Here is a 72,089-nt window from a genome sequence, read left to right as displayed (position 1 = left end):
CACAACCACACAAGGAAATCTCTCTCTCACTCTTCTACACATACATGCATAAAAAAGGCACATGCACTAGAGTACACTTTCACACACTCTGTCTCTCTCACAAGGCAAGGCAAGAGCTCTCATAGCACAAGGGGGATTGTGTCCATTCATTATGAGAAAATGACTTATATACAACTAGCCCTTATTCACACTTGGGTGTCCAAAACTTACTAACTAAGGCCTTGGGTGGCCAGTATCTCATAATGTTACAACTTTTATAGTGCCTTTGCATGACACTTATTAATGTCCTCAAGGATTAACATCCCTGATGTAGGTTCTGTCCTCAAAACCTGTTACTTAGGTCTAAAGACCTAGTCGTCGAACTCATTACAATAGAAGTTTCCGGTGAGACTGAAGTTTTTTGAGGATTCTTTGGAATGCAGAGTGGGAAGTCTAGAACCCGGTGTCAACAACGTCTTCAAATGTTACATGCATGTAACCTGGCAGACACTTGAGGTGATGGTAGTACAACATCATGCTTCATTCACTTGGTCCTTGGTTCATGTCAAAGAGGAGTTGAGATGCATTAAAGCCATCATACCTTTCTTTTGGTTGGTCAATCAACACCATGATCAACTTCAAGAATCTAACACTACTAGCCATGATAGCTGGATCTAGAATACTGCACCACACACGTATCCAGGTCAGCATTTGTTATCTTTGTTGTGCTATATCTAAAAAAACTACGGGGACAAATAATGGGAAATTGTAGCACACGTGAGAATCCCATTGCTTTGCATCATGGAACTCCAGTGGTGTCATCCTTCGCTTAACTGGCATGTATAGTGGATCTACTCTTTGTGTGGGCGGTGAACACTGGTACTGTTGCCTATATTCGGGAATGGTCAAGTACTCCTTCCGCCACTCTGGTTGTATGCCAAAATTCTCAATTCTGGGATTAGCATCATCTTTGACGATGGTGGTATAACCCCCTCTTGTATGCGGATGTGTCTTTCTCCACCGGTGGTAACAGTAGCTGATCATAAATGTGTCTTTCTCCACCGGTGGTAACAGTAGCTGATCATAAATGTCACAATCTTGATTTCCAGTAGATCGGTTAAATGAGGGTTTGCCAGCTTTGTATGGTTTGCTACATTAGCCCATAGAGTTCCGTCTCCTGCCACACTGAAAATAACTCCTCCAATTTTTGCATGGGTGCTTAGAGAGGATATGGTACATACACTTGCCGTGCAGATGTGACTTCAAAGTAAGATTCTGGCTTTATACGTCTAGTGGGTTCAAATGGTACACCTTGAACATCAGCTTTGTCTTTAACAATGGATTGCCAGCTTTGATAAAACCTTCATACTCTTCATAGGATAAAGACTCAAGAACAAGGTTGTTAGTAAAAGGTTGAATGTCATCTCTAGGTTAAATTTGACGTACCTCTTGAATTGGCCTTGGTGGAGACGGGTGAGGTGCAGACAACTCCTCGGGGGGGCAATAGTGTAAGTGCAAAATTCTACAGGTATAGAAGGAAGATGAGGTATAGAAGGAAGATGAGAGAAAATGCAGTCCGCTTCAGATTTGTTAGTAGGATTAATAGCCGGATAAGGGTGTAACAATTTGCTAGCGATAGAAGAAAACATAGGATAAGTAGTAAGAGTGGAAGAACTCTGTGTTTCCTCTTGGCCCTCTCTGGAACTAGGGGGTGGGTGGTTGGGCTTGTTTATTTTCATAAATTCTTGAAGCTCTGTGATATTTTCTAAAGTTATTTCAAGATATTCAATATGTATTTTTTTTAAATTATATATCATTATTGTCTCATCATGGCTTCTAAGTGTTTATGTATATATCGATAAAGCTTTAGAATGCCATATAGGTGATAATGGGATGGTTCAGTTAGATTTAAGTGCTAGTGTATGTTATATACTTCTAACCACCCATGACTAATTATCCATTGATAACTTCGTGCTATAACCTCATAGTTGGCCAGTGTATTAGGGATATTATTTGGTATAAACAGGTCAACTTTGTCAACACTGTTGTCCAAGATGTCTGATTGCTACAACACCCGACACCGACTACGTAGTTTTAATATAATTGGTTGCAAGGGGTAGAAGAATATATCACTGGGGTCTGTTAGTACTAAGTCCCCCTGAAAAATACCCATGATAATAGTCAGATTAGCGTCCCTTTCCATATTTTGCTTAATTAGTGTTAAGTCCCCTAGGCTTAGGTCTTTAGACAAGTCAATTTCATATTGAAGGAGTGAGAGTGTTAGTGTAGACAAAAACAAAGTGAGAGTTTGAAGAGGGGCCCGAGGAGTCACTGGCAACAACGAACCTATGTCTGAGGCTCGTTAAGTCCCCTAGGCTTAGGTCTTTAGACAAGTTAATTTCATATTGAAGAAGTGAGAGTGTTAGTGTAGAGAGTTTGTCAATTTCCTCCTTTACAATTACTATTTTACAATTACTATATATTTTGGATTCATTTGGTGGTACGATTTTTGCTTGGTTGGTCTTGATCCTTCCATGATTGGGATCGTATGTTGTACCACTTCAGGTGGTACATCCTTCATCTCTGTGTATTTCCAAGCAAAGCAATCCTTAAATTCTTTGAGGAGAGCGATGAGTTCCTTTTCCTCAGTTGGAGTCAAGTCCTTAGCGATGTAGACAAGTTTGGTTTCCTCCCTTGGCTCTGCAATATCAATTTCTTTGACCTTAGCTGGACCATTGTATGATGTGGACAAACCAAATTCCTTACTTGTTTGGCCATCAATTGCACCACTTTTCATTCATCGTCAATCGTGTATGTCTTAAAATGGTCTGGCACTGAGAGTAGGTTTGGTTTATCTTCATCCTCTCTTTTTGTTCGAGCCATCACCTTCTTGGCTTCGAACTTGGCTTTAGCCAAAGCCTTGTTTTGCCTTCGGTCCCCTACTTTTATGAGCTTTGGCATTTACTACTCTTGAGGGATGACCTCCTCTTTATGTTTTCCTTCTAGGGATATCTTACTCAACTCTTTACCCCAATTCTTAGAAAACTCCTCGTGCACCTTAGTGGCTTCGAGGTATCTCAACCACCACTGGGCGTCCGTGGATTTACTTCGTAAGAGGGCATTTCATTGAGCAATATACCTTTTCTATTTTTGCCATCTTTTATGGTGCTGGGCACTGGTACGGCCTTGTGATCCAGTCCCGTCTAAGCTAGAGGCATCATCCTCCGAATCCTCTTCTTGTGGTTGCACATTGACCTGCACACACTAAGGTGGTGGGAACGTTCCTAGATTTAACATATTGGGTTCCTCTGGGCTGCTGCATAACATCTATTGTGGTGGCTAGCACATGCATCTAGTTTTCGCTGAAGTCTGAGGGGGGAGTGACGCATACATTTCAGCTTCTTCCTCTCCTTTGAAAATTCTACCATTGGTTGGCAGACTTGTAAGGATGTGGTCCGCTCAGTGGGGTGATCATTACCAAACAATTTCCCTTCCATTGGATGTGCTTTCCACATTCGTAGATCTATCTTTAGGATTTGCGAGTCCCTTCAAACATACACATGATCTAATGCCCAATCATGCATCAATTTGGATTCCTTCATGAAAGGTCTACCCAAGATGATGTCGTATGAGTCTAGTTGGTGCAAGAAGTCCATTACAACAAATGTATGATGGTAGCGGAACAAAAAGAGTTTAAGTCATACATTCTTCAATAGCCCCATGGATCTTGAAGATGCTATCTCTGCCATTTTGACAATTAGATCTGCTCTTTCCATATCTAGTTTTCCCAATTCTCCCAACATCGTTCGGTAATGATGCTGACCCCTGCTCCTCCATCCAGGAGGATAGCCAATGCTTGGTACCCATTATGATGAATTGGAATTGTAGCATTAGTGTCGTCACTCTCATAATATCGGCTCAATTGATTGACTGGTATCTTGACGAATCTAGGTGTTCTTACTCCTACATGTTTTAGGTTTCTTTCTGCTAGAGGTTATTGGGTCTTCTCTCTGCAGTGGTCATTGGGTTTAATCCTCCCTCTATCCATTCTTTTATGTCTGCCCACAATGTTGGTGAACTGTGTAACAATTGTCCCAATGGCATTTAGACGAGAGTGGACAGTACAGCTGTGAGACTGCCTATGTCTCTTGGCTCTCTAGCAACCAAGTGAGGGCTCCTTCCGTGTGTGTGTCTCATATTCACCCCTAGGGAATGAATGAATGGACACATCTTGCTTAGCCTCCTCAAACATCCTTGAGGTCACTTTGAGTTCCTCCTTCAGAATATTCTGGAATTGGAGTAGGCACATCCAATTTTCTTTCCCTTATTGGCTCGTTTCTTGGATACATTGTATCCCTAGCCCGGTTAGCCCTTAATTTTGGCTTCCTAAAGTCATTGGCATTCTTCCACTAGGGCCCTAGCTTTTTCAAGATTTCTTATCTCTTTTGGAGTCCCTTTAGGGTTGCCAGTCTCTCTCTTTGTGCCTCTTAGGTAAGCTCATCTAATTTTGGCACTTGATCTCTCTCTTTCTTTGATTGGGTGGATTCGATGTCAATGGTATCTTCTTCGGACCCATCCTATATTGTGATCATGGTGTCACCTTTATCCACTTTTTTCACTCTCCTCCTTCTTCCAGTTCTAGAGGTTGTGGCACCTGCTGGGTTCTTTCCTGCGTCCCCTTGTTTGGCCTGGGCTCGTGTTAGGACATTTAGTGGCGTGATGTTTCCAGGCTACAGACGTATGGTCTTGATAGTGGCCTGGTTAGAAGTGGAGGCAGAACCACTAGCACGATATGCATAGTCTTTAATCAAATGATCAACCCCACACTTAGTACAAGTAAGTACTGGTATGTCATTAAGCGGTGCTGCCATTGGCTGAGTTTGATGCGCATGAACCACATTCTTGTTAGGACACTCTGCTATTTGATGAGGTCCACCACAACCAAAACATTATAGTGGAGCCCTTCTCATATTTGAGTTTATGTCTTTACCTTTCCACTGTATGGTAGTTTCGAACACTGGTACAATGGCGTGTTATTTTGTAAGACATAAAATTCTGGCGCAATCTTTGTGGCCTCCTCATAGAACTCACATTAATTTCTACCTCATGCACCATCTCACCCTCATCCGATGGCTCCTCAAATCAACACTTGGTTGATTTTAGCCTGTGGTGGTTGTGGCAGTAGAACAGGTGGTGGGGGCAGAGGCGATGTGTCCTATATTCGGAACTTCCCTCTTGGTAAATAGGGTGGGTTTGGCTGGCCTGCAAAACAAGCGGTAGTGATTTGCACTGGTAGTGCTGGTAAGGCCAGTGGCATTCTAGGTGCTGGCAGTTATGCTACAAGTTGGAATCTCAGATACCTACACATCGAAGTGTCATGATTTCCTAATTTCACACAATGAGCATAATTGAGTAGCAGCCTTACTCTTAATTGAGAGCATTCGGTAGTGGTGTGATTTATTCTACACATAGAACACCATTCCAGATCTCTCCGAGGGTAGAGATGAGCATGCCCATGCCGCCCTGATGCTTCTCTTCCATCCTTAACTTTATTTTGTCCAGTATAACATTACTGAGTTCGCCGTCCACAGTCATGTTCCCAACTTGTTTGCTTTGGGTTGTTCTTGTGTCTTGGTGGCGACTCGAGACTCGCAATGTTGTTGCTGTAGAAGGTGCCTTGACATCTTCAGGTTGTGGAAATTCAAGCATATTGTCTTCATATTCAATTGCCAACTTATAGCATGCATCCAGAGTAGCCGGTCGGCGGGCTAATACTAGATAATCATGCATTTTATGATCTTGGACTCCGAAAGCAGGGCAATAACTGATCTCATCAGTTAGCCTCTCCTATAGCTTACATCTTGAATTCAAGTGCTTGAGCCGGGATACATAGTCTCGCATAGACTCGTTTTCTTTTTGTTTGATATTATGCAGTTATGCCACAAGACTCCATCTGTCACTTCGGGCCAAATCTTGGCACGAACACATTCTTGAGCAGCCAAGTGAAGTTGATCTTATCTTCTGGCTTTAGGGTTTGAAACCATTGATGAGCCTTTCCTTCTAAGGTCAGTTAAAAAGGCATGAATCATGGTCATGTCACTCATTTCACTGGCCCATAGGTTTTGCATGTGGATTAGATCTCGACATGTTGGATCGGGTCCCCATCCCCTGAGAACTTTTGTATAAGCTTGGAAATGATGTGTGGCTTCATTTGGGATGGTCTGGATTCTAGAGCAATGCCTAGTTCCCTAACCATTCCTCGGCCCATCTTCATAGCCATATTAAGCAAACTTGCCTCTATGGTTGTGTTAAGATCTACATTCGGATCTGTCATTGGTCTTCGAGGAGCTACTCCCCCCCTACCTAGACCTCGTCCTCTTCCTACATTGCCTCTTCTAGGCATTTTGGGTCTATGGGTACGTCCTGCCAACTCATCATGGCTTGGCTCATTATTAGCAGCCTCCGCCTCTGTCTTTTTTAAATTAAGAGCTCCATGTCCTACAAGAACATTGGATGATTGATCATTTGCTCTATATCTTCCTTTGTGTACAGGCGGTTCTCATCTTCAATAGTTTTCCTAGGTAGAATATCCCCTTCACCTCGAGTATCAAATCCTTCCTCCGCTCTTAGATCTTCATCAATGGGTTCTAGTTTTGGGATTTCTCCCTCAGTCATACCCATTTCCATGCCATCAGTAACATTCCTAAACATTTCTGATTCCTTACCATGTGATTGAAATGGATTCACATTTTTCATTTTCTTTTGTTCAGCCCTTGTTCTTCGATTATGGAGCTCTTGTTTCCCCTTAAGCTCAATACTCGCAGTTGTCGCTCTACTTCAGCCCTCTTCAATTCTAATTCTACTTCTTCTGAGGTTGGGAGGCAGACTTGACCGGTCCTGGCTGCACTTTCCTGGTGTCTCCTCACCCTGGGAGTTCCACTGATCCTCACAGTGTTAGACAGCCTAGAACTCGAAGGTTGGGTTGGTACTTCTGGTCTTGGAGCTTGTCCGGTGTTGGTTGATAGGCCCGTCCACAAATTACGCTTCATCATTGTTGTTGGTTTAGAGACCAAAAAATTCCCTGGCTATGTTAAAGGTACCACTAGATCTTGTAGGGCAAGATGGTTTTTCTTCCTCTCCAATCCCAGAGAATGATAGCCCTTCTTCCATGGACTCTTCACTACTTGTATCAATGGTGGTTAGATTTCTTGGAGCTGAAACACTTAATTGAGTGCTTGCAAAGTGGCTTGAACCAACACTCTTTTGATAGGAAGATCGTGGGTGGTTCAATGCACTATCGTCTCGGGAGAGTAAGGTCGTCTCCAATGAGTTTACCAGCCCTCAAGTGCACGAGAATATGATTTGATATGCTAAATAATAACCCCAAATGAATTTTCATAGGGTTCTGTTGATCTGAATTTTTTAGGCCGTAGGACTGCAGATAGTGGTAGTTGACACTGTGAGATAGCAGGGAATGGTTCACATTATGAATTCGTAAAACTGGTTCATGTCGTGAACTATTTTTTGTACTTTCACATGTTCAAAAGTCACTTCGAATTTCAGGTTGGCATTGTCCTGATCTGAGTTGGTTGGTCTCAATTCACGTAATAGAGCCACTTTCCTAACTTTAACCTGACAATCCTTGGTTCGTGAATTAGATCCTTTAACCACAGGAGTCAATTCACGTCGTGAAGTAGTAAGCAAGGGTTCACGCCGTGAAATCGGGAATGTCTCATGTCATGAAGTATTGAATAGTTCACGCCGTGAAAAGGCAGGTGGTTCACATCATGAAATCAAAATGGTTCACACCGTAAAATGATGGACAATTCACATCGTGAAGTGGTAAATGGTTCACACTGTGAAAAGGTAGATAGTTCAAAGAGAGAAAGAGGGTGAGAGCAATGCATGTTGGGTTTTTGCAATAAGACATCATTCCCCTCTGCAACAATATTTATATACATGTTGTACAAACCAATAAAGAATCGATATTTTCTATTTTATGTGAATAAATAAGGTAGTAAAACGTTTGTACACTTGAGGATCTGTACGCAAAACATGAGTTAGTAAGCTTTGTTGAGAAATGAGAAAGAAATATAGAGAGAGTGAGCAAAGAGAAGGATAAAAAGAGTGAGTGAGAGAGAAAGAGAGAGAGGGAGCGAGAGCAAAGAGAAGGGAAGAGAGAGAGGGAGGATAAAGAGGGTGAGCAAAGAGAAGAGTGAGAGAGAAGGGTAGAGAGGGGGGAAGAGAGAGAGGGAGGGGGAGATAGAGAGAGTGAGCACAAAAAAAGGGAAGAGAGAGAGAGAGGGGGAAGATAGAGAGAGGGAGCAAGAGCAAAGAGAAGGGTAGAGAGAGAGGGAGGCAAGAGTGAGCAAAGAGAAGGATTGAAGAGTAAGCAAAGAGAGAGAGAGAGAGGGAGGGAGAGTGAGCAAAGAGAAGGATTGAAGAGTAAGCAAAGAGAGAGAGAGAGGGAGGCAAGAGTGACCAAAGAGAAGGACTGAAGAGTTAGCAAAGAGAAGAAGAGAGAGAGAGAGAGAGAGAGAGAGAGAGAGAGATAAGGAGATCCAAGAGAAGGATAAAGCGAGAGTTAGCCAAGAGAAGGATAGAGCAAGAGTTAGCAAAAAGAGAGAGAGAGAGAGAGAGAGAGAGAGAGAGAGAGAGAGAGAGAGTTAGCAAAAAGAAGGAGAGAGAGAGAGAGAGAGAGAGAGAGAGAGAGAGAGAGAGAGTGTGTGTGTGTGTAAAGAGAAGAATAGAGAGAGTGAGAGAGAGAGAGAGAGAGAGAGAGAGAGAGAGGAGGATACAGAGAGCGAGAGAGGGAAGGAGGATAGGAGAAGGATAGAGAGGGAGGGTGGGAGAGTGAAAGGGAGGGAGAGAAATGGATGGTGGTAATAGAAGAGAGAGAGTGTGTGTTAGAAAAGAGAGACAAGGAGTGAGAGAGGGAGGGTGGGAGAGGGAAAGGGTAATAGAAGAGTGACGGTGGGAGAGGGAAAGGGAGGGAAGAGATAGAGGAAGAGGGAAGAGGCTAGAAGAAGGAGAGAGAAGGTGGTTGTGCAGTGGTGGGGTAAGAAGATAGAGAGAGGGAAGAGGGTGGAGATGAGAGAGAGAGAGGGTGGGAGAGTGAAAGGGAGGGAGAGAGAGGAGAGAGAGGGGGGATGGGAGAATGAAAGGGAGGGAGGGAGGGAGAGAGAGAGAGAGAGAGAGAGAGAGGGAAAGGGAGGGAAGAGAGAGAGGGGAAGGGAAGAGGGTGGGAGAAGGAGAGAGAGGGTTGTGTGGGTAGCGTGGTGGTGGGCGGAGATGGTGGTGGCAATAGTTAGAGAGCAATTGTTCAAGTAGAGAGAGAGGGCAGCCAAGAAAATCTCCCTCTAAAGCTCCTTCCACCAAGCTCCCTCAGTGACCATTCCCGGACCATATCCACCCACCATGGGCAGTTATCTAACTCCCACCTAGAGAGGTTGTGCATGGGAGGGGGATACATACATCCCTCCTCATTTCTTAGGCACTAGCCATGTTTTTTCTTTGACAAGAACTGAGGGTATGTAGCCCTTTTACCTCAACCACATAAAGAATCTACACAATAGTTAGAATAGCACACTAAGCCACCATTAAGACACACATCACTAATTAATATGTCCTTGGAAAGTAAATTACCTATAAACAAGCCTCTGAGCTGCCATCTGAATGAGGTCAAGCTTCTTTAGAGCTCTTAATTCAATGCTCTTTTCCTTTGTCTCAATTCTACCCTCAATAGGGAAAATGTGCTTTCTAGCCTCAAGCTTCTCCTCTTCATACTAGTCAAACAAACTATAATCTTGTGGAAAAACAATTCCTCCAGGCACATTGACATAATCACCAAGCACATTTTGAGCTCTTTAATACACTTTATCAAGCAAACCCTCTCTTTGCAACCAACTACATTAATTGCAATAATTAATTACAAAATTGACAATGCAAAAGTGAACAATGGACTTTCCAACTCTTTGTTAAGATTGAGGAACTTACTTTCTAAATACATGATCCCCATAAGTAAGGCCAAATGCAGCTTTTGTTACCTTATTTGCCTCTAAAAGAGACAACCAAAACACCTTTTGTTTCAATTGGAGCATCACACAAGGCCAACATATTAAGCTTCTCCAAAGTTGCAAAGCTATCAGCCCCCCATTTGAGGGCCCAAACTTTCATCCGCCATTCATCACCAAGTTTAGGATCAATAATATTAAGTATCTACAAACACATTCCACATAAATAACATATATCTAGTCTTGTCTCTAACAAACTAGAGGAATCACATACATACCTTCCCAATACGATAACCTAGATGCTAGTTCGCCAAGCTCCTTCTCCTCCAACCTTTGAAGCTCCTCCTCCGACATAGTTAACCTAGATTGCTCAAGTTTCTTATTGAGATCTTGAGTCATTTGAACCTAGCAAAAAATCTCAATTTGAAAGATTTACGAGACAATCCACTTGAACATCAAGGGAATAAAAGATGGAAATGTTGCAAACACGCATTTGAATCTTGTAAACTTACATTATAGACCAGTTTGCCCAAATATCGGCTAGTAAGAGGATACCACGGCTCTGAACCTTTTGTATATTTCTTTCTAATTTGGGCAATCAACTTCCTGTCTCTCTCAAGCAAATCCTCCATGTAGTCTTTATATCTTGCCGCACACAAATATTTGCGCAATTTATAATCTCATCCCTCAGGCTAGTGGCCATAAGTGCATGGGTATTCAAACAAGTGAACAAAAAGTGTGCATTATTCAAAGAGAAACACATAATCATTCTTTATTCAATGTACATGCACTTACAAGTTCATTCATTGTAGACTTGAAAGCAAGGCAATCTTGGGCACTCTTGTTGGGTCGTTCACTCACGGTGCACAAAACTCTATAATGCTTCTCTTTTGTTTTAGAGAATCTTTCCCTTATTGCAGATTACCAAGCAATTGTCCTATGGCTGCCCTCCCATACATAGAGCATTCTATTTGACAAGATTTGAAATTTCCTATTGAAGCAGCACTGATAACACACATCATGCCTTTTGAAGGGCACAACACTTGACATAAGTACCACATGTGCATTACTACAGTTTGGCTTAGTCAACTACAATTATCATGTGTGTGTGTGTGCATTATGCTCCCACGAGATGTACATCATCATTATATGTGTGTGTGTGTACATTATGCTTGACATAAGTACCACATGTGCATTACTACAGTTTGGCTTAGTCAACTACAATTATCATGTGTGTGTGTGTGTGTGTGTGTGTGTGTGTGTGTGTGTGTATTATGCTCCCACGAGATGTACATCATCATCATAATCATCATAAGGAAGCAAGGCAAGATCATTATCATGTGTGTGTGTGTGTGTGTGTGTGTGTGTGTGAATTATGCTCCCACAAGTTGTACATGAGCATCCTCATAATGCTCACCATTTCCAACATCACCCATATGTACATGACATAAAAAACTGCCTGCAAACAAGAGGCCACACTTGTGCGGTCTTCTGTAGGCAGTTTTTTTAATGTCATGTACATTATCACCATAATCATCAAAAGGCAGTTTTTTAATAACACTAGTTGGGAACCCTTGCTTCTTCGCACGTCTTTTGAGGCTTCCAAAATCAAATTCTACCCAAACCTCCTCAAACCTCCTCCTCCCCTTCCCGAACCTCCAAAATTCTTGCCATGTGGTAGCTTTGTGAAACTCTTCCTTAAGATAATATAGAGATGTATATCGTCACCATAATCGTTAGAAGGCGCGGCCTCATGCATGCAGTTTTTTCATCTCATGTACATCATCACCATAATCATCAGGAGGCAGTTTTTTAATAAGATGTTGCCTCGACTGCTACACATGCTTAAGACCTTATAAAAGGATGATTAATGTACGCAGGCCAGAGGACACCTACAGTAGCAGCCGTCTCGTGGACACCTACAGTCAGAACACGGTGAACCCGTCAAAGGGTTCCCGATGAAATGAAACCAGTGGGGGTTTCAGTTGGTAGCACAAGCTAGACAATTGCTAGCGGCGGATTGACGTGGCCGCAGTCATTCGACCTCCCCATGCTATCTGAATGGATGCACCATACTTCATGGCACACACATATCTATTCGACTAAACACATGTAAATTCTCTGCACTTAAGGAACACTTTGACTTGCATAGGGCTGCAATTACATTGAGGCCACTTACACTCTCAGGGGCTTAGGTGAAACTTGAGCCATTGCTTCTCTCTAAAGGTAAAGAAGGGTTCTTGCTTGATCATGAGAGGACAACCAGTTAGCTTGAAGTGTTGGGCATAGAGAAGCTCCATAGATTTAGGACCTTACTTGAAGTGTAGTGTATGGAGTTGATCTTGAGGAAGAGTGGTAAGATATTGAGTAGTGAGATATCGAGCTCAACTAGTGTTACAGACATTGATGACCCACTTGGGTGATAGCTTCCGTACTTATGTCACTGGCATGGTTAGGAAGATATGTTGTTAGTAGATGACAGATTGTATAATATTCACTTTGAAGTACTTGAGTTATGGCATAGTTATAACACCAGCTTATATAGTTAAGCTCACACTATGGACCGACCATTGTATATTATTGTAGGGGAGTATAGTATATACTCTTTTATCTCTTTAGTTTATGGTCGTAAAGATAGATAGAAATTTAGTCATCCATCTCTCTCTCTTGTGTGTGTGTGGTTACTTGCAAGGAACTCAAGATATCCCTCTCCCCCGCATTCTCTTTAATACCAACATGGTATTAGAGATCAACATGGTATGAGAGATCGTATGCTTCATGCTATGTTTTTTTTTATTTTTACGTTTTAGGGCTTTTGTCAACGTTTTAGGATTTGCTATTGATCAACCATCTCTACTGCCTATCTGTGTGTCTATCTAAGTGTTGGTTGACCACATTCTACCTGTGTTTTTTTAATTATCATGTTTGCGTATTGATGTTGCTGTCAGCATCATCAATTTAGCCTATTACCTGCCACAATCTCTCCGTCTATTTCCTTCTCAATACCTAACTGCCATCTACACAATTGCTGCCGCCAATAGTTCACCTCAACCCACCGTCAACCATTGATGTGCGTCTCTGTCAAGCAACCGATGTCTTTGTCTTCACACGCATCGATTCATTTGCCATGTTAGTGCGACTATTACCTATAGCCAGAAATCAAAATTAGGGCCTTTCACACGAGGTGGAAATTGATTAATCATAGTTTTTCATTCATCAAAATTTAGGGCATTTGTGAAATTTAGGGACTCTACATAGAAGCTTCACTAACTCACAAATTTGGGACTTCTCACATATATGGAGGAATGAATCCAATTGGAGATCCAACTCCCATAAAAATAAAAATTTCGGGCTTTTCCAAAATAAGCTTCCAATATCAAATTGGAGTCTTCGAAAATTTGGGGTTTTCCTCGAGAGCTGTGCAACTATGGGGCCCCCAGTCTAAAATAATGGCCGACCGTTGAAAAAGTGCAAATCTTTATCATCAACACATCGACCTGAAGTTTTTGAAGTTCCACAAAAGTTGTTTTATTTCCAAGTATGAGTCAAGGCATGTTAGGGACAGAGAAAGATTCCACAAGTTATCTCTACACAGAGGTCTACATAGCCATTAGAACGAACACCAGTTTTGGGTGGACGGTTATGACCAAGCCTTTAGATTGGGCAAGCTATATGAGAGAGGAGAGTCGGGCATGGAGAAGGTGAAGAGGAGGCGAGGAGGAGGTTGCTTGTGAGAAGTGGTGGAGGAGGATGCAGCGTACAGGAGGCTAGCAGTTGAGCAAATTAGGAAGCAGTGCCTCGACGTGCGAGGGCGCTGTTATAGCCGTCTTGGCTGGAATTCACCAACAGCTTCGCCACTCTCGACAAGCAGCTCCACCACTAATTGCCGCCATGGCTCTTTCAGAAGCTTCGCCGCTCTCGACAAGCAGCTCCGCCATGGCTCGTCGCACCGCATACATTATAGTTTGACAAACAAGTACATGATTTTGCTGCGAAAGAAAATTCCATGGACGAACGAGCATTGAAATGGGGTGGGTGCCAAAGTGGCTCCAGAGCACCCAAACAATGTACGTCGTTGGATTGATTATACTGGAAGGGCCTAGTGGTACCAAGAACCCACAATCGGTGATTTGTCTAAATCCATTAATTAGCCCTTACAAAGAAGCAGAAACAAAAATAGCACAGATTTCCTTATAGATCTCTCTCTATTCCATCTCTTGGACAAGGAGCAGCTGTTTCTCCTCCCTCTCACACAGCTTTGAGCTCTCCTTCCACCCCTCTAACAAGAAGTAGATCTCTCTCTCTCTCTCTCTCTCTCTCTCTCTCTCTCTCAAATCAAACCGCATGCATTTTTGCTTGGATGTTTTTCTTCCTATCTGAATTCATTTGATCTTCTATTAAAGCTTTCCTTGAGTAGCTATGAACCTAGGGAGCAATAGAAGCGAATAGGAGCCAGGAGGAACCCTAACCTATTTATGCAATTGAAAGTGAGTTTCAGACTTTCTATCAAAAAAACGACTTGAACAAAATATAAAAAATATAAAAAATCAAATCGTTCTTGTTGTTTGTTAGCTCTTTTGCAGGCTAAGAAGTGGTCTTTAAGGAGTCTTGTACGTCTTAGAGGAGTTCTAGAGCTGAAAATATTTATATATAGATGGTTCGAGTTGACTATGAAAGCTTGATACTAAAGTACAATGCTTACTGCTTGTGTCATATGATTCAGCAATTAAGTTACCATCTTTGAAATCAAAATGTATAGAAGCCTTGACGATATGTGGACAAAATAAGAGAAACCAATAATAACGAACCATGGTGTGACTACTATGAATGATATCACTTGCAGGCATACTGATTCCCCTCCTACTCTATGCAGATGACATTGTGCTCATATCAAATTCGGCCAAGGAGCTTCAGCGACACCAAGTTTTCTCTACACAGCAAGATCTCATTGTTAACCTTGGTAAAACCAAGGTCATGGTCTTCAACACCTGCCCCTACACATCCACATTGAGCTTCACATATAGGGGAGCCCTGGTGGAGATTGAGCCCAAATTTTCTGTACACAGCAAGATCTCACTGTTAACCTTTGTAAAACCAAGGTCATGGTCTTCAACACCTCCTGCCCCTACACATCCACATTGAGCTTCACGTACAGGAGAGCCCTGGTGGAGATTATCCCATCATGTGTACCTTGGTGCTACTTTTAGTGGCCCCCACTTTATGATGACCACAGCAGCGCACACTAGAATGACACCGGGATATGCAGCTTTGGCCCTCCTTGGGCGACAATGCTTCCAGGCCCATTTCCAGGAGCCCAAGACGAAGGGTTGGCTCTTCGACATCCTCGTCACACCAGCCTTGATGTATGGAGCACCTTTCTGGGGACCAGATCTATCAGAGCAGGATTGGCAGCCCCCAGGTCATGGTGTTCTTGCATGATTCGCAGCAAACCCTCAGTCCCACATGCGATCATTCAGGCAGAGTTCGCAATGGCCCCGATGGTGGTGGGGACACTTTTTCAGATAGTCACCTACCTCCACCGCATTAGCACCATCAGTCCCCACAGATACCCGAGGCTTGCCCTGGAGTCCTCGCCACAGCTCGCACGTGAGGGTGACACTGGAGCATGGTACACCCGAGTTTTCACCTAATTTTCAGCCATGATGAGTCCCCACAGATAACCCGAGGCTTGCCCTAGAGTCCTCACGGTAGCTCGCACGTGAGAGTGACATTGGAGCATAGTACACCCAAGTTTCCACCTGGTTTCCAGGACACGGGCTCCAGATGGACCACCTCCCACCTCGTTCAGTACTGCTTGGACTCCCCTTTTTTCCGGATCTCCCATGGGGACATCAACTAGATTATCCGGTTCAGCCTCCTTAGCCTCCACATACACAACACATGGATTGCACCTTCGGAGCTCCCACTGAAGATGCACTTCTACAGAGATCATTTCCTCATGCTCAGTGTGGATGGCTTCATACAGCAGCCAGACTACCTCGGTATTCACATGTCACATGCGATTGGCTAGCTACGGGTATCCTCCCATTGCCTACAGGTGGAGACTGGGCAGGCAAAGCGCATATTCAGAGATAGACACATGTCACATGCGATTGGCTAGCTACGGGTATCCTCCCATTGCCTACAGGTGGAGACTGGGCGGGCAAAGCGCATATTCAGAGATAGAGAGCTCATACCAAGACCTCAGGAGGAGAGGATCTGCAGATTATACACGGGTCAAATAGAGGAGCACTATACCTGTCACTGCGCAGTGTACTACGAGATCCACGGGAACTGTCTCTTCCGTGAGGGTTTTGGCCCATCATCCAGGATCATGGACTTCCTGGACCAGCGCTGCCTGGGCTCTTCCTACTGGAGCTTTGCACGTGTCGGCCACAGCCACCACCCCTCCTTCCTTGCCAGCCGACCATCACCAGTTTCTTCTGGGCCCAGGGAGAGGATACCAGCATAGTGGACCCCATGGGTAAACCATAAGATACGTCAGCTCCGCCTTGTCCCCGAGGAGTTACTTTGGAATGGGCTTGCACACTTCAAAGTACTTGGCGTCCCCAGCTCCAAGGGACGCCAACCACGATCCCACGATCCTCCCATCAGCTCCAAATCCATGATATGCTCCACCGCCACCGCACCACCTTCTCACGTACCATGACAGAAGGGGATCTCTCGGCCATAGTTAGTAACCCCATGCTCGACATACTTGAGGAGGTGTACTAGTGCTTATATATCCCATGTACTCCCACATGATGGTCATTGTATCAGCCTCTACTTTCAGAGAGCTATGTTAGTTGTACTTGTTTTTCTTTCCTTTTCCATGATGAGACATATCATGGATAGCATTGTATCACTTTGGTCTCATAGACCCATTGGGTCTTTAGAAGATGTTTAATATGACTTTCTTTCTCTCTCTCTCTCTCTCTCTCTCTCTCTCTCTCTCTCTCTCTCCCCTCTTTTTGAAGCATGGACTGCATGAATGATTACCCCACTCAAATAAAATTATTACAAATAAAATGCATTTGAGTAAATTGGCGAGGTCAAGGGCTTTAGTGGAGAGAATATTTCCAAAAAAAAAAAATCATTCTTACATGACCATAAAGATAATACGACATGTTATAACAAAAGCTCAGTCCACATACAAACAGCTCACAAAAAACATGGAATAATGTCATACCCCAATATCAGCTATACCTGGGTACCAAGCCACAACAAAACTAGAACTTTCATGATCTATCAGCATTATTTTTAAATTGTATGGGCCAACTCCATAGTTGCTCCTTACTTGAAGCTTTGTCTAGGGAGCTCAATACAAATCACAATATAATTTTCTTTCATCAAGTGATGAATACTTCTTTGAAACTACCATTCGTCAAGCTCCCGTTGCATATAATCGAGTCCATTCCTTGGCTGCAAATGGGAATGAATTGTCAGCATTTTGCGTCAGAAAAGAGCACATGCATCTTCAAAAGTCAACAAATAGTGCAGTTGTTCCTTCTTGTATTAAGATTCAAACCGTCTGAGCTTCATAAAACCATCATAGTACACAAAAAGGAAGGCTTTCAAGAACTGGATGGCAACCAAATTGCAAACAAATCACCTGTTTCTACAGCCTCCACTTCATTAGTCTTCCAATGTTTGGCTATATTCTCTGAAAGCGGGTCATCTGGATTCGGGGCACTCAGAAGAGCCTGAATGCTGCAGCAAAAACTCTTGTAATTCAGCATCTAATTTCTCTCAGACCCCAAAGTAAACTTATTGAGCATGTGTAGCTTTCCAAGTATGGCTCAAATTCATACATGGGTAGCTTTCCTTACACTCATAGGGCAGTGTATATGCTCCAAAAGAAGATAGTGTTGCAAGATTTCCTTGGAACAATCAAGGCATGTACCGACCTCAAAAGAACAGTTCGAATCTGAAGAGCAGGACTCCATTTGTCTTTCAAAATATCTAAACAAATACGGCCCAGCTGCACATAAGAAGGAAGATGATGTCAACAGTCCTAGCAATTAATTCATCTCTACAATCAAAATCCGACTTTTCTCTGTCAATTGAATGAAGAACCATCAGCTAGTGCTGAATATTTAGTATAGTTGTAAAATTACGCGGAGAAAACAGGGCATACCTTGTCGATATTGGGATGATATATCTTTGTCAAAAACCTCACCTACAGTTCAAATGCAGGTTCAAATCAGATTCAAAACACTCGTCAGTGATCCCTTCACAAAGCTAAAATATATATGGTGTCACCGGGCAGTGGCATGGATCCTTGCAAGTGCAATGTAGAGGTTTGTTCTCAATTGAGGACAAGAGGCCCAGAGGGGCTTACTCTCAAGTAAGAATGAGAGTAAACATCTTTGTAAGATAGGAAATTTGTCTGCATGTATTGTTAAGGAAGCACTCTTCATGTGGTCCAGTAAGGCCTACCTAACTAGATGCAGGTGAGTACACCTATCCATCTAGACACATGCACTCACACTGACACACATGCACACAAACACAGATGCAACACGCCACCTAGTCAGCCAGCAAAAGGATGCCCACAGCTCTAGAATCAGCAAAGAGTGAAGCTTACTTATATATACCAATGGAGAGTCAAGGTTATTTTCCAAAACCCAAGTTTGATCTTGACTCCATGAGAGTCCAGTGCCCACTCACGAAGCTTCAAATTATCAACACCATCATGCATAGCATAGACTACGTGCCATGACATCTCCACTCATGTCATCAACTCACGAAACCCAAGAGTAGATGCAGGTTTATCCAAAAAGATATGTTTCTATAGTAGACGAATCTGTTAAATATTAATCGTGATTAATGTGGGAATAAACCAGTGCAAGGTGCTTGTGTAAACTAGCACTGCTATATGTGTAATTGTAGGCTTTAAATAAAGCGGATCTGATGTGTGTGAACAACCGCTATCTGTATGAGTTCTTTTGTGTGGGAACAGCCTCTTATTATAAGGATATTATATAAGTAGTGATGTGTGGCAAAGTGACACCTATTAGGACACTTGGCATCATGTTTGGCATATGTGGTGGCAGCATATGCTTCACCTTTGTAAAGGGGGGTCTCTCCTATATAAGGACCTATTTCTATAATGCAAATATGCTTTCTACGACCATAGTTGTTATGAGGCACGCCTCTAACAGTTCGAGGCGTACGACTGCCTGATCGAGGCGTCCACCATATATATATATATATATATATATATATATATATATATATATATATATATATATATATATATATATGTATATATATAATTTTTTAATTATTATTATTTATTTATTTTTTTGCTGGTTTGAGTCTTTAGACGGGGGCTTTAAGGGCCCAAGGCAGCCCCTATCACACACACTCTCTCTCTCTCATTCTCTCCCTCCCTCCCTTAAGCCTTTCTCAAGACCCAAAGTTCAAAGTTCAAAGTTCAAACACACTAGGATGATGATGTTTTTTATACCCACTTTTGGAGCACTCTACCGGTTCATTTCAATTCATTTTATTTTACTTTGTACCCTTGAATCTTGATGATGTATCCAGATGATGAGGATGGACTATTTTGGTCTCATAGGTCATTTTGGCCTTTTGCAAACGTTTAATACACCTTTCTTTCTTTAACACACACCTCTCTCTGCCTCTCTCATACACACCCTCTCTCTCTCCCTCTCTCAAGGCTCATACATACACACTCTAGTCTCTCTCTCTCTCTCTCTCTCAACTTTCACTATATATATTATATCTATCTATCACTATATATATATATATATATATATATATATATATATATATATATATAAAACAGACGCCTCTAACACGCCTCTAACGTCTCTAAAAAATACGAGTCTTTCGAGGCGCGTACCATACCTGCCTCCTCGTACCAAACGCCTCTAACAACCTTGTCTATGACTCTTGTATATTTCCCTTACTCCTACCAAACGCCTCTGACGCCTCTAACAACCCTAAGACTTTGGATGGAGGATGTACTAAGTGTAGAGGGTGCGGATACTCACAAGCATACGCAGGCGGTTACGTAGTGTTCACCACCTTCACAACGCAGATGGTTACACGGCATAGACACGCTCATGCCCTCACAACACAGCCAACCGATCACGTTCAGCTTTTCCAAGGGCTTACTGTACATGGACCCACGTCTCAACGCCCTCTAGACCTCCAACTCAGGGGTGAGCGTAAGAGGCGCTATGCTTAGGCGGTGAGCTAGATGCCTAGTTCTTTATTTTCCCTTGTTGGATGCTAACCACGTGATTCCTTACGGAGGAGACTTTACACAACCTTGGTAGATACTAGATACTGTGTGGAAATATGCCATTTTATCCAGCCCAACAAGGGCACTTTTTGGATATTTTTGGTTTTTTTGTCTTGTGCTGCTAGCCACCACTTCACCCTGACCGACCAGCAGCCCTTCACTCATATAAAAGGACTCCAATATTTTCTTCAACGACACACATCAAGTCTTGCTGCCGCTGGTGCATGGTGCAGGCCGCCTGCATCAGGTTCATCATCAGCGTTTACTGCTGCTGGACTGGCCGCCTACATCAGGGCCAACTTCATCGCCTACACTAGCGCTGTCTTCAGCATTTACCTCAGGCTGACATCAGCATTTTTCAGCAGCCCTACTTCAGGCTGTCTTCAGCCTTTACCTCAGGCTGACATCAGCGTTTTTCAGCAGCCTTACTTCAGGCTCACATCAGCCTTGTATCGGCGCTTTCATCAGGCTCACTTCAGCACTGTTATCTGCGTTTCATGGGACAGCAGCCCTCTCTGCTCACTTCTTTAGGACCGCGGCCTACCATCTGCCTCGGATCGTGGCTTTCACCACCCTCTGCATTATCACGGGACAGCAGCCCTCTCTGCTCCTTCGGAGTCTTGCACAGAGCTCCTGTACTGGATTTTATCATATATATATATATATATATATATATATATATATATATACACACACACCCATTGCATGCTCTGTGATTTGCTATGATCTCTCCTATATTCGGTCCTTTGGTCTTTTTTGCCCTCACAGATACAGCTGAAAGGAACAGATTGGAGCCAGGGTGATCAAAAGAAAGGACCATTTTGGTATCATAACACACGGCAGCACCCACTCCTTCATGGGTTCCTCCCATGGTATTATTGGTTTTCCTCACCTTGATTCACTTGTCTCCTAGAAAGAGCTTGATGCCATGGGCCCTCTCATCCATAGTTGTCAAAACTTGGCATTGGTAAGGTCGCAATTCCATTCTCGCATTTTGATCCAAGATGACCCATTGCAAAGCTCGTTGAAACATTTGAATTCCGACTGGTTAATCAACCCTTTCCCAATGCCATTGACAACGTCGTTGAAAAGAGTTGATTTGCTAGTTGGGAAATGTTACGTACGTAACACTAATCCCCAAGATTAGGGCCTATCTGGCAAGGTTAGGGGAGCGCTTAGATTAGGGGAAGCAAGATGATACACGTGGTTAGGGTTCATAATTAATAAATCCATGTTTTTTGGCTATTTATGACTAAATGGTTATTTATAGCAACAGCAACCACTTTATACGTGAGGTATGGTTATTATCATTGTTGTGACAATTGGTATGTGCCTGGACCATGAGGAAGCTCTAGTGGTATAGGACACCATGGTGGATCACAGAGCCGATACATGTGTAAGCTCTGGTGGTATAGGACGCCAAGGCTGATTTGGCATGGATCTATGGGAGTGAGTCTTCGCCCATGGCTCGAGGAGGTCTACGAACGAGAACCGTGGTTGGGTGGTGGGCATGCCTACACCCTTCTATTTTTTCATACTAATCTTGTTTTTAGCATGTGATTTAGGTGATCTTATAGAAGGACTATTACTCAAAAGGCCTCAGTATTTAGAAGGCCACATCATATGTCAATAAAGTGTAACATACGGCAGCTCGGTGGAAGAATCAATAACTTCAATGCTCAAAATTCAGCAATTCAGCAATCATTCACAACAAATATAACGCACAAAATAGAAGAAGATGTGCAGAAAACAGCGAGAGAGAGAGAGAGAGAGACAGAGAGACAGAGAGAGAGGGGGGGGGGGAGAAGAGAACACAATATTAGGTCCCGAATACCCCCAATAGGGCCCCCACCACAAATGGTGTATTTGCTTTATTAGAATGATGTAAATCTGAAATAAAGATTGGTTCTTGACCTGCACTTCTTCACCGTAGTTGAGCACCTTCCCCTTGGCTGTCTTGGCCCTTGGAACGCATCAACACTTGTGAATAATGAGATGGTGTCACCAGCTTGGACATTTCCCAGTATAAAAGAAGTCTGGAGGACTCCAGGATGTCTAAATATTTAGAAAGTACAAGCTTTGGGAATGGGGGATTATCATGGAATACAAAGAACCACACTCCTAAAATTTAGGAGAGTTGCTATTTTTGGCCCGACTCTGATGGAAATTATGTTCACGTCATTACATCTGGAACTGAGCAGATACCAAGAGTTGGCAAAGTGCCTATGACAGAATGTCTACCAATTGGGATATTTTTAGAGATAAAGTTTATGGAAGGACCCATCTCTTAGATTGGGACATGTGGCAAGAAAGTGGATCCAAGTGAGACAAGTGGCCTCACACTTGTCACTTCAGCTTTTGTGTGGCTCTCCACTTGTCATTGTAGCCTTCTCTTGCCATTTTAGCTCATGGGAGGCCCATGGGAGGCCCAAATCTATAAATTGAAGCCCTCTGTCTTCATTAATGGAGGATCTCCTGCTGCACACTAGCCTCTACCACCGTTACAAGCTGCCCTAATGATGGCTACTCTCTCTCTCTCTCTCTCAAATCTATAAATTGAAGCCCTCTGTCATCATTAATGGAGGATCTCCTGCTGCACACTAGCCTCTACCACCGTTACAACCTTCAAGAGAGAGAGAGTAGCCATCATTAGGGCAGCTTGTAACGGTGGTAGAGGCTAGTGTTGGGCTGACAAAGGATACCCCATACAGGTACTCCGATTTGTCTCATAGGCCGAGTTCGGTCTTTTGGAAGACGTTAATAAAATCTCTCTCTCTCTCTCTCTCTCTCTCAGGTTGTCGGGACTGTTTTGGAGGCTTCCATCGCGAAGAAATACTGAAGACAAGCTTTATTGCATGAAGACCCGTGGTTTTTGGGGAAGAATCAGTACCCACACGGAAGTATATGGATTATATTGTTGGCCCGGCATTTCTACAGCCTGTGTTCCGACTTGGTAGCCTCGTGTTGGACTATGTTATGGCATTTGTATATGGATAATCCGGCATCTCCCGTGAGGAGAGTAAGGCTGCCAAAGCTTGTACATGACATTATTCTCCTTGGGTAATAAAATACTCCAAGGAGGGGGGGGGGGGGGGGGGGGGGGGGGGGGGGCATTCTGGCCTCTATGCGGTGTCACATGTGCAAGCTCCATTTTCAGCATTTGTGGATGTTTTGTCCAGCTTTATGTTTTATGCAAAGTGATGATGGATATGTGTTAAGGCTGTGACCATCTTTAAATGTTTTAATATACCTGCGAATTACAGACGGAGGGACTCAATTCTAGGCTGGGTATTTATACCCCTTATCTATGCTGGTCGGCCCATTCATGATTTCCTCCACGACCTGGTCCAGCAAATAAGTGCTATTTTCATCGTTTTCACACTGCTAACAGGCTGGCCACCTTGCGCATGTGCTGGGATGCTGGGCAGCCCTGCGCAGTCTATGGGCAGCCCCCATACATGGCCGCCTCGCTAGGCAAGGCCCTAGAGCCTGTCGGCTGCCTGGCCATGTCCCCTTCGGCTGGCCAACAGCCTGCCCAGCCCATTCCAGGGCTGGTGGGCAAAGCCTGGGGCCCTCCTGGCCCCTTGGGGTGGCTCAAAAGCTTGCCCCATGCCCATTGCAAGAGATGATTCTCTTTTCTCAGGTAGCCGGAAGGGCTGGCACCTTTCTGCACGCAACCTACATGCTTCTAGACAGATGCCTGGCATTTGGTTGCAAACCAAATACACAATATACCCAACATCATTCGAGAGGGAGACTCACAGTACGGACTAGCACTGCTTCATGTGCAGGACGATTCACACCTAACCTTGGACGTGTAGAGTGGAACCTTGGCTGTCTCATCCAGGACTGGCTCACTTGGGACCAGTTTCCACTCGAGGTCCTGCACCTTCTTGTTCAGATATGTCTACGTGGCATCCAAGTGCGGGATGCACGTGACATCCCCTTCTGCTTAACTTGACGGAAGCTGCATAGCCTCTAAATAGTCCATCAATAAAGCCGGATAGTCTTCAAAGAATTCTTTGTCAAGCCAAACCGCTTCGTGGGTCCCTCGGTCTTGAAACTTCGTGAGGAACTGTCTTTGTCTTCGGCTGGAGCCATACTTGAAGCGGTGCAAAAGGATCTGTTTTGGAAGACTGGAACCATCACTTCAACTTCATCCAAGGTTCAAGAATGAGATCATCAAAGAAATCCACCCAAGTTCCCAAAATCCAATTTAGGGTTTACACGTCCTCATTGTAACAATTAAACAATGTAAGATTACACATAGATAAAATACCGTTGTTGTGTAAGCGATGAACAAGCTCTGACATTGGCCTTCATCTCCATGAAAAAATGGTAGAAAAGCCCCAAAGTCGACCCCTCCATGTCGGTCATGCGTAGAAGGACAAACAATGGCTTGAGAGCCACTGTGATGCTTTGCACCTCCGTCCAGAACTCCTCATCAAGCACTTTCCTCTGTATATACCGTGTGGGCTCCGACTGAGCATGATGCATCAACCTCCACGTAGGATCCTCCACTGTCTACGAAAGAAGATCTCGAAGCTTGAACAGCCTCTGCAACACAATGTACATGTATGCAAATCGTGTCTTTGAGGGACGAACCATGTCCAAAGGGCTATGGCTCCGTTAAATTAGCTAGTGCTTGATGCTTCTTGTGAAAGAATGTAGTAGCATCGGAAACCAAAGGTCGTACCCTCCACAAGCAAGTCTAAGCAATGGGCTACGCAAGGTGTCCAAACAATGCGGGGGAACTCAACCTCCACCATCTCTCCCATTGCCTTGCAATTAGACGCATTGTTCGTGACAACCTGTACCACATTATCCACGCCCACCTCAATGATTGCCTGTCGAATGTGTGTGAAGATGAACTCGCCGAAAATAAGTTCACCTGCCTTCCCAACATCAATTGCACGTAAAAGTATGTGCCAAGGCAAGACGTCACAAGGATATTGATGATGTGTCGTCTACGGATATCACTCCAACCGTTAGAGATGATAGTGCAACCAAACTGCTTCCACCCATCTCTCACGTGTTCCAGGGTCCTGTCTATTATAGCCTTCTGATCATCCAAGACTGTAGTGCGCATCTTGATATAGTCAAGGCTTATCCATGTGTTAGTATGGCCAACTTGTGCGATAGCCCTAACCATCCTCTTCCATTGGTCAGTGCGCAATACATTAAAGGAGATATTGCACTCAATGAGAGTGCGTGCTATCTTCATCTCTGAAGCCTTCTATCTTCCCTTTAACCATGATTGTGCATTGATACACAATTGCAAGGTGGATTGCCTTTGCACAGGTGATACACTTCCTTGTGCACGAGTATTTTCCACTACATCCACATCCTCCTCATCAACAAGACGAGTCCTCTTTTTGCTTCCTGATTCCTTTGTTTGTGTTGCATGAGGCATAGAAGAGGGTTGCGTCCCTAATTGACTAGGTAAAGGCTCGAGTCCATGGAGCAATACATCCTCAAAAGCATCCTCATTTGCCGTAGGAGCCATCAATGATCGCTCACGCATAATAGCATCCTTCACTTCCATAGGCACATGTTCACATGCACCAATATTCCTAGTAGTGCATATCCCTGTCAAGTGACGAATAACGCAAGTGATTGTACTCGTGCTTGTCCTCGAACAATACTTGCATTGCCACTGACGGGTTCCTAAACCGGATTGTCCTGGGGTTCTCACTATACTGAGGACATTGGTATGAGCAACCCAATACACGTTTATTGCGCGAGGCATAGTGTAAGCTGGTTGCTGCAGAGAAATAAAATTGAGATCAAAGAGCCAAAATATAGACTCTAGGGGTAGTAAGTACACCATGAAGTGTACACACAAACCCCTCGTCATTGATCACTGTGTACAGTGTGAAGAGAGAGTTCTCCACGATATATATATATATATATATATATATATAGAGAGAGAGAGAGAGAGAGAGAGAGACCACTCGTTCCTACTTGCAGCTCTACCCTTGGCAATGGGCTTATCGAATCCGATGGTGTCCTGGATGAAGCCTTTTACTCTACGGCGAAAGAAGCTCTCACCAAAGTTTACACTTACAGTGAGATGAAAACTTGGAAGATAAGAGAGAGAGAGAGAGAGAGAGAGAGAGAGAGAGAGAGAGAGAGAGAGAGAGAGAGAGAGAAACCTGAAATCAGTTGATGAGCACACAAGAATCCCTCATCAAGTTACAAGTCTACCCCAAGTTGTGTTTCAAATCCCTGCGTAGTTGTGTGTTGATGTGACTGCAGTCTGCTTATAAAACACACAAAACTTTGTACAAATCGGCTGAAATCGGTGACGACGGCCAGCCTAGGGTTTTTTTGGGCCCAAAATGTTTTTAAAAACTGCCACGTACGGATCCATATGATACGGTACAATACCGTACCGTACACTAAAACATGCCTGATCATAAGGTACGTACACTAAAACATGCCTGATCATAAGGTACGTACATACGGATGCAACCTTAGTACCCACTCTTCAAATCTAGTTTCGAGAACACCTTGGCCCCATTCAGCCTCTCGAGAATATAATCTATTCGAGGCATTGAAAACTTACTCTTGATAGTCAACTTATTGAGTGCACGATAATCGACACACAATCGAGAAGAACCATCTTTCTTCCTGACAAACAAGATCGGTGCTGCAAATGGCGACACACTTGGGTGTATGAAGCCACATTGCAACACTTCTTGGAGTTGGTGGTCCAACTCCAATTCCATTGCCTTGGACAGGTTGTATGGAAACTTGCTCGGGAGATCCGAGCCTGGGAGGAGGTCTATCTTGTGGTCCTCCAGTCTAGGCGAGGGGAGCTAGGGAGGGACATTGTCCTGAAGAAAAATCTTCTAGAACTTTTCATTGGAGAGCCTGGTACTTCTTTGAAGCACTGGCCACTGTCTAGGCAATCTAGATGTATATCATCGCACATTGTGCACCCTTCCTAATTTCTCGTTTAGCCTACAAGTGACTTATGATAGGAAAGTTCGATATTCTTGGCTCACATTTAATGGTCGCTAGGGCTTTGGACACATTCCGGCTAATCCGAAAAGTGTGCTTGTCCCACTCAATATCTGGCTGGAACTTGTGAAACCATTCAATTCCCAGTATTATGTCTGCTCCTACAAGAGAGGCGACCATAAAATCTTGCACAATCTCAATGCCCTAAATCACTAGTTTCGCACCTTGAGCTACTTGATGCTCGTAGTCATTCCTATGCGAAATCCCTCAGATTTCTTGTCTACCAAAGTCGGAACGAGACATGCTCGCCTATGGCGACAACATACTCCATGCTGCCGCTATCAAACAAGACGACGACTCTCTAGTCACCTATGTAGCCAAAGATCTTGAGCAATTCATTGTGCTCATACTCTTGGTCTTGGGCGACCTTCTGCTTATCTTCGAGCTCCCACATAACGATTGCACCTACCGAAGCACTGGGATCTGAAGAACTAGGGACAACCGCTAGGGTCTGTGTGGGAGCTGGGTTCACCACGGAAGCCATGGAGGCTGGGGTGGTTGTCTATGGAGTTGTGATAGTCTCCTTTGGACAATCCTTAGAAGTGTGTCCTTTTGTGTGACAAAAGAAACACCCACCCTCCTCCTTGTACTGAGTTGTCTCCTTAGCACTCGATTTCCCACCAGTCTTACCTACCTGAGCTTTCTGGTCTGTAGTAAGCTTGGGCGCCTTAGTCGAGTTCTCGGAGCCAAAGGCTCCCGTGCTCTGTCCTAGGGAAGACCCCCTGTCTGGTTCTGGCCTTTTTCTCCTGAGGTGGTTGCCTTAGGAGTGGCAAGCTGGGAAGTCCTAGGCTTTCCGCCATTGTGCTTCATTTCAGCACTCTATGCAAGTGAGAGTGCATCTTCAAAGATGGCTGTCCTCCCACTGGATTTGCCTGTCAAGACCATAAAGGAAGTTCCCAATTACAAACATAAGTTCGAAATCTTATTGGCAAACTATAGGACTAGGTGCCCGTTTTTTGATGCACCCCCGTAAACTTGTCGTCGAGTCGCTCAAGACAACGGGGCAATAAAAACCCCACTTAAGGTCGATGACAAACTCGTCCCAAACATCAACTGCGATACCAAATCTCGTGTGGGCATGAGTCCATCGGGTCCACCAAGGAATAACCTCACCTTCCAAGTACCAACTAGCCAAGATCACTCTGTAAGTGTCATTCTTTCTAACTGCAGCAAAATAGGCTTCAAATGGATGCAGCCAAGAATAAAGAGTTGTGGGGTCGAGTTTACCATTATACTTACTGAAGTTTGTTTTCTCAAGAAAATGACTGGAGGAAGCAATTGGTGTCATTCTTGCGTCTAAAGCCACAAGATATCTTTCGTGTTCCACATGTCGCCTGGCATCGTCTTGTGCAGTAGCACGGGATGTACCGCACGATCTTCTATCATTCGAATCTCCATTGCTCGCATCTGCAACTCAAGCGTCAAACTCGATTGTGGTCATAACCCTTCAAAAGGGTCACTCGGTAGAGAATCTACTCTCGAGATCTAGGCAACCAAATACACAAGACACCTGCCATCAATTGGCACTGCTTCATGTGCAGGACAATGCACACCTGACCTCGGACACGTAGAGTGGAACCTCAGCTGACTCGTCCCGGACTGGACTCACATGGGACCAATTTCCACTCAAGGTCCTACACCTTCTTGTTCAGATATGTCTACGTGGCATCCAAGTGCGGGATGCATGTGCCATAAAGATACTCGTACAACACAGCTATGCCATTGCCATTGAACTGTGCCTTCAGCCAACTCTTTCTTTGCAATGGAACCTTGACCATCCATCATGACCTAGCATGATTACATGGGATTGGTATCTTTTTTTTTTTACATTTTCAGAGTAGCCGTTCTCATTTAATTGGACATTTTGATAGTTGTTCCACCAAAGCATGAAACTTTGTGCCACACTTAACGTTGATTGACATTAACCATCCTTGCAAGCCTTACCTCCCAGCTTACAAATTTCTTCCACTTCCACACACTACATGTGAAAGATAATGCTCTTCACGCACTAGTTGATATCACACTTCACCAAGGAAAGCACACTAGCTCAAACACTCCTCCAACGCACTTAACTACCAAAACTCTATCTTCTTCTCCAATACTTCTGCTTTTGCATCTTCTCTTGAGGACCCACGGCCACAAAAAAGCTCCAAATAAACACTCCCAGACATTTGTTGGCCCAAGAGGGGAGGTGCAACAATAGAGTTAGGGTTTGGCGCAGTAGCACACACAGTGAAGCAAGTACACACACAACACACTGTAGATGACGGTGAGAGATGCAAAGACTAGATTGCATTGAAATGTATGGAGTTAGTAGGTCAACTCCATAATATCATAATACAACTAAAGTAGATGGTGTCCTTTCACACCAGATCTCCAAGGGGAAAAACCCAAAGGGAAAAAGTGCCCTTGGTTAGCCCATGTTCACATGTGACACTACTCATATCATATATGCCAATAAATCCCCCCTGTAGCAGTAATGTGAACCTGTACAAGGTGGGTAGCAGATCACTCTCTGCAGGAGAGTAAGCCCAAAGCTTTGCGGAAAGCTTCAAACTTCTATCGAGGCAACGCCTTCATGAACAGATCTACAACATTGTCCTATGCATAGCAATAAGATAATGTGATCTTCCCTACATGTATCCTCTCTCTAACATAATGATAATGAATCTCGATGTGCTTGGTACGTGCATGACACATTGGGTTTCGTGCCACGAATATAGCACTCTGACTGTCAGCGAGTATAGTAACGGGTGTCTGTTGACACTCACGAAGATCAACCATCAATCTCCTCAACCATACACAATCTATTGTGGCTGTAAACGCTGCCCTGTACTCGGCCTCACAAGTAGATGTGGGTTGCTTTTTGCTCAACCGTAATATACATGAATGCCCGAAAAAGAAACAATTTCCACTCATGGATTACCATGTATATCAGTCACCAACCCGGTCTGAATCACTGTAAGCATGTAACTTCAAGCTGCCCCCCGGGATATACCAAAGCAAGATCCAGGGTGCCCTGAAGATAGCGGAAGATCCGCTTCACTCCTTGTCAATGCTTTGTACCGGGGCTGTGTATAAATTTGCTACACTAGTACACTAGGAAACCCCAAACTAAATATCCAAGCGTGTGTTGCATAAGTATATGAGGCAGCCCACTACTTAGCTGTAAACACTCATATCAAAAGGCTCTCCAACATCATACATGCTCAATTTGAGCCTTAGCTCCATCAGAGTAGAGATGGGCTTACAATCTTGAAACCCAAATTTGTGCAAGAGCTCTTGAATGTACTTCGATTGCTGTACATAAATCCCAACATCTGTGTGCACAAATTGTATGCCCAAATAATAATGAAACAATCCCAAATCTTTCATCTCAAATGATGTTTGCAATTTAGCATTGAAGGCTGACATTTTCTCCTTATAATTCCCAATTAGCAGCATGTCATCCACATAAAGAATGAGCATAATCAAAGTGCCATGATCCTCTTTCACATAAAGGGTGCTTTCTATTGTTGAACTATTGTGAAAACCTTGGCTAGTCAAATAAGTATGTATCTTCTCATACCAAGCTCGAGGAGCTTGCTTGAGACCATAAAGTGCTTTTCAAAGCTTGCATACTTGGCTTTCATGACCATGCATCACAAAACCAATGGGTTGATTTATATAAACTTCTTCCTACAAATCCCTATTGAGAAAAGCTGATTTTATGTCAAATTGATGCACTTTCCATCCATGATGAACAACCAATGCAACAACGCACCTAACTGTGGCCATACAAGAAGTAGGTGCGAAAGTCTCATCATAATCAATGCCCTTTTTTTGGGCATAGCCTTTGGCCACACAAGCCTGGCCTTGTACCTGTCAATGGTACCATCAAGACTTTCTTTTCAACTTGTATAGCTCATCCTCATGAGCCTCTTCAAATGAATCTGGCTCATCTCCATCACAAAGTGTACTCATGCAAGCAATATATGCATGTTCTCTTGCATTACGTGAACCAGCCCATGTCCTGCTACCAAGTGGAGCTGAAAGCTTGCTCTCCTGTAAGGTACGGAGCAACCAACGAGGCACAACTCTGGCCTCTTCCGTTGCTATCCACTCTTCCTCCACTGCTTCCTCTACATTTTGAGGTGTAATGTGCTCATTTATGGACTGATTTTGATGTTGTCCATTAGGCAAAGTTGATGGCTGATCTATTGCATGGTAACATGGGACGGGGAACAGGGACGGGGACAGGGATTCCTGGGAACCGGGATGGGGAACGGGGGACGGCATGGGACGGCATACAAAATATGCAATTTTAAGTAAGCACTCATTTAAGAAACTTAACAATACTAAAACAAAGTCACTTTACACTTCCAAAGCATCAATATTAACTTTTAAGTCATACTAGCAAAAAAAATGGGTGTTACAAAAAAGGAGATCGGGCACCCAGGACCCGGTCGCCACCAAAGGCTAAAGCAAAAGACAAGGGCAAAGGCCTAGGCCCTAACCACATAAGCTGTCCATAGCCTCATATACCTTGCCGATGCATGGCTTCATACCATCCACAAGCCTCATCAAGTGGACAATAGGTTGAACCATAGCATCAATGCACTTCACTTTTTCCCAAAAATCAGGGCTCTCTGCTTTTTCCTTGCATAGAGCTCCTGTCTCAGTGGAAGCCAATGGTGAAGAAGTGAACTCGTCACTAATGAACAACTGTCTCAATGCACCACTACACTCTTTCAATCGGTAGAGCATCAAGAAGTTGGAGGCAAAGCTCGTATCTGAGAATTTGAGGAGCTAACGGCTAGATTTTTTGAAGAATTCATGGCGTAGGAACTGATGGTTTGTGACAAATTTCACTATTTGGCTGCCCACTTGGATGATAGGCCGGATCCATGGCAAGTCCCCAATATCCTTCAAGAGATTATTTAAGCAATGTGCCATGCAAAATGACACGGTGATGTTGGGGTACATGCTCTCAATGATCGCTCCGGCTGCCCTGTTTGAAGCCTCCCCATCAGCAACAAAGCCCACAACTAGGTCTGGGCCAATGATCTCTATGCCACTAGCCCACTCTGCTGCTAGCACATCAGCACTCTTCCCAGTCCCAAAAGCATCATGAAGTACATCTCACCGCGGGAATATGCAACAAGGCCATGGATGGACCTCTTCCGCGTATCACTCCATCCATCGGCTATCAGGGACACTCCATTCCTTGCCCATTGTCGCTTCGTGTTTTCTGTTGCTTGCTCCACAAGCCTCTTCTCCTTCTCTAGCAATGTGGTGCGCAAGGACTCCGATGATGGGGGCGTATAGTTTGGACCATACTCCCCTATCTTCTTCACCATGACCTTGAAGTAGTCCGATCTATCCACAAAAAATGAATAATTTAATAACCGATCAACTTCAAAGTTCAAAGTTCAAGTAACTTGTAAGAGGAACATTGTAAAATGATAGATCTTAAGCTAGACATCTTAATTCTTGATTACCTGGCAGCATGGAAAGCAATGTGGTCATGAAAGAAGAAGCAGGCTATGGCCGTATCAAACCTCTTCCTTCTTCTTGGGGTCCCAACTACCCTCAAGAGTACTTTGCCGGCGTGAGTGTGTGGATACGATCGGCATGGAGAAGGATGGTGTTGGGGCCCGTTCTTGTGGGACGGGTGATGCGCCCGCGGGTGCCAATGAAGTGGATGCACATGGGGATGCCAATGTGGATGCCGATTCTTGGGATGGCCTCACTAGTGTTGCAGGATCCACAGCCACATGTGGAACTCTCCTCCTTGAAAGCAAGGACTCATGTGCGGCAACACGTTCAAGAAGCCTCCTTCTCGTCTCCGGTGTGACCTAATCACAAAATCCGACCTCATGACCAAGCTCAAGCAAGAGGTGAGCTCTCACTTTATCCGCCCCACCCATTCGCCTATATGGACATAACTTGCAAGACCATGGGCGAGAGCCTCCTCCACTTCCGGGATGATCGGAGTTGACCTCTTCCCACCAAGACCAACCTTCGGTCCTCCTTCCTCTATTCGTATTGGCGCCGCCGGAACGAGGTGCGGGGGATGGTCGCGATGAAGATGCCATGGAGGCAAGTGCCAAGGAGGCTTGAGCAATGGAGGTGAGTGTAGGAGAGAGATGTAGGAGAGGCTAAAGCAAGAGGAGGTGAGACCGTGAGTGTAGGAGAGAGATGTAGGAGAGGCTTGAGCAATGGAGGTGAGAGTAGGAGAGAGATGTAGGAGAGGCTTGCCAATGGAGAGGCTAGAGCAAGAGGTGAGTGTAGGAGAGCAACAAGACTACAAGTGACAACTTGAAATTACAACTTACCCAAGGTCCCAATGCCACTTGAGCCTTGAGGCTTGAGGAGAGCTAGAGCCTTGCCGGGTTGCCCAATGCCTTGAGCCTTGAAAGTTGAGGAGTGTTGAGCCAATGAGCTTTCCACTTGAGCCTTGAAAGTTGAGGAGCGCTGAGGCTTGAGCTTGAGCCTTGCTTGAGCCTTGAGGAGTGTTGCAAGTGCCAAGAGGCAAGAGCTAAGTGTCACGATTGTAACTTAGTTCATTATACACAGTCTCCTCATGGTTACAGATACTGAAGTGACATGATTACAAAGGACCCCTACACTTGGATGGTCACGACTATTCGCTCTAGAGACATGCCTCTTCATCAAGAGCCACACTCCTTCGACGACTGGTCACACCCCTTCGCTCTAGGGTTGCAACTCTTCATCCAATGGTTGCAACTATTCGTCCAAAGGATGTGTCTCTTCGCCTAGAGTCATGACTATTGGTCATGGGATGTGTCTTTTCATTCGTGTCTCTTGAACTCCTATATAAGGAGCCTGTTGTATCACAATTTCAATCAATCAATCAAACATCTGTGTTCAAGTCTACTTTCAGTTTCAGTCTTAAATACACAGATAGTGGATGAAATACTAAGTAATAACAGTAATCCTCACAGTGGTATCAGAGCAAAATTTTTTCCCGGGCCTACGGTTGTGAGCCTCTCACCCTCTCCGCTCTACTCTCCTCTCGGTGTTGTATGGAAGAAGCAGAGCGATGGTGGACTTGGCGTGAATCCTTGCTCGCAGTAATGTAAACAAGTACACAAGGTCTCACACCCATGTACACGTATTGTGCGTATAGCAGAGTGGGACCCCCTGCTGTATTTCCGGAATACCCTCCCTCCCTGCTGACCGGTGGCGTTCGCAACATGGCAAGAACTCCCCCCTTCGCTGCTGAATTTGGAGCCCCCCCCCCCCTCTCTTCGCCTTGTTTGCTGCCAGCGTGCCTCTTGATTGCTAAGAGTGGCTGTCGGTTGTGATCCTCCTTCATACATGCAGCGACTGCCGGTGGCACACTGTTCGAAGAGGCGCACCCTCCAATCGGCGATGTGATCCAGCCTTCGAAGCGGCGCATCCTTCCAATCAGCGAAGCGTCAACCTTTCAACAACAACCAAAAAAAAAAAACGTAACGTTTCACATTAACAAAAAGCCTTATGATTTAAGGCTTATACACTTAAACCTTTTTTTTAATACACGTGGCTTCCACCAGCCACGTGAGCAGTCGGGAGCCAGCACCCAACGGCCGCCAGCGCAAGGAAACCTGCCGCCGTCGACCAGCGCAAGGACACCCGCCAGCGACCAACGCAAGGAAACCAGCCGACCAACGTATTTTTTAAAAAAAAAAACCAACGGGCGTACGCTAATGTGAACCGGCACCCCCAACCCCCCGGATGCAGCCCTCTTCATGTATGCCCCTCTTGTCTTGGCAATGACTTTCTTGGCATGTAGGGCTTCCACCAAACCCTACAGTGCAGAATTTTGTTGCTGTCCAGAAATTACAAGAAGCATAAAGTGTTGAAAGCGGCCTCAAATCCTCATTTTCTTCACCGATTTTCCTTCTCGGGCATGAAATGAAGGCATTTCAACTACTCTTGAAGCCTTCTCTGGCTACTTTTTCGTCACACTTGATCCATGGTGAGCCAAAGCCTCCTCAAGCTCCCGACAAGCAACTTCTTGGCGTACAACACCCACAACAGGTTTCTAGTCCTCAGCACAGTTCTGTAGAGACCACCAGACATGAAATACCTTCATTTGAGCCTCTGCATGCTCGTCGCAAACATTCTCAGCATTACAACAGTTATGAGAAAGATCCATCTTTGAATCACTATCAGCAGAAGCCAAAGCAGCAATATGAAGCTTCCAAAGGATCACATCTTGGAAAGAAATCAGCCATATCAAGATGGGCTTTTACTTAGTGGCACGTGTGTCCGACCCTAGTCGAGTACTCGGTCGTGAGCGCCACGACGTTGGACAAGTTTCCCCTCGCGAGCAATGCCCTACATTCAAGTCCTTACAAGCTCTTGGTGGCAGTGTTGAAGACTTACTCATTCTCACGTTGTGCAAGAGGATCCTTGAGAGGTCTAAGAGGCGCAAACAATCTCAACCTCTCCCTTCTACATTGGAAGCCTTAATACCTGCTGAGAAAGCTGAAGATTCAGAAGATTCTTGTACATGTGTGACAAATACAATGTCCACAACTACTTTTCTTGCCGTGACCCAGGCAGAAGCAATAGCCTCGTCACCGCTCGTGCAAAATGGAGTCTTTGCCTCTGACCAGCTACCTGACGCCGTGGTGAATGATGCTTCTTCTTCAAAAATGAAGACTCCAGTCCTTACCTTCAGTGGTGCAAAGGATAAATCAGACGCAGACTCTTGCAGCATGACTTCAGTCGTTACAAATAAATCTTTGGACATAACTTGTTCCGAGAACAACTTTCTAAGCAAAGAAAACCATATGGAAGATATTTCTTCTCAACCTATGACAACACTCAAAGACTTTTGTGTTCTAGAAAAATCAGTGGAATCCCTTTCAGACATCCAACAGGTGGTTGTCGCCTCTGAGCAGGAAAGCGTGGTGACACAATCAGATAATTTACCAATAGTTTCACTTGAAGCAGATAAAGATTCAATCTTTTCTTGGACAAAGCTCGAAGTTACCAATGATGTTAACAAAAGTTCTACTGAAGTTATAGATATGATTCTCATGCTTTTGGTAAAGATGAGACAAGTTGCAGATGCAGTTAATATTCAGTTTGGTATATACAAGATTGTTATGGTCAACAATAATGCCATGACATGGGATCTTGCAGCTAGAGCTTTGGATGCAGAAGCAATTCAATCATTTCCCTTCTTCCAGAGTCTCAACAACTACCCCTGGATTTTATTTTAAATGGGAGGGAATGTCACGATTGTGACTTAGTTCATTATACACAGTCTCCTCATGGTTACAGATACTGAAGTGACATGATTACAAAGGACCCCTACACTTGGATGGTCACGACTATTCGCTCTAGAGACATGCCTCTTCATCAAGAGCCACACTCCTTCGACGACTGGTCACACCCCTTCGCTCTAGGGTTGCAACTCTTCATCCAATGGTTGCAACTATTCGTCCAAAGGATGTGTCTCTTCGCCTAGAGTCATGACTATTGGTCATGGGATGTGTCTTTTCATTCGTGTCTCTTGAACTCCTATAAATACTAAGTAATAACAGTAATCCTCACACTAAGAGGCTAGAGCAAGTGCCAAGGAGGCCCGAGGTGAGTCTTGAAGACTTGAAGACTTGAAAGTTTCCTATAGCATGTGCCAATGGGGACTCTTCTTATAGCCATGGGCCAAGTGGGGAGGGCTGCTCAACGGCTAGGCACCCAACGGCTAGGTGCCCAACGGTTACAGGGCGCAACGGCAAACTGGTCAACGATGCGCTACAATCAGCTGACCGTCCCGTCCCATCCCGTTCCACACGAATCGCCGTCCCACCGTCCCGAAATCGCCGTCCCCTTGTTACAGCGTGGGCTCACACGTCCCCTAGCCGTCCCCTGTCCGTTTCCGTTCCCACACGTTATGGGACGGCATTCCCCCCTCCCAGGGGTCCGTTCCCCACGTCCCCTGTGACTATGATCTGTTGTGCCATCAATTCCCAACATGAGAAGTCCTTCAAACATGTTATGTGGGCCTGAAGGTGGCTATCCAAAAAATTCAGCCAATGGCTGGTCTGAATTTTCAGCAAACACCTCTCAGGCTTCAGCAGTCCAAAATCCTTTGTGTGGAAGGATTAAAGAGACGGTAGCCTTTACTACCACTACTATAACCCACAAATATGCACTTAGTAGCTTTGTCATCAAGCTTACCTCGCAATTGATGGGGTACATATGCATAAGCAATACATCCGAAAACTATAAGGTGATCAACTTTAGGTTTCCTTTCGTACCAGGCCATATGGCATTATGGTTTTCAATGCTTTGGTAGGGCATCTATTTAACACGTGTAGCACATATGATTGCCTCCATCCAAAATTTATGAGGCAAGCCTTTGCCTTCAACCATGTATCTAGCCATTTCCATCAATGATCTATTCTTTCTCTCAGTAACACCATTTTGCTGAGGAGAATATGGCATCGTCATTGATGCTTTATGCCCTTTTATGCCATAAAAGCTTTGCAAGCAATGGACATGTATTCCCCCCTCAATCTGTACGGAGGGTCTACACTTTGCAACCTTCTTGATTTTCAGCCTGTGCCACAAAATGCTGAAAACATGCAAATAAATCAAATTTTGCTTTCAAGGGATACACCCAAGCAAATCTGGAGTAGTCATTGATAAAGGTTACAAAGTATACATGCTTTCCAATAGATGGTATCCGCATAAGACCACACACATCACTATGCACAAGCTCCGTTCACATACATGTTTTGGTGGCAATTCTACATGAGACATGTCCTACACCATTTGATGCCTTTTCAATAGCATCAAACTGCCATAATTCACATGCCCAAACCTTGCATGCCACAATTCTGCCCCTTGCATGGCAAGTGTAAGAGTGGTAACCACATAAGCATCACGCTCTCTCTGGTCAAACCTGTCAAGGTGGTATAACCCATGGTACAATGTGCCAGATATGACTAATGCATAGCCACCTTCACGGTCTTTGACTCTGCACCCGTGGTCCTCAAAGTTCACTGCATATCCTCTTTTAGCAAAAGAGGAGACCGACAGCAAGTTCTTCTTAATCCCAAGCACATACACTACATCTGGAAGACACAAGTCTGCACCATCTGCTGTTGTGAGGATCACCTCACCAACACCCTGAATTGGATAAGAAGAATTGTTTGCACATGTTACCCGTTTGCCTTCAGGGGCAACCATAAGCTTCTGAAACCAATTCCTTTGTGAGGTAATGTGTTTAGAAGCACCACTGTCAAAGTACAATGTGTCGTGTCTTTCATTGACACTGAGAGACATATGCTCTAATGATGCATCATAATTGCAAGTAAGAAAAGTCTGTGTGAAAACATGCCTTTACCTGCCATTTTATCCAGCCCAAAAGGGTATTTTTGGCATTTTATTTGTCTTTGCTGCTGGCCAACAGCTTACCCTGACCGACCAGCAGTCCTACAGCATATAAAAGAAACTCAACATCACAACCCTGAGTCTTGCTGCAGCCGATGCTCCTTCATCTTCAGGCAATGCATCGTTACCTTCTGCTGCTGCTGGTGTTTTCGCATCTTCTCGCTGCGCATCCTCTCCTGCTGCTGCTACAGGCTGAGTATCTTCTCCTGCTGCAGCTATAGGCTGAGCATCCTCTTCTATCTGTGTTTTTACCTACAGCTACTGTTCTACAGCAGCCTTCGTCTATTGCACTTCAGCGTTCCTTATTAGGAGCAGATCGGCAGTAGCTTTTCACCTACAGTATATCAGCGTTTTATCTACAGCACATGGGACAGCAACCCCCTCTGCTACAGTAGAGCTTTCCAGTAGGTTTACTTCAGCAGCCTACCATCTGCCTTGGATTGTGGCCTTCTCCACAACTCTTTTACTTGATTTTATCATATATACACTCACTCATTTCATACTGTGTTGATTTGCTTTGATCTTTCATACATTTGGTCCTTTCGTCTTTTTGCCCTCACATGGTATCAGAGCTATCATGAGCAAAAGGATTGAACACCTTGAAAGCACACAACATGGATCGTCTACCCACGATTCTGGAGGACCAACCTTTCTTACCAGATGTTGATTCTCCTTATTCATATATAGATCACACGGAGGATGGGACTCCTTATTCACTTGAGAGCCCCACTCGAGGTCTTTCATTGGGAGACGACCAACCCATTTACACCTACTCTCCCTCTACACCCTTGGCACCTCGTCTTTCTTCTCGGAGCTTATCAAACGTCACTTCCAAAGGAGGATACATGCAGTGTGCCAGTACTGGACCCCGGTATCCAGCCTCACCTAGGAAGCCCTGCTGCTCAGTCTAGCCGATAGCCTGGACTTCGGTATGGGATTCTTTCTCAGGAAGGACAAGTACCTCCTCGGTCGTTCGGAGATCCATCATCATCAACCCTACCGGTGACCGCATCAGGTTCGTATGTGCCTTTGAGTACTTATGTTCCTAATTCTACTTGGGTGTCTTCTTCTGAGCACAGGTTCAACATATGGTACCATCAACTACCCTCGATCCCTGGAATTATGTGAACCCAAATAGAGGAGGGTCTAGGAGTACAATTCACTCCCAGATTTCTGGTGTTCAAGGAGATAACACTGTTTTCTCTTCCGGTTCACCTTCTATTCCTGCTCCTAATGTGTTTTGGAGTACTGCTCAACCTCAAGCACAAAACCTTCCCACCCAACCCATCTCTTTTCCTGCTAGTGTTGGCGTGTAGCCATTACCAGCTACACCCCCATTGGGTCCTGCGTATGGGTTTTACCCAACACAGGTATCTATCAACACTATGCCTTCTGGCACTGCGGTGCCACCCAACATTCCAAGGTATCACGTTGTTTACCAACCCATCTCTGGCACTAATGCTTTTCTTGCTTATGTGCCCACTCAAGGATTTGTGCCTCAGCCACGTATTCCACCTATCCCAAGTGCCCAACCTTATATTCCATCTTATGGAGTACCCTTGCCAGGTCCTACACATGTGCCTGGTATTAGTGGATTTTCTAGAGTTCCTTCTCACCCTTTACACTCCGGATATGGGTACCAGCCATCCTAGACTCCCCCACCTCCTTCCTTTCACGTCTCTATGTCCGAAAATGCTTTCACAGAAAAGACTCATTTCAATGGGTCTAATTACATCACCTGGGCTAATCTTATGGAACAAGTTTTCACTTCCCAAGGTTCCTGAAACCTAGTGAAGGGACTTGAACCAAAACCCCACCCCTCACTAGCACCTCCTGAAGTCATCCGCTATTGGGAAGCTAGGAATGCCACTGCCATAGTGGAGCTCATGCAAGGCCTTCTGCCGGAGTTTCATTCACAACTCCAACAGTTCCCCTTTGTTTTTGATAGATGGACACACCTTGCAGAGAGAGATGCAGCAGGTGATCGCACGCGTCACATTGATCTCAAACATCAAATCCAACTTTTCTCTATAAAAGAGTGATGACCTGACCGTGAAGATTACTGAATACCAACGCCTTAACGCGGAGTACGCCATCATTGGCTCCGCCGCCAAGTCTCAAGAAGACCACGTTATCACTTTACTGAACAAGTTGCCTCCTTAAGACGAACTTTTGAGATGATTGATCTCGGTCTTCTCTCATATTTCCTTGGCATGGAGGTGATCCAACATCCTTATGGTATTTTTGTGTCACAACAAAAGTATTGTCTTCAACTCATTACTTCCTACTTTCCTGATAGTGCTATCCATGTGGCTACCCCATTGGATCCAACCATCAAACTATCAAAGGAAGAGGACTCACCTCCACATGAAGAGCGAGCATACCACCAAGTGGTTAGGAAACTCATATGGCTCACAAATTCTCGACCTGACATTTTCTATTGCAAATCCATTTTAAGTCTGTATTTCAATGTTCTTAAGGGGCCACATTGGAGTTCAGCAATGAGGGTTGTTCGCTATCTAGCAGGTACCTATATGTTTGGACTTCACTTCAGTCGTGGGATCACCCTGTGTGGTCTCCGACTAGGCCAGTGATTTCGATTCCCGTCGTTCTGATGGTGGTTATTTGTACTCCTTGGATCTGCCCCTTTCTCTTGGTCTAGCAAGAAGCAGGATACCGTTGCAAGTTCGTCTGCTGAGGCCGAATACCGGGCCCTCTATGACACCACCACTGAGGCTATGTATCTTCGTCAGCTTCTTACGGAGATGCACGTTCCCATTGACACCGCTTCTACCATCTTCGTCAACAGTCAGAGTGCGATTGCCCTTGCTAGCAATCCTATTTTTTCGAACCATACCAAGCATGTGGGTGTCCATTTTCATTTTACCAAGGAACAGGTTGAGCTTGGTACCATCAGACTCTAGTACATTCCTACGGCGGACAACCATGCCAACATCCTTACAAGGTCCATCAACCGGCCCATCCTCGAGCGTCTTTGCGAGCAGATCGGCATCGGTCCTCCACCATCACCCTCACATGTTGAGAGAGGGATCTTACTCTCCTTTTAGATTTTTTATCATTTTTGTATCGAGCACGAGTCAATGAAAACCCCATGAGGACACAGCTCATGTGAAGACCCACTACATTGCATTTACCATCTTGCATTCCCTGTGCATAGCATTCTGTTTTTTGTGTTTGGGGCACATGTGTGAATGAAAACCCAAAAATGGGCATTCATGCATGTGAAAACCATTTGCATTGTGGCATTGATCAAGTACCGCCCAAACTCAAAAGGTTCTACATTGTCGACAAACCAAAGCCACATTCCTCTTCATGATCCTCTTCAACCCCTTTTCATCTTCTCTCATGGTCCCCTTTTGGCCTCAGTGGGGGTGTGTGAAAACATGCCTTTACCTGCCATTTTATCCAGCCCAAAAGGGTATTTTGGCATTTTATTTGTTGCTATTGGCCGAAGTTTACCCTAACCGACCAGCAGTTCTACAGCATATTAAAGAAACTCAACATTATTCACTTCAACAAGCACATCACAACCCCGAGTCTTGCTACAGCCGATGCTCCTTCATCTTCAGGCAATGCATCGTTATCTTCTTCTCTTGGTGGTGTTTTCACTTCTTCTTGCTGCGCATCCTCTCCGAGTGCTGCTACAGGCTGGGTATCTTCTCTGCTGCCACTACAAGCTGAGCATCCTCTTCTATCTGTGTTTTTACCTACAGCTACTATTCTACAACAGCCTTCGTCTATTGCACTTCAGCGTTCCTCAGGAGCAGATCTCCAGTAGCTTTTCGCCTACAGTATATCAGCGTTTTAGCTACAACACATGGGACAGCAACCCTCTCTGCTACAGTACAGCTTTCCAGCAGGTTTACTTCAACAGCCTACCATCTGCCTTGGCTTGTGGCCTTCTCCACCCTCTGCATTATCACAAGGCAACAGCTCTCTCTGCTCCTTCAGAGTCTCACACTGAGCTTTTGTACTGGATTTTATCATATATACACTCACTCATTTCATGTTGTGTTGATTTGCTCTGATCTCTCATACATTTGGTCCTTTCGTCTTTTTGCACTCACAAAGTCCACTCGTCTTGCACAAATTTACTGACACATCATCTTTCCCTGCAAGTGATGAAGAAGAATCTGCAACCATGCCGCTTTCCTTTTTCTTCTACTTTGCAAGTCGCTTTCTGCACTCATTTAAATAGTGACCGAACTTTTTTTCAACAGTGACACTTGCTCTTTTTCTTGGGCTTGCCTGGATAATTTTTAGCCTTTTGTGAAGGCTATCCCAAATCAGTCTTTGACTGAAAATTGCCTTTGCCTTTGCCTTGGGCAACAAAAGCCCCATCACTGCCACACATGACGGAAGATTTGTTCTTCCGATTCTGCTCTTGTAGCAACAAACCAGCCAGCTCTTCAAACAATATTGGTTCCTTCAAACAAGATTGGTTCCGGGTTCCCTTGCATAGATAGAGTGAGCGATGTGTGGAAGTTCAAGTAAATTTCTAGCAATGATGATAGTGTCCTCGTTCCTCTGATTTTCTATTGGCTGACCAGCTCCTCCCACCTATATAAAGGCGGCTAGGCTTAGCCTCATTATCATCTCTCTTTTCAGCTTCTGCAGTGATAGGCAGCATCTATGGGACCTCCCTCATGTTGCTCTACGTCATGTACTACCTTTTCTGGTGATATTCAGCAATGATCTTCTTTTCTCCTTTATGCTTGCTGTCCATACACAGTGTTGTATGGTTCTTGCGGCATTTCTTTGTGGGTATCACAGCATAGTACCCATTCTTTCAATGGAAAGTCCCAAATTTTTGTGCACAAGTGAGCTATATGATGTGCCAATTGCACACAAATGCGAAAATCCCCAAATATGTGTGTTCCCTGCAACTTCAATTGCGCAATTAAGCAATAACTTCTGGAAACCCCCAAATTATTGTAAAGCCTACTGCTTTGATTTCTGAAATCAAGTAAAAAATTCTGCAATTGTGTGCATGAAATTGTCATGTTTGCCTTGAATTATGCAATTAAGCATGACTTTAAAAAATCCCCAATTTTCACCGAACCCCTTGCTACTTGCACCCTGGAACTTTGCAATGACACATGCAATTCACAAAAGCCCCAAGACAAAAATCCAAAAAGCATCTGCTTGGAAGGGAGGCAAGTAGCTCACTGTCACAACCAATTGACAAAGGGGGAAGACCAGCCATGGAGCAAAATTGCCAACACGCAAACAAGTAAGCAATCGAGGCGACGGACAAGGAGTAGGTAGACAGCCAAGGTGACGGACAAGGAGCAGGTACGCGTAGCTGAACACACCGAACGGAAAGGTGCACGGAACGGATGGGCATTGCGACCAAAATGGCGACAATGACTGCGACAACGAGGACGGAACAGCGTCCGGCAACGGCAACGACAACCGCAACGGCAACGGCAATGTGTCAGATGGCAAAACTGCCAGACCAAGGAACCCCAAAAACACTCAAAAACCTCCTTTGTGCCACGTCAGCCCACAAAGTGCACGGAGCCTCGTCCACTGTGGTGCAAGCACCGCTGCTAGGCCAGGCAGAGATAATGACCCCCGCACTAGTGCCGCCAGATTGGGCGGCCCAAAGGGACGTTGGGCGACGGCAAAGTGATCAAGAATGCCAAGGTGGGCGGCGGAAGTCAGGCGCACAACAAGCCCGAAACCTTGGAAGGAATGCACCGGACGAAAAGTTGCACATGGGTCGGCGCGAACAGACGGAGGTTCGAGCTAGGCTATCGCCAAGGAAGCTCTGATACCAGAGTTGGCCCAAGAGGTGCAACAATAGAGTTGGGGTTTGGCACAGCAACACATAGTGAAGCAAGTACACGCACGGCACACTATAGATGATGGTGAGAGATGCAAAGACTAGATTGCATTGGAATGTGTGGAGCTAGTAGGTCAACTCCATAATATCATAATACAACTAAAGAAGATGGTGTCCTTTCACACCAGATCTCCAAGGGGAAAAACCCAAAGGAAAAAAGTACCCTTGGTTAGCCCATATTCACATGTGACACTACTCATATCATATATGCCAATAACATTACCTTGCATATACAAACCTTGTTCTTTCCCCACTTTTTCCCTTCAACATCATCGTACACATATTACTTTAGCATAATGCACATATTTCAATCTGCGTGTATTAATTATCCAGCTCCCTTCTTGCATACATTTTGAAGCACCTATATAAAAAGTCCACTCATGGCACCTACTATGGCCACTATACATGCCACCACTACAACTCCCAACGCCACATCCTCTACCTCCATTGTTTCTATTACATTCTCTACCTCTTATGGCAATGACAGCTCTTACCACACAACCTAGCCCAATAGCAACACTAAGGTGGCATAGCAATTGAGACTACGTCCTCACCAATCTTCAGAGAGGTAACCCTATTTGACCCCCCACTGAACACTCCCCTTTCTGTGGATAACGATCTCCTCCTCTACTCCGACAATATAATTCTATGGATACATGGCCTTTGGGTAAACCTTAACCCAGCCCAATAGCAACACTAAGGTGGCATAGCAATTGAGACTACGTCCTCACCAATCTTCAGAGAGGTAACCCTATTTGACCCCCCACTGAACACTCCCCTTTCTGTGGATAACGATCTCCTCCTCTACTCCGACAATATAATTCTATGGATAGATGGCCTTTGGGTAAACCTTGCTCTCTATGATCATGACATTCAACTTCTTTTGCCCAAGAAGAGGAGAGAAGGCAATGCCTAGTTATCTTGGTTCTGCCAAGAGGACAAAGAAGGTACTCAAAACTCCCTAGACATAAACCATATAGGAAAACACAAACTCTTAAGGGATGACATTTTGACCAGATGGCGCAAACTAATAAGTAAAAAGAAAAGTAGAAGATTTGTTCATAATAAGAATTGGCAAGAGCATGCATGAGACTTATTTCATGTGTCCATGCAAGATCTTATAGTACCACTAAGGTTTCGATCCTAACTTTATCATATAATCAATCATCTGCACTTTCTATTGAATATTTTGAAAATTGAATTCAATGACTTCCATAAAAAAGGTCTTCAAAATGCGGCCAAGATGACACCACCTTTCACAGCTTCTACTAGAAAGAAAATTGACAAGAAGCCACTACCTTTGGTGCAGCCATCGGATACTCCTCAGGCAAGAAAAGTTCAAGCTTGAATACTCCCCCTACAACCCATCAGAAGCTTTATCATTGAGAATACCCATCACCTTTAAGGACAAAACTTTTTTGGCATGCCTTTGTAAAAGGCACGTCTTAGCAAATTAGAAGAACAGCTCAAAGTCATTAGCTACAAAAAAGAAATGCTTATTTATTGTATTCCAATCCTCTCTCTCTCTAATACCTCTCTTCTTTTTCTCTCCAACCCTCTCTCTCTCTCTCTCTCTCTCTCTCTCACACACACACACACACACACAAGGCAGACTCTTACAATAAAGGAATTCTTCTTTTGTTAATGAGCGTGTACCTTCATACGCAGACTGGGCAGGACCAAGGATCATTACATTGAAGTAGCGCAGATTATCTTCAGAGGGAGACGCACTGATCCCAGGGGCTAGGTACAAGCAGACATCAAGAATATAAGCTACTACTAACCTTGCGAATCCAACACTATCAAAGCACGCATCGCTCTTTAACCGTACCTGGCTCACTCAGCAGCCGTTGTGTTTCCTGAAAAGGAAAGATACATGAGCATTTGAACGCAGCACAACCGAAAAGCAGAGACCAGAGATTGCTAAGTGACGAAGAAATGCCATTTTCGGATGACAACAGACGCATCACCATATTTGCCCGAAAAGGAAAAGCAACTAAAAAAAAATATTTCTTCCTTTTAAGCTTACCTTGATGATGCGACGAGGGAGGTTGCTGTTGGCGTTAGCAGCAGACATGGTGACAGAACAGGGCTAGGGTAAGGGTTAGAGCTTCACTGCAGAATTAGGGCTTCCACGGAAGGTAGCGGGATCTCACTTGCAGAGCAAGCACCTGCAGATGGATCACCTTTATATAATCTCACAATAACAACAGCGACAATTTCGTGGGGCCTACACGTCCCTTTGATCCCCTTTATACATTGCTTTGGCAAATTCCTTAAGTGGGTGGTTACACACAGAGTGCCCATGCCTGTCCACTCCTCCTTACGTTTCTTTGTGCTCACTAAGAAGGCTAAATCATCACCAGCGCCTTCTCCTCGAGGGTAGCACTAAACTTCTCAAAAGTCAAAGGAGGATTCACTTAAGTGTTCGATGAAGTGACCAAGCCATCATACTTCTAGGGATAGATCCTCATACACTTTCATGCCAAATCTTCAGTTGACTTGTTGAGCCCAATTGTCGCCATCTAATCTCTCATAGTCTTGATCCGCTTAATGAATTGCTCGATTGCTTCTTCACATAAAGCCTCTACGACACTAGTTGATTCAAGCCTCCACCATGACACTAGGCTGATTCTCAAGATTCTGAATCCTTGTCTGGTTTGTCTGTCTGATTTTTTGTTTCACATTGGTTTTGTATACCACCCATGCCTCTACTATGGTAGTCGTATGTTGAATTCGATATAACTAGTAATTCTAACGATGATGGCACATAGATCTACATCCCTTCTCCTCCATGCCTAAAGCAAGAGCAAGGTTTTGTATACCACCCATGCCTCTACTATGGTAGTCATATGTTGAATTCGATATAACTAGTAATTCTAACGATGATGGCACATAGATCTACATCCCTTCCTGCATGCCTAAAGCAAGAGCAAGGTCTCGCATAAATGTTTATGTTGCATCTAAGATCCAATGTAGGTTCTCGGCCTTACATTAAGCCCCAGTGGGAGTCTCCCACTGTTATAAACAACCAAACAATCATCCATCACATGTAGTGTGCTCTAGATCACAGATTTAACATAAGATAATATCTCACATGGGAGTACTTTTGATGTACTTTTTGGTGCAAGGCTTCCTCGACTAATGGACAATAATTATTGTTGCCTCACTCTTTTGTGTTCACTCTCCTTCCATCTTGCTTAATCAACATGACTAATCAATACTTCTATCCACCCTAAATTCTTACATGGTATCAGAGCCTTGTTCATCCAAACCCTAGGTTCATCAAACCCTGAATCTCCATAGCCTCATCTTAACCCTAGATAGCTATCAAACACTAGGCATCTCCCATTATCCTTATTCACCTCATTAAGCCATGTTGTAGCATAAACCTCTTCTTCCCCTCTCTTTAAAAAATGTAGCCTTTAGTGTTTTGATGATATCTCACTCCACACTAAATCAAATCTAAAACTTTTTGAATCAAAGTGTAGTCCTTTCATAGCTCTTTCAACACCTAAAAAGGCTCATGCCAATTTACAAATAAACAAGACAAAAATGCAAATCTGTCATTGTAAAAATGTTGAAGCCTAAATTCTTTTAGTCGTCCTCGATGGGATCATGAGGAGTATACACATCAAATCTTGAAGGGTTTCGTTCATTGGTTGGTGAGAATCAAAAGGTTTTCTCAATTTTCAACATTCTTTCATTAACAATCAATTGGTACTAATCTTGCCCATTAATTCTCAACATAAGGGGCTCAAAACTAATATTAGGGACGTGCTATTGCATGTCTTTGCTTTATTTCCCAAAACCCACTTGATTTAGGGCCTCAATCACATCCTCCAAGAATCACTAGTTTTTTTGTGTATCGTTTTAAGGGGGAGATTTGTATTAATCATCTCATTAATGTACATCATTAATCTTTGTTTGTAAGGGACTAGACATTGCCTTGGGATTCCCAGTTAAGACATTCCCAAACACTATACTTATCATGGGGTTCCTTTTACTTGCATTGTTGATGGTGGCTAATGTCATCATTATGGACCTCGTCCCTCAAGAAGATCAAGCAAAGCATTGAGAATCTTAAGAGAGATTCAACAACAATAAAGAATCATGGCTAAACAACAAGAGAACCACCAAAGCTTCAACAAAGGGCATTCAAGGGTAAAGAAGATCACCATCAGCCAAGGAATGAAGAAGAATCAACCTCCAAAGGAGAGACCAACCTCATTAACCTACTAAAAAGGCTTCCTTAAATCAAAGCCACTCGCATAATATCTCTACTCATTTTGTAAAACCTTAAAGCCAAAGATGCTCATGGATCATGCGAATAAGCCAAGGAAAACTATTGCAAAACTTAAAATGCTCATAGGTCATTCATAGATGTCTCTTACAATGATGAATATTCATTTAAAGAGGAGTGTTAGAAATAAGCAGACAATATCCATCACATGTAGTGTGCTCTAAATCATAGATTTTGACATAAGATAATACATAAGTATTCCCACAATCATCTAGCCATGTATTGCCAACATCCATAAACTGGGCCCAGGCATGTGCTACTCCTCATAAAGGGGTCTTACAAAATAGAGGAAGTGGTCACTCGCATAGTCATAATGCTAAAGGTTGGCTAAAGGTGGAGCATTGATTTCCAACATTATTTAGTGTTCAATGAGAACAATATCACATAACTTATGTGTTTTCATTAGCCCTTTTGAGATGCTAGAGGATAGGGAGGGTGAGATTATGCATAAAGAGATCATGCATACTTGCATAAGCTTAAGATTACATAGGAGATTAAAACTCATGCTAGAGTTCTCTCTCTAACTCCTATGCAATCTTAAGCTCAAGATTACATAGGAGATTAAAACTCATGCTAGAGTTCTCTCTCTGGCTCTCTCCCAAAAATTTATAGACCAAAGAAACCCAATGGATAGTTAAAAAGGAATGAAAATTTACAACAATAGATATGAAAAGTGGAGAAATTTTTATAAATTTATAGACCAAAGAAACCCAATAGATAGTTAAAAAGGAATGAAAATTTACAACAATAGATATGAAAAGTGGAGAAATTTTTATAAATTAATTTAGAAAAATAAAATATTGTAAATTACTATAAAAAAAGCAAATATTACAAAATAACTTAATTTCTTTTACATAACTCAACTTACTCATTAACTAGCTCAAAACAATTAGTATCTTTGCTACTTCAGTAGTAATACTCGAGCAACCTCCCCAAAGTCAGAAACATTGCTGCTTGAGTATTAAAGCAGCTTAATTTATTTTATGCAACTTGACTCTTGTTAACTAATAATTCAAAATGATTAGGATCTTTGCTACTTGATTAGAAAACCACCCGCCATCCCCCCCTCCCCCCCTCCCCCCCAAATATCATAAACAACATTATTACTTGAGTAGCAATACTCGAGCAACACCCCCAATCAAAGACAACATTCTTTATCTTCTCCTCAATTAATAGAAACTGGATGCAAACTTCCACATCCACAAGATTTTCCCATAGATCTTCAATCTTATTTTCATATTGTTTTCTCTCTAAATTGTAGATTCTGAATGTTTTTTCTCTATTGTGGTATGGTTGCCTCTAGGAGGGATTTCTTGTTGGTGATTGAGCTCCTCGTATAGTTGTCCCTTAACGTTACAAACTAAATCCTTTGGTTTTAAGAAAATCATCAATTCTTCTTTGGAGCTTGTGGAGGATAGGGAATTGCTTTGGGGAAGGCATTCTTAAAAAACTAAGAAAGAGAGAGAGAGAGAGAGAGAGAGAGAGAGAGAGAGAGAGAGAGAGAGAGAGAGCTCTTCTAAGGATATGGTAGGGTAATGGGAGGGAAGAGTGAGAGGAGGAAGTAGAAGAAGAGAAGACCATTTGCATGTAATGACATGTAAATAATTTGCTACTGGTAGATAAAAAAAATTGGTTATAAATGTCGATTTGTGACAATAATAATAAATGTTCAATTTTGTCTCATTGAGTGATGTTTCTATTATTGAAAATTTGTTTCTAGCAAATGACCTCTTAAGTGTGATACAGTTAGTGGCGGTTTGTAAATATATTTTTTCCTAGTTAAAATTGTGTTCTTGTTGCTAGAGACCCAAACTGTAATAGTGTGTCTTTTTACGTTCTCACCCATCCTTTTTTATCCCTAAATACCCTAAGTCCCTTCTTTAGAAGCCATTATAGATGTGTCAAAGAAATTGTTAGCCATTAACCACTTGAGTATTGGTCCACTTTGACAACAATTACCCTAAGTCCCTTATTTAAAACCCATTATAGATGTGTCAAAGAAATTGTTAACCATTAACCACTTGAGTATTGGTCCACTTTAACAATTAGTGAAGACCCTTAAACCACCTAGGACATATCAATTAGAATTTTGCATTAAGCATGCTTTTAACAACTCATTGTGATATTCATCAATAAAAAATGACCTTTATTTAATCTATATAAGAATGACTATAATTTATATCTTGAATAAAAGAAGCTACACCAATTCTTTCTTGGCTAATTTCCTCCATTATTTGAACCTCTTTATGATCTTTTTTGCAATCACGGCTCAATATACCATCTCTAGTTGTAGACATGTGCCTTTGTGTTTTTGTGTCGACATCATGATAAATAAGGTTTATTGGAAGCTAAATCTGAAATGAATACCCTTCGACATCCAATTGTTATGGATTAACAATATAATATACCAATGAGTGTGCTACCTTAAGGCAGAGTTTGAATACACATATATGATCGTGTAGGTCCCTAGTCATGGTGGTTGGTGTGTCACTGTCTGCTTTGCCTATAAAGATGTACTAGACACACTACATAGCAGTGTCACACCTCCTACGAACATCTGGGCTCATTTTGGGCCATGTTCCCTACAATGTCAAAAGAGGGTGTCAAAAAGTAAAGTCTACCTACCACATGTGTGGACCATTTATGACTAATGGTTAATGTAGCATGTACCCTATTTGGCAGTATGCCAAATCTACTCTAAGCCGTCTCTAAACCATCTAACCCTCTTAGGCCACATTCCCATGTGACTATGCAGAGGCCGCGCACCAAGGCTGCTCAACCATGGCTACTTCTCATAATGGAGGTAGGTGTACAGAAGTTAATGATTACTAACTATTGCCTATGACTATTACATTATAGTGAGATAATGAAAGAAGCCATGGAAGGTGTTTAGAGTCATGGCCTTCAAGTCAAAGGTGTTCTAACAAAGGTATTTCAATTCTTACTATGCTATTTTATAAACTTCATTCTAATATATTTTTTGATTATCAACTAGTGAGATGATGCAAGAAGCCATGGAAGGTGTTTGGAGTCACGATCTTCGAGAATGCGCGTGTAATACTTGCTTGATTTTTAATGTTTGATTAATTGATTGCTTGCTTGCTTGCTCGATTATTGCTATTTGATTGGTTACTTGCTTGATTCTTGCTTTTTGATTGCTTGCTTGCTTGCCTGATTCTTGCTTTTTGATTGATTGCTTGCTTGATTGATTTAAAGAGAGGCAATGGTCCTTGAATGCCCTCCTTGGGAAAGGCAATGGGAAAGGTGAACCTCTAATGGCAATAGAGAGGGAAAGGTGAACCTCTAATGGGTACCTATTCACTCTTTTTCATTTAATTAATTTGTGAACCTTTAATGGTAATGGGAAAGGTGAACCTCTAATGGGTACCTATTTGCTCTCTTTCATTTAATTAATTGGTAATGCTATCCTATTCAATTTTTTTCTAATATTTTATTAAGGTATAACCTTAGTAAAAAATTGAATAGGATAATCTAAGGTTTTGCTATTCACCTCCGGCAACATTAGCGTGGACTTCACCTCCGGTAGCATTAACTCGGGCTTCTCCTCTAACAGCATCTCCTCCCCTGTCTCTCACATGCCCCCTTCTTTCAACGACTGCTGGAATAGCTCTCTCCTCAGCCCTCTGAACCACGAGCTGGAGGAGGCTCTTAGCCTGCGCACATGTCTCTGACCAATGGGCTCCGTCCGATAAAAGAGTGCCCGATCGTACCTCTCCGGATGGAGTGGTATCTCGCACATGTTCCAAAAAGTCCAATCAGTGGCAAAGAACCTGACGGACGTTGGGCCGGACGTCGTTGGCCGGATCTCGCACATGAAAGAAATGCCTTGGCAAGAGGATGCTTTATATATGTGGTAGCTTATGATTGGAGGCTACCAATCGGTGGCTCATTGGACGAAAGAGCAATAGCTAAAGTGAAAAAGGTCGATGCAAAGGCTGGCGGTCGTCTCTTTATGATTAAAATAAATTAAAAATCGATCTTTTATTGTTTTTGAACTGGTCGCTTTTCCTTCATGTGCCAAGGCTATCTGAGTGCGTCCGGGGGGCAGACAAGAGCAACGGTGAGAGTTTCATAGTGCCTTGAGAGGGGGGGAAGAGCTCTACCACTTTGCTTGCGAAGGGGAGGAGCTTAAGGGTCACCAACGTCGAGTAGGAGAAAGGAAGTGTGTTGAACAATGGCCACTAGGGTGTTGACGACGTGTGTTGATAAAGGAAGAGGGTTTGATGGCGACGAGGGTGGTCTGAAGGAGATCAAACGAGGAGAATATGTGGGCTCGCCCTTTCTATCGGTACCCCCGAAGAAGCCCGTTCGGTCGGAGCAAAGGAGGCGATGGGAGTGTTTAAATAAAAAAGAAAAAACACAAAAAATGGTTTTTCATTATGAGCATTAAAAAGGGGGCCATATTTCACCATTCAACCATCACCTCCTTCCACCAAACCTCATGATTAAAAAATCTTTAGAATGATAAAAAAAACTTTACTTTTTTTTCTTAAGGTTTTTGGCCTACAAACACTGAGATCGAAAAAAATTATTTTCTCAAAACTTACAAAACCTTCACCTACAAATTTGAGAAATTGTTAATAAAGTTTTTAAATTTTTTTTAAAGTTTTTGTTCTATAACCTCTCAAAATTTATAAGTATTTATACCTTTAAAATTTAATTTTGAAGTTATTTTTAAAATTTGGAAGGTACAATTACCAGAGTTTTTTTTTTTAACAAACCATTTGTCCTTTTCAATGCTAAGATCTTCTAGAATTTATAGGGATCAAACTAATTAATGACAAAAGTAGACTTGTTTGGCAAGAGTGAGAGGGAGGCAATGGGAACGAGGAGAGAGAGAGAGAGAGAGAGAGAGAGAGTGACCACAGGCACTCACAAATAGGCCCTCTCAAACAACTACAAATTCAACAGGTGTGTCACACACAGCAGTAGCCTAGCTTGCTTTGACAGTCTAGAGAGCTTGCGGAGCAAAACACAGAGTGGGCATCTCTTGTTAATAGCTTGTCGACACGGCAGTTCCAACAGCTCGTCAACACAGACAGAAGCTTGGCATTCATCACGCGGAGAAGCAGTCAACGCAGGGGAGGGTCAGCCGAGGCCAAAGTTGTAAAATTAGAGCGAGGAATCAGGATTATGTTGTAAAGCCCTATTAACAGGCTTGACTTTTGAGGGGCACGCTTGCCCTTCAAACTCGAGGTTGGTGAAATATAGCAAGTTTTCTTGTATTCTAATATAATTTTTTACTGGCACTTTAAAATTTTACAAGTATTTTAAGACCAAAATGTTCAAGGGTGACACCCTTTAAAAAGCAGCTATGAGCCCTAAGGTCACCAAACATTGCTTTTATTAAGGGGCTAGTAGGTAGTCACATGCATCAAAAGCTTTTTAAGGGGGGGCTAGTTGCATTGCCTTGCCAAATGTTCTAACCAAGCATCGAAAACTAAAGGAAAACAATACAACACAAGAAAAAATAGCAATATACATTAACCCATTAGGAGGGGTGGAGTCTCACATGTACAAGAGGAAGCTCATTTATTTCCTAGCTTACGAGTATGAAATTTCAAGTTTATGCTACAATTTGAGGATGATGCAAGGCTCTACAAGGTGTGACGCGTCAGTTAACCTGTAGCTCGTGTGTGTGTGTAGCTTATAAAGAAAACCCTCCCCATCAAGGATGTTTTTTGACAGTGTGGGTAATCCTTCAAAATGACACGTTTGGTAAATAATGTCCATTTTTTTCACAATTTACACGATTTTTTAACAGTCACTCAAAATAAGTGGTTGTATTTTACCACCAAAATGCCCAAAAATGATCATGATGCCCATTAAAAAGAAGCCTTTCTCCCCATTAGTCCCGTCTAAAGTAGTTGCGTTATAAGGTCTTCAATGATTGCAAATTATTGAAGTACGAGCTGGGTGGTCATCATCTTCTCAAGAAAAAGAAGAGAGTCTTAACACTAGCTAGAAAGGCTAGAATATGGATGGTTTTTACATTATCTTGTCAATTTTGAAGGACAAGGGTGTTCATCAAAAGACAACCTGATGACCATCCATGTAGCTCATGACTGTATATTTAAACAACTTTTTTAATAAAAAACTAGCAAATTTATAAAATTTTAAGTTAAATAACTAAAACGCCTCAAATTTTAAGTTAAATAACAAAAATGCCTCAAAATTTACATTTTTTTTGAAATTAAAAACATGATTGCACACCATGCAAATGGTGCCCTGATTTTACAAAAAAACAAACAAATAAAGAAAATTAAGAGAGCATAATTTTTAATGAGTGTAAAAAGGGTAAGATAGTTAGCTCAATGAAATGATTCCGTTGGCCAAATTTCATCAAATCCCTCATAGGAGCAACGCACCTGAATGGATGAAATTTGATTATCCCAGTTACTTAAATTTGTCTTTAAAAATGCTTAATGCACTCAACATTCAGCCTTTTTGAATGTATGAAATTTGATTATCCGAGTTACTTAAATTTGTCGTTAAATGCTTAATGACATTGGACATTCAACCTTTTTGAATAAATTCATAGTGTTGATGGAGAAAAAATGCAAAGGAAAAGAAGGAAAAAATAGACAATCTCTATGTTATGTAAAGGAAAAGTGTCACGAGGCTGCTACGTGGTAGTATGTAAGAGTTTGGAGGTTGAAGGAGGGATAGGCTCATGTCTGTAGTAAGTGTCACGAGGCTGCTACGTGGTAGTATGTAAGAGTTTGGAGGTTGAAGGAGGGATAGTCTGATGTCTGTAGTGGTGAGGTTATTCATACCTCAAAAAATGAAAGATGGAAAAACACCACCATCGTTGTTCCATCGTTGTTGGCGTGGTGAAAAAGAGAAAAGTTTGAGGCCATGTCTCACCAGAGGCCCACATCTTTTAGCACGAGGTTACTCATACATGGAAAAATGAAAGATGGAAAAACACCACCATCGTTTGTTGGCGTGGTGAAAAAGAGAATAGTTTGAGGCCATGTCTCACCCAAGAGGCCCCACATCTTTGAGGCCATGTCTCACCCAAGAGGCCCACATCTTTTAGCATTGACTTCTAAAAAATGCAAGGACAAAGAGGCTAGCAGGACTAAAAAATGTCAGGAGGGCCAATGCATGTTCCTACCTGCTCCCTCCTTTCCGTCATGGTTGCAATATGTCAACAAGCTTCCCTTCTTTTCTCCCCTTACTGTTGGCTATGACAGACAAGCTCGCAACCTCTAGGACTACCAGCTCCACGTTTCTTCGGGTCAATTGGGGGGGTCTTCTTCAAGCTCCCAAGGTTGTCTGTTTTGATCAGTCTCCTCCCTACAGTAGGGTTTCCATTGAGTTTCAACGGTATATATCAGAAATATCTTGCATCTCCTTTAGTAGGTCGATCTACAGATATACAGGTGAAATCCAAGTGTGTGCTGGATGTCATCAGTCGCCAGCTCATCTTCCCCGCAGTCATCCAGCGCAGAAGAGAAGCAGGTGATGACCAGCAGAGGCTCCAATTGCAAAGGGAGAAGCAGACCAGTAGTGGGCACAAAGGGCCTGAGCAGCAGGCCAGTAGTAGGCATAAAGGGCCAGAGCAGCAAAGCCAAAAGCGAGGACTCTGGCGAGCACAAGCTCCTATCAGGGGACATCGTAGAGCAGGTCGTCTGCTCCGATGGGTTGGAGCTCAATTCCCCCTTCGCCGGCGGCAAATCCGGCCTCCAGAGAGAGCTGCGCCGCCTCTACATCGCAGGTCAAACCCTCCTCCTCATCAAAGTGAAGAGAGGTGGAGGCAATGTTGCTACCATTAGGGCCTCTATTGTGCCAGACGATTCCACCATGCTCAAAAAGCAGTATGTGCTCAAAGCAATCAATGACCCTACCCATGTTGTCATGTTCACAGACACTACAGAGGAGGAGTGCTTGGCCTTGCAAGGTAAGATTATCCCATTGTCCTTTGTTTTTGCTTGCTTCTAAATGTTATGAGGGCATTAAAAAATGGTGCTTCTCCGAAGAGGGTTTCAAGCATTTCAAGGATACGTGTCTGCAACCTTGATCATAGGCGACACAGCATGACAGTCTCCATACTCTCTGCCTTCGGAAATGGCTATGTAGCAGCTGTCCCCATAAGATCTCCTTCTTGTGGCTCACAAGTCACCACCCATAGAGGTCTTGCAGCAGGATCTTGGCTTGCAAAATTGCCCCAGCACCCGGCAGCATGCTACCCGTGTGGGATAACCCTGTCTTTTGGACTGCTTGAAGGCCCAGCAGGCTTGGCAGTAGATCCTTAACAAGTCCCTTTTCATTGAGTGGGGCACAGTTGCCGGGGCCCTGAAGGTGGAACTGGCAGTTTGTGCTCTAGATGACGCACCACAAGGTTTGCCGCCAGCACAGCGCCTCAGGTCCATGTGCCACTGTGGACTCCTTTGACTTGTGTGGTGCAGTGAGGTCATTGAGGGCACTGCCACTCCCGTGGGGGAATCTATCAGATCCATATAAGCAAACCCCCATTCACTCTTTGCAGCTGTCAGGAAGGCAGCTCACAGTTCATGCAGGAAAGCCACACAGCCTTCCTCCCCCACACTTGAAGTCTGGACCCTTCCTCATCCAAGTTGATATCGCTGGACATTAAAGAACCCTAGTGTGGCTTCTCCCCACCCCCACCCCCGATGTAGTCTCTCTCTGAGAAAAGCCAGCCATAAAGAGAGCACTCCCCTTCTTTTGCACAAATCTTTGTCCTCTTCAACAGGTTGATATATCTATTGGGGCATGTCCATAGCACATGGAAGCTTCGTTTCTCAGGGGAGGAAGAAAAAACTTTTTGCATTCATGCCAAATCATCATGTCCACACATCATAATTCATGCAAATGATGAGTCTCGGCCCTCTTGCAACTTTCTGTATGTCAGTGTGGCCATCTTCTACTTCCCAGCATCTTCTGTTTTAGGTTATGTCCCCAAAAGGTAAGCACTACTGGTGAGGCTAGAGTAATGCTAATTAGTGGCTCAATTATCGGACAATTAGTACCTAACTAAGCATTTTTAATGAGCTAGTGTAAATTGACCTTAAAGTCAGGGATGCTCTCACCAATGAGCTATATAAGTGAAGGTTTAGGCTCATTAATGGCATTACCAAGGGGGTGGAGACACTAGAAATCAAGAATCAGATCAGGCCTTGGTGTGGCTGAAGCCCAACACCTGGTTGGTGGGTTCTGCTAGTGAGGAGTCACAGACGGTGTTGGTGTAGCCTCAGCCTCAGGATTGCTCCAAAGGGAAGCTATGGGTGGTGAACTAGCAATCCCTCCAAGAAGGTTCAATGAACTAATAATATTGCAGGCGAAATGCGTTTTGTAAAAACATGTTTGGGGACTCTAGTTTTTGGAAATAAACACCTAGAATGACTATGAACCTAATATTAGTTTGATAACGTGCATTAAAATCTAGTCTACCAGTGTGAGCATTTTACTCATTTTGTTCAGGGGCTTGAAAACAAGGTAACTTTGAGTTAATGTTGCTCCATGATTATATTCGGGTTGTTAAGCAAATGGTTGACGTTCCGGATAAGCTTTTCAGCAGCATTTTAATTTAGGTACTTTTGCCTTCTACTCTTATTTGGCTTGAGTTTAGTCGCTTTCAACCACTTGAACGTTCATGTTTCTCATTGTGTCAAGATCATCCAGTGCAATCAAACATACCAAAGCTATTAAAGTTATAAACTTCTCAATCTTTTGATGTGGATTTACAGAGATGAGATGTGCACGCATGGTATCGCACTTGGTAAACACACAGCTCACAGATGTTAATGTGCCTTATTCATGGGAAGAGAAGATGAAGCGAGTGCAACCCGTGGGGGGCTCCAGCATGGTATTCTCTCTGCTGGTGGTTCCACATGCACCTGAAAATCTTGGCGTGCTTCAATACAGCAATCTGGAGGACACAGTTGCCCGAGCCACGGCCTGGCTGTATGCATCACAGGCCTCGGGGGTGCCAATAAACTTTCTCAGCATACAAACGGAGCCACTTCTCACAAAGGTGGATTTAGGGCAGAAAAAGCAATCTGTAGCTTATGATTCCAAGCATTTTGTCCATAAAAGCAATTCTACCTCTTGCTAATAATATGTGAATGATGGCATAAGCATTTGATGAGGTGGTCAGAGAGTGGCTGCTGCCATCATTGTGGTGTAGCATTTACAGGGGCATTTTATGTAAGGCACCATGATTAATTGAAAAATAATTTGTTACCAGGTCTCAGGACAAGAAGCATCGAGTAGAACTGTGAGCTCAAGCTCTAGAGATGATCTTTCCAGCATTGTGAACACGGGCATCTATGGCTTTGAGGACTATCATGGCATTGACATTGGAATTCTGAGGGCTGTGAGGGTATGGTATGTGCCCAACTTTGCTGAAGTTGCCGTAGGGCTGAAGGTCGAAGAGGACGAAAGCCGGCTTGGAGTGGGCATCAGCAGAACAGAGGAGGTAATATAATAAATGTAATCTTTGGTGACGAAGCCTACAGATAGAAGGTTGAGTAAAAGTAAGAAAATAAAGAATTTCCTAACAGCTTTGATGGTTGCAGGGCTTCTGCCATGTGTCAACCGTGGAGGTAGGGACTGCTGCTGATCGAGCTGGGCTTCGGGACCTTCTAGCTGCAGCTCAAGCATCAGGCAAGCTGCTAGTGGTGACCAGGGTGGCTGATGAGAAGGTGACACCGTGGCTCGTTTCATCAAGTGGCAGGATTCGTTGCTTTGACACGGGCTCTATCAGCCGCAAACTCTCGGCGCATCGCCATGCTGGCCAACCAGCTCGCCTCCATCTCATGGCATTGGAAGGCACCATGCACACTATGGCACGTGAGGAGTCGGGGCGTATGGCAACCTTGTCATCTGAATCAGAGCGTGGCTCTAGTAATTTCTTTGACTGAGGTCACTTTCAGACCGAGGATAGAAGACACAAATGCTTCGAGATAAGTAGTTTAGGATCACCTGCTTGGGCACTTCTCTGAGAAGGTGTAACGTGCTTTTGAACTTAATATTGGGCAGAGTATAGTTAACCCTCCTCATGGGAGATTAAAGTTATACTTCCACAAAAGATTGATATGATAACATAAAGGCCTTGAATCTCATGTGTACAGATATTCCAGAAGGTGTGATTTCTTCCAAGATCAAGCCCATAGGCATAACTTGTTTGAAACTGTCTATAATGAACTAAATGTCCAGATTATGTACTTGGCTAGTTAAATTCTTGGACGAAAGGCCCTTTTATCTTGTGCTTTTGCCATTCTCCTTCATGCATGAGTTTCTTATGTGTGACCATAAGCCTCAGCAACTTATAGAGGAGGATAAATTTTGGGGCACTGTGGGTGCCGGTGGGTTAGAACGTTTTCAAAGGTATGATGCCTCTTTTCAAGGACTCAATAACATGCATAGGGTCCTTGGGTCTGTAAAACCAATGGAGACCATTTACATGGAATGCTGTAGATTTGTTGAGGTGGTTAAATAACCTGCACAATGCCAAAATATCTTAATCTCTTCTATTGTTCAAATCTCTTGAACACGCCCTTGTGCACACACAACCCCTAGCTCCTTTATTAAAAGAAAAAAAAAGCTAAAAAAGCTAAGGCAAAGCCTTGAGTGAAAATCCTTCAATTGTTTTAGGTCTTTTATGGCATGCGGGTTACAGTTGCTTCGAGATAAGATTTTTCTACTCAAAGTTTTGGTGCACACATTTCCAGAATTTGTTTTCCTCATCTTCATACTTCCTTTTTTAGAACCAAAGCCTAATTCTTCTTGGTGAATATCTATCCTCTGTGCTTGATTATGGCGTCCTTGCCACTTATTTTTAAAGCTAACAGCACGACTACATGTACGACATAAAAAAAATAATTATGCCGATTCAAGAAAGGTTTTAGTGGGCGATTTTAAGAGTATCGTTACAGCCACAAACAACCATTCTCTCCAATTTTACCCCTATAAAAAATCACCGAAGAAAAAAGCAGAGCTTCGAGCAGCCCTCATCAAATCCAGAGGAACACTCTGCGTGCCCATTTTTGCCTAGAAGGCTTCTAGATATAATCTCCATCTTGAAATTGCCTAGTGCTTGTGCAGTAGTTGCTCTCTTGTGGCTTTGAATTCAATGATCATCCTGCCATTAGCTAGGCCAGTCCCTAACCATGTGGTCTATCCTTGATTGCATATGCTGCCTAGGTGAGGGAGGAGGATTATTTTTTAGAAAAAGGCCTACCTGCTCTTCTTGCAATATTTCTAACCCTTCAACACATCTTTGCAATTATCCCCATCGAGACATCCTTCAGTCCATCAAGTAACAAACTGTCTATGAAGCTACAGTGCCATCGTTGCAAAGTCTTCAACATCATTGAGTCATTCTTGCTTTGCTGTGCAGGCCCTGTGTGCCAAGAAGCTATATATATATATACACACACACACACGTATGTATGTATGCACATGTATGTATGTATATACATATGTATACATGTATGTATATACACACATATATATATACACATGTATACGTGTGTGTATATATGTATATGTGTGTGTATATACATATACATGTGTATATACATGTATGTATATACATAAATACATATATATATACATATATGTGTGTACACACACACGTGTGCGTATGTGTATACATACATACATGTGGGGTTTTTTTTTGGTGAGCATTTTCGAGTGAGCGCTTTTTGGGAATCGAGGAAGCGGATTCCAAGAAGTTACCCTCCCTCCCCGAAAAGAGAGAGGGGCGAAGCAAGTTTGAGAGAGCAACATGACATAATTATTTAAGAGGGAGAGGGCGATACTGAGCCAGAGGGAGTGAACACAAAAAAACATATCAACAACACATCCTCTACAATTGAGGTTGTTGGTTCAAACTGAAAATAAAACCACACACACACATGTATATACATATGTATACACATAATATACATACATATAAATATATGTATGTATGTGTACGTTATATGTATATATATAAATGTATGTATGTATATATATATGTATGTGTACGTTATATGTATGTATGTATGTATATACATATGCATATGTATATATATGTGTATATATATGTGTGTGTGTGTGTGTATGTATATACATATGCATATACATATATATGTATATATGTGAGTGTACATATGTATATATATGATTTTTGTACCATTAAATGAAACAATCTATTTGTTGGAATCTAGAAATGTTTATTGAATAAAAGAAAACAAAAACTACTTAACAAAGGCTTTGTTATGCAAGTTATCATGGCAATTTGTAGAAAAGGGTGTCTTGCCAATATGTCTTTTGCAAAGTTGAAAGCTTTAAATAGGGATCACTTTGTAAAGTACTTAAAGGTGTTGACCATGATTAGCTTATAGTGTTAAAACTTTTGAAAATTAAGTTTAGAACATACTTTCTTGTAAGTGTTAAGATATTATATTAGTCATAAATATGTTGGAATCGACCAAAACAACCACCTGTTTGAAGAAATTAAATGTCTCAATCTGTTGATATAAATGATTAGAAATAACTAGGCACAAAAAAATATACTACAAAGTTCAAACTACAGAGAAAGGAGCTTCATTTAGAAACATATAAATACATGCACATGAGTAAGGATATGCACAAAAACAATTGTAAAATGTGTAACCATTCTTTCAAAATAGTTAACTTATTTAATTCTCTCTTAATACAATTCTATTGTGATGTATTAATTTTTTTAAAAGCAGACTACAAATTCTCGAGATGCAAGATTCTATAACTATGTAAACAACTAACTTTCCTCTCAGTTAAGCCACTATCATTTAGAAGAAAATGTAAAAACAACAAACCACAAATATAGATCAATCATCATAGAGATAAATTCATTGAAGTAAGTGGCAGGACATGGCTGACTGCACATGGATGGGCACCATTAGAGAGTACTAGACGGCAGTGTTCTTGGACATTATAGGCAAAATTAATCTCATGAACATCTAAGACCTAGATTAGGGGGTGCATTTTGACCTCACCACATTTGAGGACCAAAAAAATGTTTATGTATATAAGAATGTGTAGGCAAGGATGATAGCCATAACCAGCATTTATTAGGTTGGGTAGAGAGAAATTTATAAGTCAAAAGGGAGGGGATAAGAAGATGATGAAGCGGAGGACCACCATGGAAGAGCTTGATCTTGGACGTGAATCGCTTATTGGAATTTAGTTTCGTAGTAGCCAAGATGACAGATGCTACCAGTGGTGGGGCAGTAGAGGTGCGGAAGGTTGCACCTTCATCTCATCTTAGTTTTGGCTAGTGGGCGAATCGAATCCTAGTTTTTACATTACTGCTGGGTAGGATTCGTAGTTACATTACTCTTGGAGTTTAGTTTCTAAAACGCATGTGTGTGTATAGGCCATTCTCCTACCTCTCCCTCCATGCTTTTTGAGAACAATTAAATGCTCTCCTTAGCTACCCCTCCTAAGCTCTTATGAGTATTTTATTGAATAAAATTTAAAAATTTAATAAAATAAAAAACCTTCACTGTTTGATCACACCTTTTTTGACCAAACACCCTTTGGCTGAATAATAGAATCACTTCTTTAAAATGTCTCTAGCGGATAGGAATAACGAAAAAATAAATGTTTAATACTTGTAAACAAAAGGCCCCTCTAACTAATTACTAAAAAAAGAATAGGCTAGCCAATGAGAGTGTTGGGATTCCAGATCTATGTAACATCGATCTTTTTGACAGAATCAGCCCCAAATCTCTCAAGATCATCAAGTAAGTGGAATATAATATTGGAGCCCCATACTAAAAAAAGAGGGATGCTAGATGTGCTTTTGTGGTCCTCTCACAAAAAGTCACATATGGAAGTTTGAATTACGAATTTCATTTCAATCCAATTTTTAATGCTCAACTATTCACTTTCTCCCCTTTTCCATTTCCCCTTCTTTTTCATAGGCGAAATTTAATTTTGCCATACCTCCTAGCTTCTTTACTTCTTTCTCCACTAAAATTTGGACGTAGCTTCATCTCTACTAGACCTATCTTGTGATAAAGTTTCATTCCATTTGGACAAAATATGTGTGAGTTATGACCTAAATTTTTGCATTTCGTCTAAGTAGTTACTCTTTCTGTTAGGCTTTCTAAGGGAAAATTTTAGAGATTGCTCTTTCTCTCTACTAACTTGATCTTCTAATTTAGATAAAATCCTCCTAATGAGTTCTTGCTGACTTGTCATGGCATCCATGAGTTTTAATGCTTACAAATTCTCGTTCAAATTTTTTATGTTGCATATTGTGGGTTCTAATGCATTGTGTCTGATTATGTTGTAGGTTGTGTTGAATCAGAGCATTTCATTAGTTTATCGTTTGTAACAAGTAATATAAAATTTTATTTTGTTGTTATATTGAAGTTTACTTTTTGTAGATACTTTTGTTGTTATGTTGGTTTTCAATGCATCGTTGTTGATTATGTTATAGGTTGTGTTGAACCAGAGTATTTAACTAGTTTGGTGTTTAGTAATAGGTAATCAAAATTTTTATTTTATTATTATGTTGGAATTTTACTGTTTGCAGATGCTTTTGTTATTATGCTAGGTTTTAATGCACATGGAAGATTAGAGAAATCATTGGAAAGGAAGGATAATGGATTTTTGACGGCATACTAGTGGAACATTTAACGTGTACATGTACAAAGATATCTATGTGCATCCTCACGTCAAGATCCCTAAGCACATGCTAAATGTTGAGCGTGTGATTTTATGATGATTTATAATATAAATAAATCATGTGTCTTCTTTTGTTTCATTTCTGATATATTTATCATGGTATGTTTAATTTTATTTCATTTCTCACATCTTTATCATGTGTCTTCTTTAACTTTTTGTTTCATTTCTGATATCTTTATCATGGTATGTTTAATTTTGTTTCATTTCTGATATCTTTATCATGTGTCTTCTTGAAATTTTTATTTCATTTCTGATATCTTTACTATGATACATTTTTTCCTGCTTTCTATCCATCAAGAATTGAAGAATGGCCAATGAGCGGAGTGCCTCAATAGAAAAATAAGTGTTTATCATTTCGAAATTGGAGTGTTGCTATTTGAGAATAAGAATACTAGCTCTTTGGTGGTCCAACAAATCTTCTTTTATGATTCTGTCTATGTTGTGCCATCTTGTAATGATATATATGGCTTGTTAGAACCCATACCACTCCCACTCTTGTCTTCTTTACAATGGCCAAGCACCTAGCATGGACCTAATAGAATCTTAAGGGTGAAGTGTGCAAATGACATGCAAGCTTCTATGAACCTAGTTACTAGCTCAAAAGATGTTCACTTGAGTTTTTTAAATTTATTTGGTTGTTTTGCATACTTGTTTGCAACTTGTGAAGGTTTGAAGTTCAAACAAAAACCACATTTTTGCATGCAAGGCGGCTCGAAGTGAGGATTGGCTGGTCCAGTTGATGGGCAATCAATGGGATACAAAGAGAACCAATTGTGAGGATGTGCCTCTCGTTGGATACCTTTGGACTTCCGATTCCTCCATGAACATTGGAGCTAGTCATAAGAAGGTGGTCAAGAGAGTGCTAGCGCATGTCTCCCCACATGCTAGAGCCTACTGAGGATGAACTTGGAGATGATAACACTGTCTTTGACATACACAAAGAGGGAGCCGGTAGAGATGGTTGGGGACTCTCCACATTAATTTTCACATTTTTTTCCACTTGGCATGTACGTTTACGAGAGTATTTTTTTTGTAGGACATCTTGTATGTTGATGAGTTTGCATCGAGGGTTGATGATAGTAGCAGATCATGAGTCCATGGAAGAATGTAAGACTCTACATTAAAGGAGTACATGGACAAGATGATTAATGACATCATTGTCTTCCACAAGGCATGTTCTCATGAAGGTTATGACTCATCCTAAAGATCAAGGAACTGTGACAAATGGAGTTGCCTTCAAAACCATCCCTATCTCACATCCATCTTGGAGAAGGCCGTGCTTGTGTGATGCTCTTAGTTGACTTACGTCTCTTCTCATCTAGTCAAGATGGGAAGATTCATTCATGGGTGAGCCTCACCTGGCCGCTTGCACCGCTAGGATCAATGATCCATACATGAGCCAACTCAAGCTTGAAGGGGAATCTGTTATTATTCCAGCTCTGATTTAGTCGAGCCAAGTAGCAAGAGGCCTAGGGTTTAGGTTCCCTATTTAGTTATTAATGTTTGCTTTTGGGTCTTGATGCACCCATGTATTTTTGTGGAACTTCATGTAGTTTGTTTTATAATTTTTAGTATGGTAAATGCAAATGTCTCTTCTTTCGTCCACATGTATATTCAACAAATTAAAATTAAATTCAATGATTTAAAATTAAATTTAAATATAAGATTAAAAATAAAAATAATTATAAGACTTAAAATTAAAATTAAGTATACTTTTGTAAATCAAGTATACAAAAATATAAAAGTAAAAAAGTTTTTTGAAAAATAATAATAATAAGCTTCATAATTTGGCTATATATATACACGTGGCATACACGTGTAAGTAGAAACATCAAACTTGTCAAAGAAACTATGGCCTTTTGTTAGAAGCATCTGTCCATCTCCGGATGTACCAAAAAGTAGCATGTCCTTCCTCAGTGTGATGTTACTCTCTTTGCAGGGACAGTGTACACAATGTCGTCGAACATGTCTGTTAACCCTCATTGGACACCTCTCCAGCGTCGACGGCATCCATTGGCAATCGTCACTTCATTTGGCCGCGCTAACATTGTATATTTTACGTGTGCGATCGTTGCTTGTTTATGAAAGGTGTGCCACGGGATTAGTTATGGAGATTGCATGTTTAGATTAGGTGTTTGCACAAGCCTAGGTGGCCATGGATAGCATGGACCTTGCATGCTTAGATAAGGTGTTTGCATAAGTCTAGGCGGACATGGATAGCCATGGACCTATTTTTTAAGTATGGCCGTCTAAGGTGTGAAGGCTGGGGGGGCCAAAATAAGGGTCATTTTATATTCTCACCATTCATTCTCTTATGCAACTAATCGAGTGCTCTTCTTCTCTACTCTCTTGCTCTCTTGTGTGCTTTTCTTGCTTGCCTAATTTAATTAGAGTTACTATTGTGTATGTGTGAGTGCATGTGAGAGAGGGAGATTGAGTGAGAGGAGGGTCGAGCTTCCATTGGAGTGCAGTGGCAGCATTCGAGTGGAGCTTGGAGTGTGGCTGCAGGGCAACATCGTCTCCTACGAGAATCCGAGCATAAGCGTTCAACGAGGTGAGTGACACACCTTGCCCATGCAATTGTGATCTAGGTTGCTTCTTGGTTTGAGCTGTTTTATGCTCCCGAGTGCGGTTAGGCAAAGCCCATGACCTTGGTGCATGCTTTCTATGGTGTAAGGGCTGCCCATAAATGGCTCCGCTGGGGAATAGCCCTACAACATAGCCACAATGCATCTTGAATGCTTGTGTGTGATTCATTTTCGTGAATTTTTTGTTTTTTTTGCTACATTATTCATGTTTGTGGTTGCATTTTGTTGTTGTAATTGCAAATATTTGTTTATTTTTAGTCGATTTCTACAAAAACTGTGTTTTTCAATTCTGTATTTCATGTTTTTGTTGATTTTTGCATTTTTGGTTTTTGTTTTTCAATTCTGTATTTCATGTTTTCATTGATTTCTGCGTTTTTTGGTTTTTTATATTTTTTAATTTTAAAATAAAAAACAATAAATTGGGCATCAAATTGAAAGAAATGGGTAAAATAGAGCATAGAATCGATTTCCTAGCAGAGTGTTTAACCTAATTTTGACTCCTTATATGGAGAAATTGGGATAATAACCGAATTAGAGAAGGATTTGGCATACACAAATTTTTGTGTTTTTTGCATTTTTGTATTTTTGGATTAGTGTAATAATGCGAATTAATTAGGATTAATCCTCTCCTCTAATTTGGGACATCTTGATTGGGTGGTCGCATTTAATGCGTGCAGGCTTTTAGGCCACTAGCTAGAAATTTCCAAAAGTATGTTTTCAGTGGCTAGATGAATTTAATGCATATAGGCCCCAAGTTAAAGATTCTAAGAAAAACCATTTTTGGAAAACAATAAACAAAAAAAAGTAAAAAGCAAAAAAAGCAAACAAGTAAAAAGTGAAAAGTGAAAAGGGGAAAGGTAAAAGGTCCGGGGCACACGAGTAGAAATTTTTCAAAAAGTGCTCGCACAAACTTGCCTAATATAAGTTTTAGGTTGTTTTGTGATCATGTTGACGCAACTTGTGTGATACTCAAAAATTTGTATTTTTACATATAGTTAAGGAGCTTCCTTAACTATGCTTGACTCACCCAGAAAAAATATACTATTTCTGGTGCTAGACGGGTTAAGAAACACAAAAGACGTGTTTCGAAAAAACTTTGGCCAATCCAAAAAAGTTTCAAAAAAATAGTAATAAAAAAATAAAAATTTAAAAAATTCTCAAACTTATCCAGGGCATGTGTAGGACCTTCCTGCATCCTATAATCATTTGCACCAACGATCTCGGATGTATTAGAGGCTGATAGAGATGATAGTGCATCTATCGAGCTAGATATGTACTAGCCTACAATGGGCTCAGGACCTTCGGGGTTGGAACCCAGTTTAGCATTGTACAAGGACCTGTACTAAGAACCAGTGATACATCGTCAGATTTTGGAAAGTGCTCGTACAAACTTGCCTAATATATATTTTAGACTATTGCGATCATGTTGACGCAACTTGTGTGACATCCAAAAAATTTACATTTTTACATAATTAAGGAGCTTCCTTAATTATGGGAGCCAATGCTTGTAGACTACACCCGGGAGAAATTCACTATTTCTAGTGTGAGACGCGTTAAGAAACACAAAAGATGAGTTTCGAAAAAACTTTGGTCAATTTAATTTTTTTTGGAAAAATAAAAAAAAAATAAAAACTAAAAAAAATATAAAAATAAAAATAAAAATAAAAAATAAAAATTCTTAAACTTATCGAGGCATCTGTAGGACCTTCCTACACCTTATAATCACATGGACCTACGATCTGGGTGTGTATTAGAGGCCGTTATATACGATAGTGTATCTATCAAGCTAGGTATATAACAGCCTAAACCTGGGCCTAGGTCCTTCGGTTGGAACCTAGTTTAGCATTGTACAAGGACCTATACTAGGGACCAATGATACATCATTAGATTTTGAGTTAATGGAAGGATCCCCAATCCCAAGAAGTGAGAACTCTAATCAGGTCGTCTCACTAGTCAAGCCAGCACTAGTCTTTTTGACTGCGTAGCTAGGTACCTCAGAGGTTCAGCCTCAAATGCTACCTCTGAACCAAATCTTATGACTTACAGACCATATAATGAAGGATTTGAGGTTAACTCCAAAGAGACACCTGGTGTACTCTTATCGTTGTAAGTTGGGAGCGTTCACGTTGATATCCTTGCCCATACAGCTTCTCTTGCACCTGCTCTGCAACTGTGACCATCAAACCACCCCCTGCAAAAGTGCTTATGCTCGATGGTAAGACATTAGAAGAAGTGCAAGTGGTAGAGGCACTGATCCAGGATACCTGAGCAAAGGAAGAAGAGACTTTGCGATTGGCAGAACAATGATTAGTAGCTCAAACAACCTAGTACACCCAAAAAGAGTCCTAAGTCCCGAACCAGAACTGCATAAGTAGCGCCCGATAGTCTCAACATAAGTAATAACATTGTGTCTACCTCAAGGAAAGAGCTAGGCTTGAAAATCATAGATCAACATCTTCTGACAAATGATTGGGAGTATGATGCATCCACAGAGACTTGTGGATTTTGCCACAAGCCAAGCTTATGGTGTTAGTTGGGAAGGGATTGTCCAATCCATATCTAGAGCCACAACATAGGAGGAACGATTGCACGGTATCTTTGATTGCATATATAGGGTCATTGAACATGAAAGGACTCAAAGACCTATGGCATAAGTTGGGACATCCAAAGCAAGAATGCCCCACAATGAGCGAAATGGTAACACCTCTTTTGAGCCTAGCGGATCCTATTTTTGTAGTATCACTCGGTTATATCTTGGATCAACCCACATCTTCTAACACATAAGGCCATGCTGCAGGGACTCAAGAGCATACTAGCATGACCTTCACCTTCTTAGATTCTAGAGGTGCCCCCGTCCAAGACAATACTAGTACACTGCCTCATCCAGTGATAAGCATCACACTAACTATGGCACCTATGAATGACGTAGAATTGCCTTTGAGCCACATGCCCACGATTACCATGGTAGCCAATGCCACGTCACATATGGAGCCCCTTGTGCCTGGCATATCTAGTATTACCATTCCTAGAGGAGTCACATCTCGTTCTAGTGCACCCATGAAACATCTCTTCCCTAGAGTGAGTGTGCTACAGCTCTTGCTCTGCGAGACCGGCTGCACCTAATGCCCACATTACTAAAGCACCTATTGGGGCACTACTAGGACACGCACACCTTATGTAGCATATCTACCCCCATCAGGGTTTAGACCAATGCATCCTCATGCAGTGCCACGTGTTGCACCTCCATCTAATCTTATTCATTTCTCTTGTTATGCCATCACCAACTCTACCCGCCGTAGACCTAGTTGCTTTTGCACAAGCCCTGGGAAGAGCGGTAGTAGAAATCATAACACCTTTTATGAGATATGGTGGTAGATAGAGCCATGGAAAGGCTGCCCAGATAGCCAAGCCAACTCATAAATTCACTGGAGATGGTGATCATAGGAGACATCTAGAAGTATTTGATCAAGTGTGTGAGGCCCTAGGAGAACGAAATGAGGTTCCAAGACCAATGCCTTTAGTCTAACATTATATGGTAAGGCTGGGGATTGGTAAAGAACTCTCAGGGTCGAGGAATGCTTGAACTTCACCGCTCTTAAGAGATTGTTCTTGAAGCAATTTGTGCGTGAAGAAGTCTTATGGGGTGTAGCTTCACATCTACACAAAGTTGAGAGGGGAGAAGAGGAATCGGTTAGAGATTTCATTAGCCGTTCTCAAGCATTTGAACTTTTATTGCCTTCTGCATGAACACTATTCGAATAATCAATTGTTGGATAGATTCATCCATGGGCTTAACCATGAAGCGATCTATAACGGCTTAGTCATTAGAGAGATCACTACATTAGGAAACAAATTCCATCCAACTAGAGGATAATCTCATGGTCAAAGGAGCTAAAGCATCAGATTCTAACTCTGTTGCTTTCAGAGTCATGTGACATAGCACTTCTACAGTTAAACCCTTGCTATAAAGGCAACACTTTAGTGGAGATGACCTTCATAGATTTCATGAAAGCATTCCAAGAGGGAATGAAGGCCAATAGAGTCTCCAAAAACGTACATATGTACCCAAGGAGAGAGCTTCAATGGTGCTCAATCTACCGACAATGATATTCAATCAGTGAGTGTCTAGTCCTGAGAGCAGGCTATAATGGTAATTATACTTTTCGTGGACGTTATGGTCATGAGGGTTCACAGTGATGCACACATTTGCAAACCCTTGCTAATGCTTCTAGGTCATAACAGTTGGCTTTACCAGGCCCATCATAGCCATAAGCCATAATTTCTGGCAACATCTCAACCCAATGGTGATAAAACGACACAACAACATATTTTTGCAAGGGGGATTTACGATGTACAAAATGTGTTGCTACCTCCACTAGTTTTGGGATCTCAACCACCTCCCCCAAGGGTGACACCTCTTAATCAAGTAAGCTTTGAGGAGCCTATTGATTACCAACAATATGAGGTAGATGTCGAGTCCACTCCCCACCTCTTTGAGGAACCCAAAGAGCTTCATCCTGGCTATTATGTCGTGGATGGGAGAGGGGAGTCAAGCCAGTTTACCAACTTGTGCGATGAGAAGGGGCTAGGACATTAATACCACAACTAGAAGAATGCTTCTTTAATGTTACCATTGTGAAGGTCCCCATCGAGTTTCGTAATGCCCTCTGAAGTTTCCTTAATTCAACCAAGCAGTTCCCTTAAACATGCCACTGGCTACTTGTAACCGTTTGTGGCATAGATCATTGGATTGAGGATTGCCTAACAAGATTGTGGTGAGACCCACAAATAGGACCCATCATCACACTCCTAAACATGATTGGGGTAACTAATCACACTCAAAGGTAGATCCTTAAAAATCTAAATCATATACCTTTGAATACTATCACCTGGGTATAAGCCCAAAACCAACATGTTCTCGAGC

General features: G+C 42.6%; 2 protein-coding genes across 2 annotated transcripts; one reads left to right on the top strand and one right to left on the bottom strand.

Annotated features, from left to right (window-relative positions):
* Positions 1 to 17,104: 17,104 nt before the first annotated feature.
* On the bottom strand, positions 17,105 to 46,774 carry LOC147629095 (ubiquitin-conjugating enzyme E2 36-like). The gene is made up of 8 exons (XM_086812340.1): positions 46,593 to 46,774; positions 46,395 to 46,422; positions 46,220 to 46,306; positions 45,862 to 45,920; positions 18,130 to 18,171; positions 17,900 to 17,973; positions 17,605 to 17,702; positions 17,105 to 17,414 (listed from the first exon to the last, which is right to left on the bottom strand). The coding sequence occupies exons 1-8, from the start codon at positions 46,638 to 46,640 to the stop codon at positions 17,377 to 17,379; spliced, it is 474 nt and encodes a 157-aa protein (XP_086668466.1). The 5' UTR covers positions 46,641 to 46,774; the 3' UTR covers positions 17,105 to 17,376.
* Positions 46,775 to 55,842: 9,068 nt separating this feature from the next.
* Positions 55,843 to 60,119, top strand: LOC147629094 (uncharacterized). Its single transcript, XM_086812339.1, has 4 exons — positions 55,843 to 56,793; positions 58,601 to 58,887; positions 59,101 to 59,331; positions 59,432 to 60,119. Exons 1-4 carry the CDS (start codon positions 56,298 to 56,300, stop codon positions 59,774 to 59,776), a joined length of 1,359 nt encoding a protein of 452 aa, XP_086668465.1. The 5' UTR covers positions 55,843 to 56,297; the 3' UTR covers positions 59,777 to 60,119.
* The last annotated feature ends 11,970 nt before the right edge of the window (positions 60,120 to 72,089 follow it).

The sequence above is a fragment of the Cibotium barometz genome, chromosome 18 (genome assembly GCF_041138505.1).
Source record: "Cibotium barometz isolate CiBa-2024 chromosome 18, ASM4113850v1, whole genome shotgun sequence".
NCBI lineage: Eukaryota > Viridiplantae > Streptophyta > Polypodiopsida > Cyatheales > Cibotiaceae > Cibotium > Cibotium barometz.
This window is presented reverse-complemented; position numbering and strand designations above follow the sequence as displayed.

What these genes read in the sequence shown, in the direction of transcription:
- LOC147629094 (XM_086812339.1), top strand. Translation starts at nt 56,298, where the DNA reads ATGTCATCAGTCGCCAGCTCATCTTCCCCGCAGTCATCCAGCGCAGAA. An exon ending in CGGAGCCACTTCTCACAAAG is followed by an intron (nt 58,888 to 59,100) that starts GTGGATTTAGGG and finishes ATTTGTTACCAG; the next exon opens with GTCTCAGGACAAGAAGCATC. An exon ending in GCATCAGCAGAACAGAGGAG is followed by an intron (nt 59,332 to 59,431) that starts GTAATATAATAA and finishes TGATGGTTGCAG; the next exon opens with GGCTTCTGCCATGTGTCAAC.
- LOC147629095 (XM_086812340.1), bottom strand. Translation starts at nt 46,640, where the DNA reads ATGTCTGCTGCTAACGCCAACAGCAACCTCCCTCGTCGCATCATCAAG. An exon ending in TCCCTCGTCGCATCATCAAG is followed by an intron (nt 46,423 to 46,592) that starts GTAAGCTTAAAA and finishes TTTCCTTTTCAG; the next exon opens with GAAACACAACGGCTGCTGAG. An exon ending in ATTCGAACTGTTCTTTTGAG is followed by an intron (nt 17,703 to 17,899) that starts GTCGGTACATGC and finishes TTTTTGCTGCAG; the next exon opens with CATTCAGGCTCTTCTGAGTG.